Source organism: Muscardinus avellanarius, assembly GCF_963383645.1.
Source record: "Muscardinus avellanarius genome assembly, chromosome: 15".
NCBI classification, from domain to species: domain Eukaryota; kingdom Metazoa; phylum Chordata; class Mammalia; order Rodentia; family Gliridae; genus Muscardinus; species Muscardinus avellanarius.
In genome coordinates this window covers 20,546,572-20,616,091 of record NC_137801.1, presented here as the reverse complement: position 1 = coordinate 20,616,091, position 69,520 = coordinate 20,546,572, and the positions used below count along the sequence as shown (strand labels likewise).

Here is a 69,520-nt window from a genome sequence, read left to right as displayed (position 1 = left end):
ACAGAACTGTGTTACAGTGCTTTACATGTAATATGACTTTATTCTGGTGTTTCCAGGCAGGCCTGATACTAAATGCCCAACGAACTCTGCTAAAAAACTCCTGCCTGGCAACTACACCTTGACCTCTCAACATAAACCAATCCAGACAGAAGCAAGTGCTCAGGGAGCAGGAGGGAAGAGCTCCGCAGTGGGGCAAGTGTAAGGGGCATTTAGGTCACAATGTCCTGAAGCTCGTGAGGCCTTGCTAGCACGTGTTACCCTTGGTCCCAGCTGACTCTCAGGATGGAAAGAGCTTTAAATAGAAGCAGTAGATGGTGACCCTAGTCCACGTGTTTCTATTTAAAGTCTAAATAGTTCTTAGGCACTAAGGGGAAAGGCAGAAGATGCTACTTACGCTGGAGAGCAGGGAAATATATGAGGTATTTCAGCAAAGGCAGGGTCACTGAAAAACCAGGAGCCTTTTAGGATTTCAATTTAGCATTACTAATACAGACAACAGGTTCTAAAACTTTTTTTTTTTGGTGATACTGGGGTGAAACCCAAGGGTTTTTCTACTTTCAGGCTATACTCCCAGACCTATTTTATACTTTATTTGGAAACAGTGTCTCACTAAGTTGCTGAGAGCCTCACTCAGTAGCTGAGGCTGGCTTTGAACCTGTGCGATCCTCCTGTCTCAGCCTCCCAATCGCGGGGATTACAAGCATGTGCCACCATGCCCAGCTGGTACTAAAACTCTTTAGGTAGAAATTATGTTAGTTTTTAGGTTATAATTCAACTTTAAATGACATCTTTGTAAATATGCTCTCAATTCAATCCGTCCGTGTAGCCACTACAAAACTTACCTGCATGTAGTACAATATGACCGGTACTAGATAGGACAAAGAGAAGGAAATGTCTCATGTATATCTGAGATTTGCACATGGATAAAAACTTGCAAAAAAAAAATTCCAGAAAAATATCATGGCTTTCATTATATGAAAAAGAACAGAAATATACAGAAAATCAAAACAGATTGTGTGTGTGCGTGCGTGCGTGTGTGTGTGTGAATGGAACTCAGAGGCATTTTACCTCTGAGCTATACTCTCAGCCTGGTTTATTCTTTTATTTTGAAACAGGGTCTCGCTAAGTTGCAGAAGGCCTCACTAAGTTGCAGAGGCTGGCTGCAAACCTGTAGTCCTCCAGTCTCAGCCTCTCATGTACTGAGATTACAAGTATGTGCCACCTTACCTGGCTCTCGAGACTGATTGAACATTTACTTTTCAAGTGCTCTTATAAAATAATTTTATTTTCAGAATAAAAAAATTGAGTGTGTTATGAACAGCTCGATGGCTTTATGCACTTATGAAACTGTCTGATTTGATACATTTCAGAAATGTGAAGGTGTGAAGTAAAACAAAAATTCCAAGAGAAAAACAAAAACCTTTTCCTGTTCTCAATTCTCTCCAAAAACACGAAGCTGGTTTCCATGGGCTTAAGTAGTGACAGGCCTTCAGCAGTTTTAACATTTACTGACAGAAAAGATGGTAAAGCAGAACAAATACTTTGGGTCTTGCTTATTTGTCCTTGTCTCTCGGCTGACAACGATGGGAGTTATTAATTACCCTCACAGACACATGAATCACAAACGCAAGCACAGACCAGAATAAGGGAAATGTTTAGCACACTTAAATGTGCTCTGAAGTCAACTTTACTCAAATAATCACTCTCAATTGAAACAAAGCCAGAAGGCGTGTTTGGACTGTTCACTGTGAGATGCCTGCGGGACATATCAGGCATTCCAAGGCCTGACATTATTTCAGTTGCCCAATCAGTACTATGTGGAACTACGCCAACTAGGCTAAAGGTAAACCTCCATGAAATAGTTATTACAAAATACTGCCTACGTGTCATCTAGTCAATGGAAATGAACACATAAGCAAAGCTACTTCCAACCACAAAAACCAAGTTATAAAACAGTTCTTTGTAAAATGTAGAAGCTTGAAGTTAATGAGAAGCCATGTCTAACATTACTAAAAGTAACATCACTCACAAGTTGCCACAATCTCCATTTTTCTTACACAAGAGATAATTTAACATTGCTTAAACCAGTTCAAATAATTTTGATTTTCTTTTCTTTTTTTGGGGTGTGTTTGTGTGTGTGTGTGTGTGTGGTACTGGGGATGGAACCCAGGGGCCTTTCTACCTCTGGGCTATACTCCCAGACCTATTTTATACTTTATTTGGAAACAGGGTCTCACTTAAGTTGCTGAAAGCCTCACTCAGTTGCTGAGGCTGGCTTCAAACCTGTGCAATCATCCTGTCTCAGCCTCCCAAGTGCAGGGATTACAAGCATGCGCCACCATGCTCGGCTAATATTTTTTATTTGATTTGTAATAAATTATGAATATGCCGGGCGTGGTGGCACACGCTTGTAATCCCCGCGCTTGGGAGGCAGAGACAGGAGGATCACACAGGTTCGAAGCCAGCCTCGCTGGCTTAAGAGACCCTGTTTCCAAATAAAATATAAAATAGGTCTGGGAGTATATCCTGGAGATAGAAGGGTTCCAATCCAGTACTACCAACAAGAAAAAAAAAACTGAGTATATACTAATAGCGTACATCATTTGAGCTATAGAATAAGTGTGTGTGTGTTATGTGTGTTACTAGAGATAAAACACAGGAGAATTCTACCTTTGAGTTATACCCCTTGTTCTGTATTATTTATTTATTTATTTATTATTATTGATTTTTTACAGTACTGGGGATTGAATACAGGGACAGTCTACCTCCAAGATACACCCCCAGCCCTTTATTTTGAAACAGGGTCTCAGTAATTTACAGAGGGCATCACTAAGTAGCTAAGGCTGTCTGCGAACTGTGATCTTCCTATCTCAGCCTCCCAAATACTGGGATTACAAGCAGGTGCCACCACGCCCGGCTCTATTTTTTTTTAGTGGCACTGGGGATTGAACCCAGGGACATTCTATCTCTAATCTACCCTCCCAAGCTGGGCGTGGTGGTGCATGCTTGTAATCCCTGCACTTGGAAGGCTGAGACAGGAGGATCACATAGGTTCAGAGCCAGCCTCAGCAACTTTGTGTGACCCTGTTTCCAAATAAAATATAAAAATAGGTCTGCGAGTATAACCTGGAGGTAGAAAGCCTTTGGGTTCCACCCCGCCCAGTACCACCAAAATAAATAAATAAATAAGCTACCCTCCCAGCCCAATTTTTTTTTTTTTTTTTTTGAAATAGGGTATTGCTAGGTTGCTGAGTCTTGCTTCTTATTGAGGCTGTTCTCAACCCTGTGATGCTCCTGTCTCAGCCTCCCAAGTACTGGGACTGCAGGTGTACACCGCTATGCCCAGCTCTCTATCAATCCCTTTAAACAAGATGCGGTTTTACTCACCTCTCTAGCCACATTACTTGTTTTCACTTCCTGGATAACTGTGCCAAAGATAATATAATCAACAGCTTCTTTGGGGACACTGGTCCGATGCAATAAACCCCTGAAAACAGAAATCCAAAGCAAAGCAACATTTCATGCATTAAGGTAGTGGAAGAATCATTAAAACATGCATTCATAAAACATGCATTTTTTTAAAAAAAAGGCAAGCTAAGCCAGGCGTGGTGGCACACGCTTGTAATCCCAGCACTTGGGAGGCTGAGACAGGAGGATCGCACAGGTTCAAAGCCAGCCTCTGCTACTTAGTGAGGCTCTCAGCAACTTAGTGAGACCCTATTTCCAAATAAAGTATAAAATAGGTCTGGGAGTATAGCCCAGAGGTAGAAAGCCTCTGGGTTCCACCCCCAGTACCACCAAAAAATAAAAAGGTAAGCTAGGGGTGTAGCTGAATGGTACAGAGCTTACCTTGCATGAGTTTGATACATAGCATCACAAAATAAATAAGATAAATAAAATGATCAAGAAATAAAGAAAGCTGATTTGGGGAAAGATAACTTTGATTTTTTGTATATGCTGAGCTTGAGAAAAGAGGTGAAATTAAGAGATCTGGGAGTGTTCTAAATAATAAATACTAGAGATTAAGTATACAAGTTTTTGTTTTTGGTACTGGGGATTGAACCCAGGATATATATACCTCAGAGCTACACCCTTAATCCCTTTTTTGTGCAGTCACTAGTAAGAGAAGTTTCCAAACTATGATTACTATAGAGAAATAGGACTGGAAGTAATTATTATGAAATTAGAGACAGTAAATGGCTAATGAGAAAAGAAAAGCTACTGCTACTTGTACTTATTCTTGCAATCTGGCAGAAAAAGAAACAGGACAAAGAGCTGAAATGGGCAGAAAGGTCAACTGAAGGGCTTTTCCCAACTAGGGAAGAACTGTGGGTGCTTGAGGAGAGTGAGGCAGTGTGCCACTGCAAAATCAATGAGCTGCCTTAAATATTTTCTTTTTTTTGTAGTGCTGGGGATTAAACTCAGGGGCATTCTACCTCTGAGCTATACCTCCAGCCCAATTTTTTATTCTTTATTTTGAAACAGGGTCTAAGTTGCAGAGAGCCTCGCTAAGTAGCTGAGACTGGCTGCAAACTAGGATCCTCCTGTCTCAGCCTCCCAAGTACCGGGATTACAAGCATGTGCCACCATGCCTGGCTTAAATATTATTTTCTACTTCTTAAACACCCATACGTTCTATGATCCACACCAAATTATTAATCTCTATCTCATTTAATCACAGCCAATTTTATATTTCTACTTGGCTTGTACCTCAATCTTCAGGTTTCTTACCAGGCTTCTTTCCAGAAAAACATCAACATAAACTGTTCAGCCACCCATATATATATATATATATATATATATATATATATATATATATATATATATATATATATATATGGTTCCAATGATAATCATTCAATATATGTATTATGGGCCGGTTGGTCAATTTAGTCCTGGGCTGGCTAGAGTGATCCTTAAAGAAGAATACTGTCATGCCAAACCACTGTTTAGGAAGCCAGTAAAATAAACATTGCTGACATAAGCTGCTCAAATTTGTGTAGCACATATGATTAAAATGAAGAATAAAATGGAGAATAAATTAATCTTATAAAAACTGACCAGTATTTGTTCTTATCACATAAAATTAATATGTCCTAGACATGAAAATTCTATAGGCCATGCAAATTCAAGCGTAAAATCTAGACAATGTGCCTCTAATGAAATAAGTACTAAAATGAACTGCCTCTACTTACGAAAGTGCTGCTCTGGCCAGATCATGTGGCATCAGGTCTTTATATCTGGGGGAAAAAGATAGATAATTTAAACCAAAAGCTGAGAGCTTCAATAGTAAAAGGTTCATTCAGTTTGAAATACCTAAAGGTCATCTAACATATGGTGCTAAAAATGCACTTATTACCCAAGACAGCCCATCAATTCAAATGGAGGAACAGTGTGACTTTGTTATTGGTTGTACTTAAAAATCTGGCAACCCTAGGCCAGCGAGACCAGAACCGGGGCCTCCCATGAGGCAAGGCCGCTGCTTGAGCCAGCGAGGTCTGGATCAGTCCACTGAGTAGCCAGGCCACTACTGGGGCCGTCAAGAGTGGGATCGGTACTTGCAACACGGCATGCACAGAGAAATATCGCAGAAAATATAAATCAGACGCTTCTCTTAATCAGCAATAACTAGGGGGAAAGGGGCAACAGGAAGAGGTCGAGCTATAGAAAGGGCCCTATAGTGAAGCAACTAATGTGACCAATCAGAGGGTATGTAATAGTGGAGGACGGGGCCTCTTTAAAACGCAGGAGGTACATGAACAAATGTATCAAAGTTAATCATCAAAGAAGCATGGGTTGAAGGAGGGGGAGGGAATGGGATGAGGGCTGGAGGAGGGCTAATTGTATGATGTGTGCTTGTATATCCTCTCAAGTCTTATACTCCAATGTGATTGATATATGACTACAATGCACCAATTTAAAAAATAAATTATTAAAAAAAAGAAATAAAAAAATACTAAGAACAAACAAACAAACAAAAAATCTGGCAACCCTTAACTCCTCCAGAGTTTGCCAAGGCTATAACAGAAAGTACTCCCTATACTTGCTTATTACATGACACATGTTAAATATTCTCTAAACCTGAGTGTGGCGGCGCACTCTTGTAATCTCAGTGCTTGGAAGGGTGAGGCAGGAGGATCGCAGCTTCTCAGCCAGCCTCAGCTACTTAGCGAAGCCCTCTGCAACTTAGTGAGACCCTGTTTCAAAACAAAGAATAAAAAATCGGGCTGGGGGTGTAGCTCGGAGGTAGAATGTCCCTGGGCTCAATCCCCAGCACCCCCCCCCAAAAAAAACCTAAAACACATCATCTTTTGAGGGCTATTGTGTGTGTGAACCAGGGGCATTCTATTATTGAGCTATTCCCCTGGCCTCAGTAATTTCGCATGACCCTGTTTCAAAAATAAAAAGGATTGGAAATATAGCTTGGTGGTAGAACACCCCTGGGTTCAATCCCTAGTACTGTGTATGTATGTGTGTGTGTGTTACTGGGAATGGAACCCAGGGCATTCTACCTACGAGCTACACCCCCCCCCAGCCCTATTTTTTATTGTTTATTTTGAAACAGGGTCTCACTGAGTTGCAAAGGGCCTAAGTAGCTGAGGCTGTCTGTGAACTGAAATCCTTCTGTCTCAGCCTCCCAAATGCTGAGATTATAAGTGTGTGCCACCACACCCAGCTGACCTTAACATTTTGAGGTTATGGATTTTGTGGGAAAATGTAAGAGGTAAAATGTTCCTGTCACTGCTTCTGAGGGTGAGTGACATTAAAATGACTGGTAATCTGGATAACTTGATCATTTGATTCAGACATTGCCTGCCAGTTTTTTCCCCACTATAAAAGTTATTGATTTTCCCCATTTGGACCTACACTGGGCTTTCAAAATAGATCTGTTCATCTAACATACTTGTTTTTGAAAAAAGATAGAAAACACAATTTGCCATATTATTCCACCACTGGCTTAACTTATTCTACATTCCTTTCCTGGAGATACTACCCCTGTTAAGTCCATTAATTATATGATGCCATCCATATTATATTAGCATAATACTAATAATATGGATAATAGATAGTATAATAATATCCTCACCATATTAAGTCCACTAATGATATAATGATACTAGGTCATATTTACAAAGACTGTTTTAGTACCTTAAAACAAGGAATAAATAACATGATCATTCCATACTTACGAAGTGCCCGACAGCAAAAACGGAATGCGAACGCCCTCTACCACCACAATATTCCTCATATTGGGTTTGGCTAAGGTCTTCTTTGATTTTGTCTGGACAGCTTTAAGATAAAGTTCAAAGAACTATTAATTAACATATATAAAGTCAGATGACTTCACATTTTTAAAGATAGGCTTTCTAAGAAGAATTAGATCACTCAATATCAAACTGCAGTTGTCATTTACTAAAGCACTTTAATATTTTTTTTTTTCTGGACTGGGGATGAAACCCAGAGGCATTCTACCTCTGAGCTACACCTTCAGCTCTATATTTTATTCTTTATTTTGAAACAAGGTTTCTGAGTTACAGAGGACCTCACTAAGAAAAGTAGCTGAGGCAATCCATGAACAGGATCCTCCTGTCTCAGCCTCCCAAATGTTGGGATTACAAGTATGTGCCACCACGCCCGGCTATACTTCAATATTTTTAAAAATAGCTAGACAGAAGGATTGCACAGATTCAAAGCCAGCCTCAGCTACTTAGTGAGGCTCTCAGCAACTTAATGAGACCCTGTTTCCAAATAAAGTATAAAATGGGTCTGGGAGTATAGCCTTGAGGTAAAAAAGCCCCTGGGTTCCACCCCCAGTACCACAAAAATAAAATAAAAATAAAAATAGCTAAACTGGGCATGGTGGCACATACTTGCAATCCCAGTTCTTAGGAGGCTGAGACAGGAAGATCGCAGTTTGCAGACAGCCTCAGCTACTTAGTGAGGCCCTCTGCAACTTAGTGAGTTCTTGTTTGGCTAAGGTCTTCTTTGATTCTACTTCCGAGCTATATTCCCAGCCCTATTTTTACTTTATTATTATTATTTTTTTTTTTCGGTACTGGGAATGAAACTACTTATCCTGCAACTGCATAAACTATTGTTAAAAAAAAAAAAAAAGACATAAGGCACCAGAATCCGAATGGAGAGTTAAAATATCTTGACTGCAGTCCCTCCTCTGCTAAGACTTTCTTATTTGTAAGTATGAGAGCTAGACTAAACTACTTGAAAACCGACAATAACTCCAGGCATGGTGGCGCACGCTTGTAATCCCCACGCTTGGGAGGCGGAGACAGGAGGATCGCACTGGTTCAAAGCCAGCCGGGCTGGCTTAAGAGACCCTGTTTCCAAATAAACATATGTAAAAAAATTGGTCTGGGAGTGTAGCCCAAAAGTAGAAGGGTTTCCAGGAACCCCAGTACCACCAAAACAAAAAAACAAACAAACAACAAAAAAACACACAAAACCAACAATAACTGGCTGATACACATCTTATATTCTGTACATAAAATTAAAATCAAAGAAAAGATGTGCCATGCATTGTACAATAGCTACATTTCCATGTGTTCTATATAGAGATATAGGTGTACATGTATGAAGAGAAATATAATCATCAAATCAGTCAAAATTTCCATCAGACACAGTTCATCAGATGACTGAAAACCTCAATAAATCCTGTATTTAATTCCTTCATTATCAAGCAGGGCTATTCTGATTGGCTTCAAGAAGAATCATTAGTTACAAAATTACTGCAACCTAAAACCTGTTCAGCAGAGGCTCACCTGCCCCCTGCCCTCAAATCAGCTGCTCACATGCCCTTGCTTTATCAGGTGCCTTCTTGCACCACTATTATCATCAGTGTTAACACAAACCACTTCAGAACACTGTGTTAGACACTGGGGACACTGAGAACTGAGTCTCCAGAGGGCTTTCAATATCACTGGGAGGACAAAAAAACCATCAAAAACAGTCACAGGGCAACCTAACGAGTAGCCTAAGTACCAGACAAATGTCTTCCTTGCTGGTGTTCAGATGACCTCCTCCACTTGGCAGGGATCAGGTCCATCTGTGTGACTGCACAGCAAAGGCCTGGTGAACAACTTGAATTAGGGACAAGGTGAACTGAGACAGAAAGAAATTATTCTTTATGGGGCTAATAGAAATCTATGCTCTAGTTAGAATTTAGAGGTCACAGGAAAGGTACTTGTAATATAATGGAATGAAATTTCTCTAACTGGGATTAGGCAGCAAACTTCTGAGAATGTACTGTATGAAAATATAAAAACATCATCTTGAAGTTGTCTTGAGTTTAGAGTTTTCAAAGGGCCAAGATATTTTCCTAACTATATGAGGTTGACAAGACTAAAATTATGTTTCTTTTTTTAGAGGAGGAAGCTAAAGCACAGGGAAGAGAGGTGACAGTTTAAGGTCAGACTGTACAGAAAGAGGTAGAACTGGAACAGAGTAAAAGTCTTCTGAATCCTGGAAGGTACTTTTTTTTTTTTTTTTTTTTGTGGTACTAAGAAATGAACCCAGGAACATTCTATCTCTGAGCTCCACGCCTAGCCCGCCCTCCCGCCCTCCCTCCCTCCCTTCCTTCCTTCCTTCCTTCCTCCTTCCTTCCTTCCCTTTGAGCTCTACCCTTAACCCTCCCTTCCTTCCTCCCTCCCTTCCTTCCCTCTGAGCTCCACCCCCAGCCCTTCCTTCCTTCCTTCCTTCCTTCCTTCCTTCCTTCCTTCCTTCCTTCCTTCCCTCCCTTCCTCCCCAGGGGCATTCTACCTCCAAATTACACCCCCAGACCCATTTTTATTCTTTATTTTGAAACAGGGTCTCAGTGAGTTGCAAAGGGCCTCACTAAGTAGCTGAGGCTGTCCACATACCACGATCCTCCGGTCTCAGCCTCCAAATGCTCAGATTACAAGGGCCTCACTACGTGGGGGAGGGCCTTACAAGTTGCGGTCTCAGCCTCCCAAGTACTGGGATCACCAGCATGCACTCCCATACCTGGCTCAGAGGTACTTTTTCTACTTGGTTATTATACATGTAGAAATACCATAATAAAAGCAAAATCAGAGGCAAAGATCAATACAAAAACTAGACAAGGAAAAAAAGTTAAGAATCTGTAAAGGTATTTTTAACACTGACCAGTGAAAATACAAATCTAAAGCATATTCTGCAAATGTGTCCACTCACCATGAACATGCCTCGTTCACTGGGTTTACTGCGGGTTTACAAGACTGTATCAAGTCAAATTCCTTACTCTTTTACTTTATATTGGCTAAACAATCTTCTTTTAAAACTAGTTCCCCGGGACTTCCGGGAAGATGGCGACCGAGAAAAGCGGGGCTTAAGAGTCCCGCTAACAACCAATCTCCATTACCACAAAAAGAGCGCCTTTCTTAGCCAGAAAACACCATCACCAGAAAAACAAAAAAACCACCAGGCTCCAGAGAGAAAGTGGACTGAGAACAGAGCTCAGGGCCACAGAGGAGACACACGCGCCCGAGGACGCGGCAGCAGCGCCATACTGCCGGCGGCAGCGGCGAACTCAGCGGACGGCTACAGCAAGCCGAGGTGAGCTGATGTGGAACAGCCAGGCGGGATCTTTCGGCGCAGACAGCATTTAAAGCTCCCAGTGGCTGAGCTCAGCACACGCTGCAGGGATTCAGAGTAGAAATCAAAACCAGAGAAGAAAAAATACGCCAGCCTCATGGCCGAGGGTGTGGCAGAGGCGCCATATTGCCACCGGCGGCGGCAGCAGCAGTGAATTCACCGAGTCCAGTACAGCTACATCTACGTACTCAAGAACAGTGAGTCAAATTGCGGGCCACAGAGGAGAAATCCCAGTATTGTGCCTCCTGGGACTTGACCCAGTGAGGGAGTGGTGGTGGCAGAGATATCACACCATAGGAGAGCGTGCAACCTGGCACCCCCCGTAGTTTAAAGCAGCCTCTATCGACTCCCTGGGTCGGAGACTCTGTGATACAACCCAGTAAAGGAGTAGTAGGGTCTGAGATAATACAGACTCGAGATCCAGAGCACCTTAAGTGAAGCCATAGTGACCCAAGGGAAGAACCCAGAGAAGGCACAAACCTCCGAAATCATGGGAAAGAGGAATAACACTGAAGTAATGAATGTGCACAACCCCACAACATCAGAACCTGATAAAACAGAAAATCAGAGATTTCTAGAAGATCAAATCAGGAAAATAACTGTAGAAATAATAGAGGTGCTTCGAAAAGAACTCAGAGAGAGCCAAAAAGAGATAAAGGATGCAATTAATGAAGTAAAGGCCTCAATTCAAAGCACAAACAACCGATTAGACCACATGGAGAACAGAATCTCGCTCTTAGAAGATGAGCAATCCAAAAATGAATGCATAGTTTCTAATCTAGAAAAAGATATCCAACAGCAGGAATCTGACATTGAAGAAATATGGGCCCATCTTAAGAGAGCTAACCTAAGAATAATTGGAATAGAGGAGGGAAAAGAAAGTGATACCAAAGGGATCAACAATCTCTTCAAGGAAGTAATAGCAGAAAATTTTCCAAATATAGAGCAAGAGGTTGATACACAGATCCAGGAAACTTATAGAACTCCCTTTAGACAGGATCCGAGAAGAGGATCCCCACGCCATATAATTGTCAAAATGACCAATGTGGAAGCCAAGCAGAGAATCTTAAAGGCAACAAAAACAAAGGGCCAACTCACATTCAGAGGCAAACCAATTAGAATCACTCCAGACTTCCCAAACCAAGTCATGAGAGCCAGAAGGGCTTGGAGTAACATATTCCAAACTCTGAAAGAAAACAACTTCCAGCCAAAAATTTCCTATCCAGCAAAACTTTCTATCAAATTAGATGGAGAAATAAGAAGCTTCCATGACAAACAGAAACTGAAGGAATATATGTCTTCAAAACCAGCGCTAGAGAAAATACTCAAAGAGATTAACTACAAAGAAGAAATAGGTAACACTCACCAGAACCAGAGAAACAAGAGTTTCCATCCAACAGACAACTAAGATTGGTTATCTGTGGAGATTCATTATTTATGTTAGTCTTTTACCTATCTCTAAATTGTATTGTTTGCCTTTATTGTTGTTAATTTTTAGGATTTCTAGTTGGAATATTAATATATCTTCAGATATAGCATTTGGAAATATTTTATCCAATTCTATTAGTAACTTTTAACTCTGTTTACATTGTCTTTGGATATACAATATTTTCTTTTATTTTTTAGGGAGTTTGTATATTCTTCTGTTGCCTGTGCCATTGAAATCATATCCAAGAAATCACTGCCAATTTCAATGTTGTGAGGTTTTATGACCCAGATTTTCTCCTAAAAGTTTATAGTCTTAAGATTTATATTTAGGTCTTTTATCTATTTTGAGTTAATACTTGTATATGGGATTAGGTAAGGGTCCAATTTTATTCTTTTCCATGTAATTATTATTTTTCAACAATATTTAGTTAAAAGAGTATTATTTCTACCACCAAATCTTCGTGGAAACCTTGTCAAAAATAACTTGACAATATAGGGAAGAATTTAGTTCTAGGCTTGTATTTAACTCCAATGGTCTATATATCTGCCTTTAGAACAGTACTACACTGTTTCAATTATTGTAGCTTTATATGGTTTGAAATCAGAAAATATACATCTTCTAGCTTTGTTTTTGCTTCGAGATTGTTTTGGGTATCTAGAGTCCATATTCCATATCAGGATAGATTTTTTTCTGAAAAATAAATATATGATAGTTTCACCTAAAAAGAAAAAAATATTCTCTGGTAAGAAAGAAAGCAAAAAGAAATATTGAAATGTTATCTTTAAGTCATCAAAAGATTGGTATCAGACAAATGAAACTGTTATGTGAGATTATCATTTTTAATTTTGGATAAATTGCTATAATACTAGATGTCAACCACTAAGCCAAGCATGGGAGGGAGGGATGGGGAGAGAATGGGGTGGGGATCGGGTGGGGGCTGACTGGGCGATGTGTGCATGTATGTCTACAAAAGTTTGTATCCCACTATGATGTATGAATACAGTGCACCAATAAAATAAAATTAAAAAAAAAAAAAAAAAAAAAAAACTAGTTCCCCATTCGCCTATGTAAGAGGAATGGGTCCTCTTACATATGGGTTAAGAAGATATTCAATAGAGAAGCTTATCACTAATACAATATTTAAAAGCTAAATTCTGAATCCACAATCGTCTCAAAAGTGTTTGTAAGCTGATTGGCTCAAGACTGAGAGCAGAAGGCAAATGACTGACCACTTGGGTTTACGGAATCCTCATGAATCCATCCAGCTCTAACGCCAGGAAGCCGCTTCCTGTGAACATCTTCAAACCCAATCTTAAATAATGTAATATGGCCCTAAAAATTTTTATTTTGAAGACAGCAGTGGTGTTCATGTTGCTCATAAAAGAGAATATGTTAGCAAATTATTTTGGGATTTTATTTATTCAAAATATAGAATCTAACATTAAAATAAGAAATGCTTGTTTTTTAAATTACTATACCTGGGGCAGCTTGTAGGTAGGAAGAACAGCTCAGAGGTCTTACAGCTAGAAAACAAAATAAACCGTTTACAAAGCAATATTATTCAATGTCTGTGTAAAGTGCTTATAGATACAAATCTAATCTTTAAAAAAAAATTTAAACTTACAAAATCTGAGAGCCCATTTTGATGTCCTGGGAAGGTTTTTAAAAGTAGAAGTCAAGATGGAAGTCATTCTGAAATATAGAAAGAGAGGAACAAAGTATATCCTGGGTTACCTGAGCAATCTGTGGTCTATAAACTCAGATAAGCTTCTCCATGGCTATTATAAAGTACCAACATTTTAATCTATTATCAACTCTTCTCTTCTTTCTCCTTTTTTTGTACCTGGGGTTGAATCCAGGGGCATTTAGCTCTAAGCTAGACCCTGGCCTTATTTTACTTTTTATTTTGAAACAGAGCCGGGCTAAATTGCTGAGATTAGTCTCAAATCTGAGATTTTCCTGTCTTCATCTCCCAAGTACTGGGATTAGAAGCGTGCGCCACCATTCCCAGCCAACTAATGATACCACAATACGGTACTGACAGTTCTCACGTTGTGCAGTCACTATTCTAAGCACTAACTATCTAATCCTCACAATGACCTATGAACTGAGGCATGGCCACCATACCCTTTGTAAGAGATGAGGGAACTGAGGCATAGAGGACTGAGGCTCACCCAGCGACCTGTAGCTAGTAAGTGGAGGGGCTGGGATGTGAACCTAGAGCTTGTGCCCTTCTACTGGAAGCCAAAGAAACAGGCTGCTGAACAGGACCCTGAAGCCACCACTGTTGCCCTCCTGATTCTGAAGGTTCTCTCGTGATCATGTAGAAGACCTCGCGTGATGTCTGCATTTGAAGGCATACACAGTCAAGTACTCAGGGATGGGGAAGAATCTACTAGAAAGAGAGCTGTCAATAATGCACTTGCAACTTTTTAAAAAGCTTGATATTGCTTCAAAATTAAAAAAAAAAAATCACATAGCTGGGCTCGATGACGCATGCTTGTAATCCCAGTACTTGGGAGGCTGAGGCAGGAGGCTCACAGGTTCTCCACCAACCTCAGCTACTTAGTGAGGTCCTCTGCAACTTAGTGAGACCTGGTTTCAAAATAAAGAATGAAAAATAGGGCTGGGAGTATACTTCGGAGGTAGAATGTCCCTGGGTTCAATCCCCAGGTCCACGCACACAAAAAAATCAAATGCATATACAAATAATAGGGGCATAGGGGCCTACACCTATGGTCCCAGTACTTGAGAGACAGAGACAGGAGATTCACAGGTTCAAGGACAGCCTTATCAACTTAGTGAAACTCTCAGCAACCTAGTGAGACCTTGTTTCAAAATAAAATATTAAGCTGGGTGTGGTGATACACACTTGTAATCCTAGCATTTGGGAGGCTGAGACAGGAGGATCGTTGTTTCACGGACAGCCTCAGCTATTTAGTGAGGCCCTCTGCAACTTAGTGAGACCCTGTTTCAAAATAAAGAATAAAAAATAGGGCTTGGGGTGTAGCTTGGAGGTAGAATGCCCTTGGGTTCAATCAATCAATCAATCAATCAATCTCTCTCTCCTTTCTCCCTCCCTACACACACACACACACACACACACACACACACACACACACGTGTGTAAAATTAGTAGAAAAGACTCTCTTCCTCTTGGTACTCATACCCTTGTGTGGTTGTGCTCTACACAATACTGCAGTTAGTCGGTTCAAACAAGAGTATTTCAAAAGTAGCATATGTCATTTCTGAGGTTTGACTAGGAAAAAAATATTGCTGCTTCAGTCTTGGTCTTTCTCTCAGGTCATTCTGGGGAAGCCAACTAGCAAGGCACCAGCAGCCTCAGGAAGAGACTCATGGACTGAGGAACTAATGCCTCTTGCCAGCAACCATGTGAGTGAGCTTGGAAGCCGATCCCAGAGCAGACAAGCTTTCAGATGACTACAGCCCTGGCCAACATGCTGACTCCATCCTCAAGAGAACTCTTAAATCAGAACAGCTCAGCAAAGTCACCCAGATTCCGGACTCTCCAAAATTATATAAGAACAAATATTTAAGCCGGGCCTGGTGACGCAGACTTGTAATCCCAGTACTTGGGAGGCTGAGACAGGAGGATAGCGGTTGGGGGGCAGCCTCAGCTACTTAGTGAGGCCCTCTGCAGCCAGTGAGACCCTGTTTCAAAATAAAGAATGGGCCGGGGGTGTATCTTGGAGGTAGAATGGTTCAATGTACTGAAAACAAAACAAAAAGGAATATAAAAGAAATTGAACTGGGGGTAGCTCAGAGGTAGAATGCCCCCAAGTTCAATCCCTAGTATGGCAAAAAGAACAAATATTGGTTGTATTAAGCTGCTAAATTTGGGGATACTTGATTCTAACAACAGATAATAAATAAAAGCTCCCAGATAGCCATACATAAGTAATCCCAGTACTTGGGAGACTGAGATAGGAAGACTGCAGATTCAAGACCAGCATATGGTAACTTTGAAAATCCCTGTTTCAAGAGCCAGGCGTGGTGGATCATGCCTGTAATCCCAGTACTTGGGAGGGTGAGACAGGAGGATTGCAGGTTGGAGACCAAACCCAGCAATTTAGTGAGACTCAGTAACCCTGCAAGACCCTGTTTCAAGACAAAAACCAAAAAGGGAAGCAGGTATAGCTCAGAAGAAGAATGCTCCTGGGTTCAATCCTCAGTACCACATACCTGTGTGCGTGTGTGTGTGTGTGTGGGGGGGGAGAATCCCCCGTTTCAAAATAAAAAGTAAATTAGAGCAAGGGGTGTAGCTCAAATGCCTGAGTTCAATCCCCAGTAAAACAATTGCCCTCAGGTTTTCCTCTTGGGTCTTTGTAGACTGACAGGAGGATATACTATGGCTTCCCAAAAGGGGGTCGGGGGCGGGGGGAAGGAATCATGTTCCAAACATACGGATTGAAGAAAGAGAAGTACAGCTCTAGGTGCACTGACCTAGGTACTCAAGGCACTTTGGCCAGGAAAATGCAGAGGCCCATGAGATGGGTGTCTTTTCTTGGAGCTACTTACATTGCCACAAAAACGTAGGATAAAAGTTCCCATAAGTAAGGTTTGCTTTGAAATAAAATCACAATAACAGTCCCAAAAATGTTGAAAACAAGCCAGGCGTGGTGGCCCATGCTTGTAATCCCAGCATACGGGAGGCTGAGACTGGAAGATCGCAGTTCACGAACAGCTTCAGCTACTTAATGAGGTCCTTTGCAACTCATTGAGACCCTATTCCAAAAGTAAAAAGACTAAAATATTGGGCTAGGGGTGTAGCTCTGAGGTACAATGCCCCTGGGTTCCATCCCCAGTACCACAAAAAAACAAAACAAAACAAAACAAAACAAAACAAAACAAAAAGGGGGACCTTGCTTTCACAGATAGTAAAACTTCCAAGCACCAGTAATTAAAACAGACCAGTACTAACATAGGAATAAATGAAATTTATCAACAGGACAGGAGGTAGCAAGTTTAGAAGCAGACCTATGTATATAAGAATTTAGGATATAACTTTTTTTTGGTACCAGGAATTTTCTTATGTGTGTGTGGTACTGGACCCATGGGCATTCTACTGCCAAGGTACACCTCCATCCCTGTTTTATTTTTCTTCTGAAACAAAGTCTCCCTTGGTTGATTAGAGTCTCAATACTTGCTGAACCTGCAATCCTCCTATCTCAGCCTCCCAAATACTGGGATTAAGGCATGTACCATCATGTCCAGCTGGTACTGGGGATTGAACCCAGGGGTATTCTACCTCTGAGTTACATTCCCAGCCCTATTTTATTTTTTATTTTGAAACAGGATCTCCTTGTTGTGGAGAGCTTCACTAAATTGCTGGGCTGGCTGTGAACCTGTGATCCTCCTGGTCTCAGCCTCCCAAGTACTAGCATTACAAGTGTGTGCCACCATGCCCAGCTTCAATATAGCATTTCAAATATGTTGGAGAAAGATTATTCAGTAAGTTTGCTGGGAAAAGGACTACTAGGAAAATATTATCCAAAGTTCACAGCTCACACCCTAAGTACAAATAAATGCTAGACAGATTGAAAAAATATCAGTCTCTCTCTCTCTCTGAGGACTGAATTCAAGGGTATTCTACCTCTGAGCTATACCACCTGCCCCTATTTGTGTGTGTGTGTGTGGGGGGGGTACTGGGGATCAAACCCAGGAGTATTCTACCTCTGATCCATACCTTCAGCCCTATTTTTTAAAACAAGATCTCTCTCTCTCTCTCTCTCTCTCTCTCTCTCTCTCTCTCTCTTGCGGTACTGGGATGAATTCTACCTCCAAGATACACCCACCCCCAGCCCTATTTTTTTATTCTTTATTTTGAAACAGGGTCTCATTAAGTTGTGGAGGGCCTCCCTAAGTAGTGAGGCTGGCCACGAACCTGCGATCTTCCTGTCTCAGCCTTCCAAGTACTGGGATTACAAGTGTATGCCACCATGCCCAGCTAGATCTCACAAATTTGCAGAGTGCCTAAGTTGCTGAGGCTGCCCACCAACCTGAGATCCTCTTGTCTCAGCCTCCCAAGTACTGGGATTACAGACAAGTGTCACCATGCCAGGCTGCGCCTGCCCTTATTTATTTATTTATTTATTTACTTATTTATTTATTTATGGTGGTACTGGGTTTCCTGGAAACCCTGCTACCTCCAGGCTACACTCCCAGACCTATTTTATATTATTTTTTAATTTGGAAACAGGGTCTCCTAAGCCAGTGAAGCTGGCTTCAAACCTGCACGATCCTCCTGTCTCTGCCTCCCAAACGTGGGGATAACAGGGTCTCACTAGATTGGTGAGAGTCTTGCTGTGTTGCTGAGGCTGGCCGGGAACCTGCAAGCCTCCTGTCTCAGCTTCTTAAGTACTCAGATTTCAAATTTTGCCACCATACTTAGCAATATGTTTATTAACTACAAAAAATACTAGAAAAAAATCAGAGATTATTTTAAATGGAGAGTTGGATTCCATAATGAAAAATAACTAACAGCTGAAATATATAAATATTTAACATATATGCAGAAGATCACTGTAGGGCAGGAATGGTGGCGCACACTTGTAATCCCAGTATTTGGGAGGCTGAGACAGGAGGATCCAGGTTCATGGCTAACCTCATCTACTTAGGCCCTCTGCAACTTAGTGAGACCCTGTTTCAAAAATAAAAAGAAGGGAGGCTGAGACCGGAGGATCGTGGTTCGCAGACAGCCTCAGCTACTTAGTGAGGTCCTCTGCAACTCAGTGAGACCCGGTTTCAAAATAAAGAATAAAAAATAGGGCAGGGGTGTAGCTTGGAGGTCAAATGCCCCTGGGTTCCATCCCCAGACCCGCAAAAAAAAAAAAAAGAATAAAAATAAAAAATGAGCCAGCATGGTGGTGCACACTTGTAATCCCTGCGCTTGGGAGACGGAGACAGGAGGATCACGCAGGTGCGAAGCCAGCTGCACTGGCTTAAGAGACCCGGTTTCCAAATAAAATATAAAAAATAGGTCTGGGAGTATAGCCCGGAGGTAGAAGGGCTCCCAGGAACCCCAGTACCACAATAAATAAATAAATAAATAAATAAATAAATAAATAGGCTGGTGGTAGAATGCCCCTGGGTTCTATCCCCAGTTCCACAAAAAAAAAAAAAAAAAATCACTCTGGGGATCTGGGGGTGTCAGCTGGCACACCATGAGCAGCCTAATGGTGAGGTTCTATTATTCTAAACTATTATTAGGTGAAGCAAACAAGATAAAAAAGTGTGTATGAAATGCTACTATTCATGATGAAGGAGAAAAATAGTACGTACATTTCCTTGTATCAGTATAAACTATCTCTAAAAGTACAAAGAAAATGTTAATAATAATTGCTAGATGGAAGGAAGAGAACTGAGTAATTAGAGAGCAGGAGGACAAAGACTTATCACTGGGCCTTTTCCTTTAGTTTTCATTACCAACTATGCCTGGTATTGCTTTGGGCACTCGTATTGACACAGGAATAGTTTACTCAATCTAACGTCCAAGTCTTCTACCTGGAATTGAACTCGGGGCGTTCTACCTCCAAAATACAACTCCAGCCTTTTTATACTTCAGTAAGGTCTCACTAAGTTGCACTCAAATCTATAAGCCTCCTGTCTCAGCCGCCCATGTACTGGGACTGCAGGCATGTGCCAACCAGCCCTATATGTATATATGCCCAGCTATATAACTAGATTTTTAAATAATTTCTCAATTTTGAAACATGTTTTAAATTAAAAAAAGAACAAATTCAAAGATTTTGCCAATGAAAGCTATGATATCTAGCTTCTAAGTTAAAAGGCAAACAACTGGTTTAGAGAAAATACTTGTAACACATAAAACATAAAAGAGTTAATACCCATAATCCATAAAGAATTTGTTTCAAATTATAGGAAAAACAAAAATCTCCACTGCACTCTGTAGTTTTGCTCCAGTCTGCATTTCACCCCACTATGCAGTTGCTCTGTGTGGTTTACATGAGAATGAATCCAGGCCCACTCCAGGGCTTAACCAATTAGTATAATATTCTCCCTGCCAAGATCATTGGCAGGTAACCCAGGCCAAAAACAACTATGCCTGGCATTGCTTTAGGACTCGTATTGACATAGGAAGTTTACTCAATCTAACATTCAAGTCTTCTGCCTGGAATTCTAGAACACAAATCTTCTTTCCTTCTGATGCTTGCTTGATTTGGCTGCAACACTTTGAAAACATTAACAAAACTAGCCTAAGGATAGAGCCAATCAAAGGAGAACAGAGCTGAGAATTGCAAGAGGTGGGGGGCAGGGACTGGATCCTGGTCAGATTCTTTCTGAAACTCATCCTCTGTTGTGCTTTCAGTTCTGCAAGCCAATAAACCCCCTTGAAAATAAGCCAATTGTGTGTGTGTGTGTGTGTGTGTGTGTGTGTGTGTGTGTGTGTGTTACTGGGAATGGAACCCAGGGGCTTTTGACCTCTGAGCTATACCCCCAGACCAATTTATATTTTATTCAATCTTATTTATTTTGTGGTACTGGGGGTGGGACCCAGGGCTTTTCTACCTCCAGGCTATACTACCAGACCTATTTTTTAAATATTTTATTTGGAAACAGGGTCTCACTAAGTTGCTGAGAGCCTCACTAAGTAGCTGAGGCTGGCTTCACACCTTTGAGCCTCCTGTCTCAGCCTCCCAAGCAAGGTGATTTCAAGGATTACAAGCATGTGCCACTACGCCTGGCTACATTTTATTTTGAAACAAGGTCTCACTAAGCTGCTGAGAGCCTCACTAAGTAGCTAAGGCTGGCTTCCAACCTGCATGATCCTCCTGTCTCAGCCTCCCAAGTACTAGGGCCACCATTCCCCGCAAAAGTAAGCCAATTTAATTTGAATTTTCTCAACAGCTCCTTTCTGATACAAAGACCAAAAACAAAAAGGAGCAAATAAACAATTTCACTGAAGAAACTAAAATGCCATAGGTTGAGACTATAGCTCAAAGGAAGAGCACTTGCCTAGCAGGGGTGTAGCCCTGGGTTTAATCCCAAGCACCAAAAAAATAAAAAAGGGCAAATAAAATAAAAATGTTTAATCTCAATAGCAATAAAATTCTTTAAAAATTTAAACAAGGTGATATTTTAGAGTTATCACGTTGTCAAAAATTATATATTTGGTTAGTATACAATTCTGGTAATAGATCTAATTATGTACTTATACATATCAGTTGGTATAGGTATAAATTATCAAAATTCAAAATGTATTTCTGAGTCCAATAATTCCTGTGTGTGGGGGTGTGTTACTGAGGATTGAATTCAGGGGCAGTCTACCTCTGAGCTACCCCCACAACCCTGTTTTATTTTTTATTTTGTGGTGCTGGTGATTGAACCTAGGGGCATTCTACCTCCAAGCTACCCCCCAGCCCTATTTTTATTTTTTTATTTTGAAACAGGGTCTCACTAAGTTGGGAAGGGCCTCATATTGCTGAGTCTGGCCACCAATCTTTGATCCCCCTGTCTCAGCTCCCAAATACTACAAGAGTGCACCAACATACCCAGCTTCCAATAATTCCTCTTATTGACCTCTAATATACAGAAAAGGGAAAAAAAGCATCACTGAAAAAAAAAGCTATGAGTTTGTATAGGAATATATAAAGAGGTGCTACTTTTCTGAGTGGTACTAGGGATTGAATGCAAGGGCACTCGACCTCCGAGCTACACCCCCAGCCCTATTTTTTTTTTTTTCTCTTTATTTTGAAACAGGGTCTACATTGCGAAGGGCCTCATTAAGTAGCTGGGGCTGGCCGCAAACCTGTATTCCTCCTGTCTCAGCCTCCCAAGTACTGGGATTACAAGCATGTGCCAATATGCCTGGCTACTTTTCTTTCTTTTTCTGCTGCTAGGACTTCAACCCAAAGCCTCACCCAAATGCTTTACCACTGAGCCACACCTCCAGCTCCAGTTTTCATATTTGTAAAGAGTTGTAAACAAGACAAAGAATATGTGAAAGAAACCCAAATGGGCTCACAAAGTCAAAACTTTACTGTTTGGACCCTTTACAGAATGTCTGGCACTCCTGATTTAAATAACAATGCTACATGGTATGAAACACAAGAGCATATGGGCAGGAAACAGCTTCTGCACTGTGTATTTCATGAGGCCCAGGATTCTTTTTGCAACTTATTCAGAAGTGGTCATCCAGTTTCTGCTTACAGTGCTCTTGTTGATGGAGGAACGACTCTCTACTTAAGCTTTCAAACAGAAGGCTCTCTTTTTTCTCCATCCTCATTTTAGTCTCAGCTTCCTGGCCATTTCTTGTTTTCCCTCTTGTAGAATAATCTGGTGAGTAGTGTGTTAGATTTATGTCTGAATGCTGGCTCTGCCTAACACCAGACCATTTACATAATTTCTATGAGCCCCACAAACTTCATTCAGAAGCTCAAAGGATAATTTGGGCATTGTGAGGATTAAGCAAAATGGTATGAAGGTGCCACAGGTCCTCAATGCTACTTTTTTTTTTTTTTTTCCGGTACCCAGGATGGAAACCAGGGGCATTCTACCTCTGAGCGACACTCCCAGCCCTATTTTTAATTCTTTATTTTGGAACAGGGTCTCACTGAGTTGCAAAGGACCTCACTAGGTAGCTGAGGCTGTCTGTGAACTGCAATCCTCCCATCTCAGCCGCCCAAATGCTGGGATTACAAACGTGCGCCATCACGCCCAGTTAATGCTACTTTCTTTTGAAACCAATCACTTTGTGCTAGGATTCAAACCCATCTTTCTAGTACAAAACCCGATATAGTACAATGCAGAGATCTTCCTGTGTATGGTACTGGGGATTGAATTCAGGGGCATTCTACCTCCAAGTTATACCTCCAACCCTTTTTATTTTTTTATTATTATTATTTTGTGTGTGTGGTAATGGGGGTGGAACCCAGAGGCTTTCTACCTCTGGGCTATACTCCCAGACCTATTTTATACTTTATTTGGAAGCAGAGTCTCACTAAGTTGCTGAGAGCCTCACTAAGTAGCTGAGGCTGGCTTTGAACCTGTGCGATCCTCCTGTCTCAGCCTCCCAAGCACGGGGATTACAAGCCTGCGGCACCACGCCCGGCTTATTTTGGTATTTTGAAAGGCTAGGTTTCAAAATACGTTTCTCTACGTTGCTGAGAGTCTCGCTAAATTGCTGGGGCTGGCTGCTTACCTGCGTACTCCTGTCCGTGTACCTGAGTACTCCTGTCTCAGCCTCCTAAGTACTGGCATTAGAGGCACTCGCCACCCCGCCTGGCTAATGCAGAGCTCTTGTTTAGCTGCAGACTTAGGCTCTCGTCCTATTTCTCCCACCTGTGGCCGTGGGTAAGCACACACTGATTCTCGGGCTTCCGTTTCTTCACCGATAAAGTGTGGTGGTGGGGTCTTAAAGGGTTAAGTGAAGGATCAGATGCTCGCCAGGTCCCTTCTGGATCAGAAAATGCCCTCGAGCACTCTATCACCAAGCAGGATGGAAGTCTATCTCAGCTCCCCGCACGCCGGAGCCACACCCCGAATTGCTAGCAGATATCAGCGTAAACCCGCGGCGGTACCGCTCTGAATCTACAGCCGCTTAACTTGGCTACAGGTAAAGCAAGCGGACAACAAACCAACACTCCAACACAGCGCAGCGTTTTAGGCACACACTCACGCAAACGGCTCGAGAGAACTCGCAGTGATACGGAAAGGCGGGCGACACCCCTGCTCTGAGCTGCAGCTCCAACGCGGGTGCGGTCGCCGCTGTCACCGCGGCGGCCCGGCGGGCCGGGTCGGAGGCGGAGGTCCCTTCCGCTCCAGGGACTCCCCGGGGCAGGGGCCGCGGCAGCCGGCCATGGCGGAAGCGGGTAGGCAAGGAAGTGGGAGCTGCCTGCGAAAAGGCCGGGCGGGAGAGCGCCGCGCGCCGCACCGTCTCACCTGAACTCGTTCGCGCGCGGACTCCCACTCCAGACCAGGTTCCGTCCCGAGTGACTGGACTCTGCGGGACAGAGGGGCGGGTCCTGCCGCGGAAGGACCCTCGCCCCGCCCCGGGCGCCGGCTCGCGGGCTGCCCGCGGACCGCCTGACCGAAAACGCCGGCGCTCCGCCCCCTCCGCGCCCGCGCGCCCTTGCTCGCCACGAGGACGGAGGAGGCCCCCGCGCTGCCCCGCGTCGCCGGGAGCGAAGGGCAAGGGCAAGGGCTTGGCGACCTCTCGGCGGCTGCGTTTTAGTCAGGCAGTACGTTAGGCACCTAGCTGGCCAAGCTGCGGGGGGGAAAAAGTCCTCCGCTCAGCCGCCCGGGCTGGGAGCGCTCTCCACTTTCGTCCTCTCCTGCTCAAGATGGTGGCCTCCCGCGCAATTGGCAGCCTCAGCCGCTACACTGCCTTGAGGACCCTCCGCTCCCGAGGTGAGACCTGGCACAGGGCGCCCGGAGCCTCGGGCAGAACAGCGGGAACGGGGGTGGCCCGGAGCAGCGTCTGTCCTTTGCTGTCGCCTGCCCACTCCCGCCCCGGGACCCCTCGGGCGGGGAATACTGGCCCGGAACCGCGCTTCCTGTGTCCTTGAGAAGGGACTGTCACTCTTACAGCTCCGAGTCCGGCGGCGACTTCGGTCTCCACCACCCCTAGCGCTCTGGAGTCCCCTCCCAGCCGGGCACTCTCCGCGCGTCTAGCGCGCTGCACTCCCGGGCTCACGCCCCTCTAATTTCCTTTAATGACGGCCTTGGGCCCGACACCGCTAGGTCCGGAGGACCAGGACCCAGTCCGTCGCATCTTTAAGGCCCACAGCACCTTGCTCGCCGCAGGAGCTATCTTATACGCTTCTCAGATGGAATTAACCAGCCTTGGAAATGACTGCCACTCCCAGCACTTTCCCCTCAATGCCATTTTAGCACTTCATTACCGAGCTCAACGGTTGGAGTTCAGCTAGTATCTTTGTGAACGTATAGTATGGTGAAATGGGAAGTTATGCAGCTTGAAGAGATGTTTTAAAAATACGCAAGTGTCTGTATCCTAAGGAAAAAATGTCACATCATTTTAGGAACTTTATCCCATTTCGTTTCTGCCGATTCCCAGCCAGCATGTCCTTTTCAGACTGGCAGTGAACGAGTTAAAGAGGGTGATTGGAGGAAACCTAGCATTTTTCTTTCATCACAAATCTGTAAGGTCAAGCGTGACCTTTTATTGCATGTTGTTCTTAATGCCAGTTACTTAATTAGAAACTTTTATTTCAAACTGTAAAACTGTACTATGAATTCTCGCTCCTTCCTCTGCCGGAACCAGTATAGTAGTGTTTTTTTCCTTCTTTCTTTCATTTGAGTCTTCCTGTAGTGCAAGGGAATGATGGAATGCTTGAATCTTTTTCTGCTTGCTTGCTTGCTATTTTTGTGGTACTGGGGCATTGTACCTCTGAGCTACATACCCAGCCCTATTTTTTAGTCTTTTTATTTTTTTTGAAACAGTGTCTCACTGAGTTGCCAAAGGCCTAGCTAAGTAGCTGAGGCCATCTGAGAACCAAGATCCTCAGGTCTCAGCCTCCCTAATGCTGGGATTTGGGATTACACGTGTGGGCCACCACTCCGGGCTCCTTCTGCTTTCTTTTTTAAACCACTGTTTTTAGTCTCCATGGGACACTTTTGTGTACCAATCATAGTATCACCGCATTATGAAAAGTTGAAATGCTGTAAAGACTGAGGAAAGGAATTAAGAAAAGGGAATTATTTATTGTCTTACTAGTTATATACCTCTCTGTTAGCATTTGGTCATATTTCCTTGCAGTTTATATTTTTCTTTATTTTCCACATTTGTTGCTTACCACTTTTGATAATCTCACACACACACACACACACACACACACACACACACACACTTAATTTGCCCCTGCATTGACTGTAGTGTATCTCTTATGAATTGGCACTGGTAGTCACGTCATGTGGTGTCTGATAACTAGCTATGTGACTTTGGGCAAATACCTTAACCTAAGTGGGCTTTATTTTCTCATCTGTAAAATGAATGATTGAGACTATCATTTTTCTTTGTATGAGAAGTAACATGCAGAGTAATTAAAAACATTATAAACATGGAGTCTGACTTCTGGGTGTGAATCTATTGCCTTCTGGTGACCTTAGGCAATTAGCTCTATATCTATGTTCTCGTTTCATAAGACGGAGAATACAACCACTTTTTGAGGCCTAAAGAAATAATGCTAAGTATAAAGCAGTTTATCATAGAATAAGTGCTCAGTAAATTTTAGCTATTATTAACTATTTTCAGCCCTGAAAAACTATGATCCTGTACATCTGAGAATTTTTAAAGTAATTTATCTATTTTACATGTGTAATGAAAAAAACAGCCTTGAATAGAAATAAATACACACATGTAGTGGGGCATGGCGGCACATGCTTATAATTCTAGTACGTTGGGAGGCTTAGACAGGCGGATCACAGGTTCACAGCCAGACTCACCAGCAACTTAGGCCCTCCACAACTTAGTAAGACCCTGTTTCCAAATAAAAAAATAAGGTTAGCGTTACAGCTCAGAGGTAGAAAGCCCCTGGGTTCAATCCCTAGTACCATATACACACACACACAAAAAAAAGAGAAATATATGCACGTGTAAATATATTTTTTGCATTGTTTTTCACCAATAAGAAAATATAGCTCACTATAGTTAACTGTCTCTTTTAATAGCAATTTGTAAATTTGAAAAAATAATCTAGTAAGTAAAGTTAAAATTACCTTTACACCTGGATTACCATGTATACCCAGCAGAATGATTCTTTGCCCTGAAAGTTTGCCAAGGCATTGCCAAACAATGAATGAGACTGACTTACCGGAAAGTGACTAAATTCTCTCGAACCTGACTTGTAATTCCTGAAGTTTTAGAGCATTCTTGCCCTACACATGCTGTCATTCTTAATACAGCCATCAAAGAAAAATCACATCTTGACCATAATATCTGTTGAATTCTCAGTCCTCCTATATCTAAACTCCTAAATATGTCAGTGGTAAAAATGAGTTCACAGGAAATGAATTCGAGGCCAAAAGCCTTGGTAGACAATGCAGCCTTTTTTAAATTTGACTCTCATTTCCCATCCCTTCTCCCAGAGTCCAATTTTGAGAAAAGCTATTGATTGTAACCAAAGTGACATTTTCAAATCTGAAATTTGTGTCAGCACAGTCCAACTCCACTGATTATACCCTTCTGTGATCTTTAGGCATTTTGAGTCGCATACAAAGATGATTAAAAGTAGGCCAAAGGTGTCTTTTTTGTTGGCTCAGTAGATGTAGGCTAAAGTTCATCCAGCTACTAGTGGGTGAGCTTTGCTGGTAGGTATTGGGTAAGGCCAGATTCCAAAAGCAAAGTTACCTTGTACTTCGACTTGATTTAGTTGACCGTGGTTTGGAACTCTTTTCTAAATATGTTTGTGCATTTACTGATTTTCTCTTTGCCTTTTGCCTCCATCGATTTAAAAGAGGTTTTGTGACTGTGTGTGTAGAGGGGGATGGTGTTTATAGCTAAGGTAAGTTAGTGGGCAAGGATTAAAATGCCTTTAGACCAATGAGCACCTACCTGTTGGCCCAGATATTTTATCTTTATCATTGCAATCTCAAAGCCAGGCATGGTGGTGCACACTTGTAATCCCAGCTCTTGGGAGGCTGAGAAAGGAGGATTGCACAGGTTCAAAGCCAGCCTCAGCTACTGAGTGAGGCTCTCAGCAACTTAGTGAGACCCTGTTTCCAAATAAAGTGAAAAATAGGTCTGGGAGTGTAGCCCAGAGGTAGAAAATCCCCTGGGTTCCACCCTCGGTACCACGGGGGGGGGGGGGATTGCAATCTCAGTGCATGCTCACTCTGACTTTTCTCCTCCTCCTCCTCCTCCTCCTCCTCCTCCTCCTCCTCCTCCTCCTCCTCCTCCTCCTCCTCCTCCCTCCTCTTCTTCTTTCTCTTTCTCTTCTTCCTTCTTATTTATGTATTTGTGTTTCTTAGTTTTTGTCTGTCTTTCCACATCATCCTTTCCAACAGTATTCCAAGTCAGGCTGTTTTCACTCTCATATACTTACTTATTTATTTATTTATTTATTTATTTATTGTACTGGGGATTGAACCCAGGAGCATTCTGCCTCCAAGATACACTCCCATCCCTATTTTTAATTCTTTATTTTGAAACAGGGTCTCACTGAGTAGCTGAGACTGGCTGGAAACCTGGGAGCCTCCTGTCTCAGCCTCCTGAGTACTGGGATTAGATGATAAGCGTGTGTCACCACACTGGGCCCTTTGTTCTGTTTAGAAAAACGCATCCTCTGCTTCCCTTCCCACTAGGATTCTCTTTTACAGGCAAACCCCTTTGATACCAGGTCTATTTTTACCTCTTTATCTCCACTAAGAACCATTTCTTAGATATTATAGCTGAAGTCCTAGAATATCCACCAAGACAGTTACTTCTTACATTTTTTGTTCACCCCAAGTATCTAGATGTATCCAAGTTCCTAGTACAGTGCACAGCACATGTGGAGCCAAAATAAATTTTTTTGTTGGATGGTGACTAGGAAGTGATATTGGAAAAAATCATAACTTAGTTGGCAAAACACCTGCTACAGATGCAGCAGGAGAGGACAGAAATGTAAAAAATAAAGATCAAAAGGCAAGCCGTGGAGGAAAAGATCATTGTAGTTGGAATCTGAAGGTGAGGTTTTGTGGGAAATGTTGGAGCCATGATGCACATACAAGAAGGAAGAGTGATAAATACAGATGGCACGGATTTAACTGGTGGGGAAGCGAGTCGGAAGTACATCATTAGAGAAACGGGCCCTGGGGATTGAAGTGATCATGGGTGGCTCACTTGTACAGCTCAGATGTACAGTGTATACTTGTACAGCTCACATGTACAGCTCACATGTACAGTGTATGCTTGGATAGCTCACATGTACAGCTCAGATGTACAGTGTATGCTTGTACAGCTCACATGTACAGCTCAGATATACAGTGTATGCTTGTACAGCTCACATGTACAGCTCAGATGTACAGTGTATGCTTGTACAGCTCACATGTACAGCTCAGATGTACAGTGTATGCTTGTACAGCTCACATGTACAGCTCAGATGTACAGCGTATGCTTGGATAGCTCACATGTACAGCTCAGATGTACAGCGTATACTTGTACAGCTCACATGTACAGCTCAGATATACAGTGTATGCTTGTACAGCTCACATGTACAGCTCAGATGTACAGTGTATGCTTGTACAGCTCACATGTACAGCTCAGATGTACAGTGTATGCTTGTACAGCTCACATGTACAGCTCAGATGTACAGTGTATGCTTGTACAGCTCACATGTACAGCTCAGATATACAGTGTATGCTTGTACAGCTCACATGTACAGCTCAGATGTACAGTGTATGCTTGTACAGCTCAGATGTACAGTGTATGCTTGTACAGCTCACATGTACAGCTCAGATGTACAGTGTATGCTTGGATAGCTCACATGTACAGTGTATGCTTGTGTAGCTCACTTGTACAGCTCAGATGTACAGCGTATGCTTGGATAGCTCACATGTACAGCTCAGATGTACAGCGTATGCTTGGATAGCTCACATGTACAGCTCAGATGTACAGCGTATGCTTGGATAGCTCACATGTACAGCTCAGATGTACAGTGTATGCTTGTACAGCTCACATGTACAGCTCAGATGTACAGTGTATGCTTGTACAGCTCACATGTACAGCTCAGATGTACAGTGTATGCTTGGATAGCTCACATGTACAGCTCAGATGTACAGTGTATGCTTGTACAGCTCACTTGTACAGCTCAGATGTACAGTGTATGCTTGTACAGCTCACATGTACAGCTCAGATGTACAGTGTATACTTGGATAGCTCACATGTACAGCTCAGATGTACAGTGTATGCTTGTACAGCTCACATGTACAGCTCAGATGTACAGTGTATGCTTGGATAGCTCACATGTACAGCTCAGATGTACAGTGTATGCTTGTACAGCTCACATGTACAGCTCAGATGTACAGTGTATGCTTGTACAGCTCACATGTACAGCTCAGATGTACAGCGTATGCTTGGATAGCTCACATGTACAGCTCAGATGTACAGCGTATACTTGTACAGCTCACATGTACAGCTCAGATATACAGTGTATGCTTGTACAGCTCACATGTACAGCTCAGATGTACAGTGTATGCTTGTACAGCTCACATGTACAGCTCAGATGTACAGTGTATGCTTGTACAGCTCACATGTACAGCTCAGATGTACAGTGTATGCTTGTACAGCTCACATGTACAGCTCAGATATACAGTGTATGCTTGTACAGCTCACATGTACAGCTCAGATGTACAGTGTATGCTTGTACAGCTCACATGTACAGCTCAGATGTACAGTGTATGCTTGTACAGCTCACATGTACAGCTCAGATGTACAGTGTATGCTTGGATAGCTCACATGTACAGTGTATGCTTGTGTAGCTCACTTGTACAGCTCAGATGTACAGCGTATGCTTGGATAGCTCACATGTACAGCTCAGATGTACAGCGTATGCTTGGATAGCTCACATGTACAGCTCAGATGTACAGCGTATGCTTGGATAGCTCACATGTACAGCTCAGATGTACAGTGTATGCTTGTACAGCTCACATGTACAGCTCAGATGTACAGTGTATGCTTGTACAGCTCACATGTACAGCTCAGATGTACAGTGTATGCTTGGATAGCTCACATGTACAGCTCAGATGTACAGTGTATGCTTGTACAGCTCACTTGTACAGCTCAGATGTACAGTGTATGCTTGTACAGCTCACATGTACAGCTCAGATGTACAGTGTATGCTTGGATAGCTCACATGTACAGCTCAGATGTACAGTGTATGCTTGTACAGCTCACATGTACAGCTCAGATGTACAGTGTATGCTTGTACAGCTCACATGTACAGCTCAGATGTACAGTGTATGCTTGTACAGCTCACATGTACAGCTCAGATGTACAGTGTATGCTTGTACAGCTCACATGTACAGCTCAGAGGTACAGTGTATGCTTGGATAGCTCACATGTACAGCTCAGATGTATAGTGTATGCTTGGATAGCTCACATGTACAGCTCAGATGTACAGCGTATACTTGTGTAGCTCACTTGTACAGCTCAGATGTACAGTGTATGCTTGGATAGCTCACATGTACAGCTCAGATGTACAGCGTATGCTTGGATAGCTCACATGTACAGCTCAGATGTACAGCGTATGCTTGGATAGCTCACATGTACAGCTCAGATGTACAGTGTATGCTTGTACAGCTCACATGTACAGCTCAGATGTACAGTGTATGCTTGTACAGCTCACATGTACAGCTCAGATGTACAGTGTATGCTTGGATAGCTCACATGTACAGCTCAGATGTACAGTGTATGCTTGTACAGCTCACATGTACAGCTCAGATGTACAGTGTATGCTTGGATAGCTCACATGTACAGCTCAGATGTACAGTATATGCTTGTGTAGCTCACTTGTACAGCTCAGATGTACAGCTCAGATGTACAGTGTATGCTTGGACAGCTCACATGTACAGCTCAGATGTACAGTGTATGCTTGTGTAGCTCACTTGTACAGCTCAGATGTACAGTGTATGCTTGTACAGCTCACATGTACAGCTCAGATGTACAGTGCCCCTGGGTTCAGTATCTAGTACAAAAAATGAATAAATAATTTCTCTTGAGCAAGTGAAGGAAAGGAATTTGGAGAGTGGGAGAATAGGCACAGAGAAAGAGAAGTAGTCACAAGCTACAGGAAAGGAACAGTTCCTGAGAGGTTGCTGGGGACCTGAAGCTTCTTTTCCTTTCTCTTAACAGTACTCCTAAAGAAGGCGCTCTCTACTAAATTGTGTTTGTATGTTCCAGAATCATATATCCACTGATGTAGTCCAAATGCTGTATACTTCAACGAAAATTGAAAATAAAAGGGTTTTGGCTCTAAGAACTAGGGATTAAATAGCGTAGTTGGGGAAAGCTAGTGTTATTAGAAGGAGCCGCTAGATATTAGAATATTATGTTTGATATTACATTAAGACTTATACCCTTTCATTTATTTTATTTTGATTTTTGATACTGGGGTTGAACCCAGGGGCATTCTACCTCCAAGCTACACCCCCAGCCTTATTTTTTATTCTTTATTTTGCTTTTTTGTTTGTTTGTTTTTTCCAGTACTAGAGATTGAACCTAGGGGCATTCTACCTCTGAGCTATACTCCCAGCCCTATTTTTTATTCTTTATTTTGAAACAGGGTCTCACTATGTTGCAGAGGGCCTTACTAAGTAGCTGAGGCTGTCTGTGGACTGGGATCCTCCTATTTTAGCCTCCCAAGTACTGGGATTACAAGAGTGCACCACCATACCTGGCTTCTATTCTTTATTTTGAAACAAGGTCTCACTAAGTTGCAGAGGGCCTCACTGAGTAGCTGAGGCTGGCCACCAGCCTGCGATCCTCCTGTCTTAACCTCACAAGTACAAACGTGTGCCATCATGCCTGGCTGTTTTTACTTTTAGAACCAAGGAAAGAGAAATCATTTTCCCAAGTTAATGGAACATGATTTGAAAGATATGGGCAGAGAAAAGAAGACAGACATTCAAGAGATGCATAGGAGAAATGGTTTAAGGTGAACCATGAACGAAAGACCAGGAAATAAGCAGGCTTTTTATTCTCATGAAACTTGTAATTAAGAGATGTTGACCCTGGCCTTCCTCCAGAACAACGTGGTTACTGCCTCCACCAAGGTGTTTGGATAAGAGCAGGGTAGACGTGAGCCTTTAATAGTTAAAAAAAAAAAAAAAGCCGGGCGTGGTTGCGCACGCTTGTAATCCCCGCGTTTGGGAGGCAGAGAGAGGAGGATCGCGCAGGTTCGAAGCCAGCCGCATGCGCTGGCTTAGGAGACCCTGTTTCCAAATAAAAATGTACAAAATAGGTCTGGGAGAGTAGCCCGGAGGTAGAAGGGCTTCCAGAAACCCCAGTACCACCAAAAAAAAAAAAAAAAAAAAAAAAGCAGCCGGGTGTGGTGGTGCACACTTATAATCTCAGTGCTTGAGAGGCTGAGACAGGAGGAGCGCACAGGTTCGAAGCCAGCCTCAGCTACTTAGTGAGCTTCTCAGCAACTTAGTGAGACCCTGTTTCCAAAAAAATATATGTGTGTGTGTGTGTGTGTGTGTGTGTGTGTGTGTGTGTGTATAATAGGGGTAGAATGCCTCTGGGTTCCACCCCCAGTACCACCAAAAAAAAAAAAAAAAAAGTAGCATTACAAACACATTTAGGTTTATTTATTTATTTATTTATTGTGGGTCTGGGGTGGAACTCAGGAGCATTTGACCTCTGAGCTACATCTCCTGCCCTATTTTTTATTATTTATTTTGAAACAGAGTCTCACTAAGTTGCGGAGGGCAGCTAGGCGTGGTGGCCCTATTTCCAAATAAAGTATAAAATAGGTCTGGGAGTATAGCCCAGAGGTAGAAAAGCCCCTGGGTTCCATCCCTAGTACCACACACACAAAAAAACCTGTATACATGCATACATGTCCAGTGTCACTTATGAAACAGTCTGGGTATCAGAGGCCAATAAAACATGCTCAGTGTAATGTCTTGACTTTGTCCTGCAGAGTTTCAGGTTACAAATGGTAGTTTACAATCAAGATGTCTGTAATCATGTCCAGAGCTTTATATCGTCATGTTGGAGAAGCTAAACCAGTGAAGGGATGAGGAAAAAGAGGAGAGTGGCTGGTTTTTGTTTTCTAAAAATAGAAATATTCTTGGTGGCATGTAGCATGGATGTTTTCAGTTAGAAATACTTAAAATAGCAAATTATGACTTAGAATGTTTAATTTATAGTAGCCACTGTTGCTCTCAATTTTACTTTTGATAATATTAGAAAGTTCATCTCTTCCAGAAAAATGTAAGATGCGGCTGGAAACCCGCAGGGATTTATTTGGAATAAATACGGATCTGACAGTAAGGATTGCTTAGTAGTTTAATTACTGCTTAATGTATTTGTTTCTTATTACTGCTGTAATAAAGTACCACAAATTTAGTGTCTGCAGCAGTGCCGATGTTCATCTTCAGAGGTCAGAAGTGCAAAATGAGTGTTAGTAGGCTACAAGCGAAGGTGCCCACAGGCCTCGGTCCGTTCTGGACGCTGGTGCCTTCCCTCTTTTAGCTTCAGAGGCTGCCGGCTGCCTGGATTCTTTCTCAGCATCTTGGGGCCAAGTCATCCTCGGAGCCATCGCTCTGGTTCTCTTTCTTCTCTGTGATTACCCTAAACCCACTTGGATAATCTGATATTCTCCCTATATAGGTCAGCTGACTAGCAACCTTAATCTGTTTGCAACTTCAATCCCCTTTTGCCATGTAACCTAACATATTTATAAGATCTGGGGATGTATCTGCTTTGGAGGATTCATTCATCTACTTTATTTTATTTTAATTTTTTTTGGTACTGGGAATGAAACCACAGGGCATTCTACTTCCAAGCGACACCCCATTCCTATTTTTTATTCTTTGTTTTGAAGCAGGGTTTCACTGAGTTGCAAAGGGCCTCACTAAGTAGCTGAGGCTGGCCGCGAACCGCGATCCTCCTGACTCAGCCTCCCGAATGCTGGGATTACAAGCGTGCGCCACCACGCCCGGCTTAGAACACATTTTCTGATTTGGAGGTGGTGGTTGTTATTGTTGTAAATTCCAGCTTTGCTGTATCTAACAGGTGCTACAGAAAATCTGTTTTGCAAAAGAATTAATTTTGAAATACCCTTTCTTTACAGGTTATATTTGCCGCAGCTTCACAGGGTCTTCTGCTTCGCTGGGTAAGTCTAATTTCTTGATGACTTACTTACATTGTTTTTTTAGATTTAGTTTGCAATAAACATGTTTACAAATAAATTTTCCTTTTCTTTTTAGCCAGAAACCATATTAACTATGGAATCAAAGGGAACGTGGCAGTTATTCGAATTAATTCACCCAATTCAAAGGTAACTCATTTAACTTTCTGCAGTTCATTTCTACTGATTACATTCATGAATCCAGTCCTGAAGAGGGAAGAAAACTAGCAATCTGGCAATAATCCTATCACATGAGTTTGCAGGGGTTTTTTTGTTTTGGTGGTACTGGGGTTCCTGGAAACCCTTCTACCTCCAGATTATACTCCCAGACCTATTTTTATATTATATATATTTTTATTTGGAAACAGGGTCTCTTTTTTTTTTTTTTTTTTTGAAGATTTAAAGAAGTTTATTAGAAAGATACAGAGGATAGGTACAGCTCCATACCAGACTGGCATGCAGGGGTGACTTGAATGAATACACCCGGAAACAGGGTCTCTTAAGACTTCGAACCAGCGTGATCCTCCTGTCTCCGCTTCCCAAGCGAGGGGACCACATGCGCCACCACGCCCGGCGAGTTTACAGTTTAATAATTAAATTAAAGCTTGACAAACTGCCTAATGAAAGTAGTCTTCTGAAGCTGAGTCTTCTTGAGCCAGGTGTGACGGCACACACCTATAATCTCAGCACTTGGGAGGCTAAGCCAGGAAGGTCAGCCTCAGCAACTTGGCGAGACCTTGTTTCAAAATAAAAACAAAATAGCCGGGCGTGGTGGCGCACGCTTGTAATCCCCGCGCTTGGGAGGCAGAGACAGGAGGATCGCGCAGGTTCGAAGCCAGCCGCGCGCGCTGGCTTAGGAGACCCTGTTTCCAAAATGAAAATGTAAAAATAGGTCTGGGAGTGTAGCCCAGAGGTAGAAGGGCTTCCAGGAACCCCAGTACCACAAAAAAAAAATAAATAAAATAAAAAATAAAAAAATAAAAACAAAATAGGGTTGAGGCGTAGCCCAGAGGTAGAATGCCCCTGGGTTCAATCCCCAGTACCACCCAAAAAATAAATAAATAAAAAAGGAAGGAAGAAAATAATTCCTTCTTATGTTATTGTCAAGGGTTAATAAGACTAGCCTCTGTTGCAGTGTAGACTGAGGAGGTCCGACTTAGTAAATAAGAAAGTACAAGCTTTGTTTATAAAAATTGAAGCTTCCTTGCCCACATTAAACAGGAGGGGGGAGAGTCAGTACTGGGGATTGAACTCTGAGCTATACCCTCAGCCCTTCGTATTTTTTATTTTGAAATAGGGTCTTGGTAAGTTACTCAGGCTCTTCTCAAACTTGTGATTCTCCCAGCTCTGCTTCCCCTAAAACCGGGATGATAGATGTGTCCATATCTAGCTTTTATTTTATTTTTAAATTTTTTTTTTGTAGTAGTACTAGGGATTGAACCCAGGGGCATTCTGCCTCCGAGCTACACCCCCAGCCCTATTGTTTTCTTCTTTATTTTGAAACAGTGTCTCAGTACGTTGTGGAGGGCCTCACTAAGTAGATGGGGCTGGCCACAAACCTGTGACCCTCCTGCCTCAGCCTCCCAGGTACTGGGATTACAAGCGTGTGCCACCACGCCTGGCTTATTTTTTTATTTTGAAACAGGATCTCACTAAGTGGCTGAGGGTATCTCCTGTCTCATCCTCCCAAGTACTGGAATCATAAGTGTACACCACTGCGCCTAGCTTAAACAGGAGATCGTTAAATCGACTTTCACTTATTCTTAGTAGGTTGGGCCCTTGGCTCTGAAGCTTCCCGAGGGATCTGAGTGACTCCATGCAATTCACATTAAAGATCAAGTTCTACGCAAAAGTGGAGCTTGTTTTGTTTTCGGCAGCCTCAGCAAAGCAGGCGGCATTGTTCCACCCTTTGCCAAGAAGAGCTTTACCGCAGGAGCCCGTGCTCTTCTCCTATCTCAAGTCAGTGTAAAGGCAAAAGCCTGTAACCAGCCAGGTGTTGTGGTGCACATCTGTAATCCCAGTGCTTGGGAGGCTGAGACAGGAAGGGCACAGGTTTGAGGCCAGCCTCAGCAATGTAGACCCTGTTTCAAAATAAAAAATAAAGGGCTGGGGGTATAGCTCAGAGGTAGAATGCCCCTTAGTTCAATCCCCAGTATGGGAAAAAAACAAAATCCTGTAACCAGAGACCTAGATGAAATGGGAGGCCCTCGACGGAAGCATTTGACAGCTGTCACAAGTTAATAACAACAGCCTTTGCCTCTCACGGGAGTTAAAACTTAACACTCACCAGTGAGTCGAGCTTAAGATAGTTTTCCAGAATTTTCCCAAATTGAGTATTTTTCTGAACATAATCATTCATACTCCAAACGCAAAACCACATTTAATCCAGCTTCAATAATTAACACTTATTAAGAGAGTATTATATGTCTAATTTTAATTTCTTCTTTCCTTAACATACAGATTTGTCCTTGCAGATAAATGCTTGTCGACTTATTTTACAGGATTCAAACTCTTAGGAATATGAACTTGCTCCCCCTCTAGTAGGCGGTTATTAAAGGCAGGAGTGCCGGTAGCCGGCCCAACACGCCTGAACGCGAACCTTGGGGTTGTTAGTTTCTGCTTCACTTTCTTCCTTTTAACAGTCTGCTTAATAAACACTTCCCATAATCAAAATAACATAGTATGCACCTGGTCCTTCAAATGTAAACCTGGATTTATCTCTTTCCCCTTGACAGGTAAATACACTGAATAAAGAGGTACAGTCAGAATTCATAGAAGTAATGAATGAGATCTGGGGTAATGACCAGATCAGAAGTGCTGTCCTCATCTCATCCAAGCCCGGCTGCTTTGTTGCAGGTGCTGATATCAAGTAAGTTATGGGAGCCTTGAACTTACCTTTTCCCTTGGCCAGTAATACATCTCTAAGGCCTAATAATTCCTCTCATTAAAAGAAGGTAGAAGTAAATTTTCTAAAGCAATTTTTAAGTATATCTTCATAAATATAATAAAGTGACAAATAGCCGGGTGTGGAGGCGCACGCTTGTAATCCCTGCGCTTGGGAGGCTGAGACAGGAGGATCGCACAGGTTCGAAGCTAGCCTGAGTTGGCTTAAGAGACCCTGTTTCCAAATAAAATATAAAATAGGTCTGGGAGTGTAGCCCGGAGGTAGAAAGCCCCTGGGTTCCATCCCCAGTACCACCAAAATAAATAAGTAAGTAAATAAAGCTGATAAATAGAGGGACTTGTTGCTTAAATTATTTTGTTATTCATTTATTTATTTATTTTTTGGTGGTACTGGGGGTGGAACCCAGAGGCTTTCTACCTCTGGGCTATACTCCCAGACCTTTTGTATATTTTATTTGGAAACAGGGTCTCACTAAGTTGCTGAGAGCCTCACTAAGTAGCTGAGGCTCTCTGCTACTTAGTGAGACCCTGTTTCAAAGTAAAGAATTAAAAAATAGGAGCTGGGTGTGGGCACACGCTTGTGCCATCACGCTTGTAATCCCAGCATTCAGGAGGCGGAGACTGGAGGATCCTGGTTCGCAGACAGCCTCAGCTACTTAGCGACGCCCTTCTCAATTCAGTGAGACCTGTTTCAAAAATAAAAAGACTAAAAACTAGGGCTGGGGGTTTAGCTCGGAAGTACAGTGCCCCTGGGTTCCATCCCTAGTACTGGAAAAAAAAAAATTGGGCTGACTGGGGGTGTAGCTCAGAGGTAGCATGCCCCTGGGTTCAATCTCCAGCACTACGCACACACACACACAAAATAGGGGATTGGAGCGTAACTTGGATGGGAGATAGAATGTCTCAGGGTTCAATCCCCATTATCAAAAATAGATAAATAAGTAAATAAATAAATAAATAAATATAAAAAGGATGGGAGCTGGGTGTGGTGGCCCATGCTTGTAATCCCAGTACATGGGAGGCTGAGACAGGAGGATTGCACATTCAAGGCCAGCCTCAGCTACTTAGCAAGGCTCTCTACAATTTAGTGAGAACTTGTTTCAAAATAAAGAATAAAAAATAGGGCTGGGGAGATAGCTCAGAGGTAGAAAGCCCCTGGGTTCCACCCCCAGTACTACAAAACAAAACAAAAATCAGAGGTAGAATACCCCTGGTTCACTCTCCAGTATAACACCCACATGCACGCGCGTGTGAACACACACACATGTATTATTCTTTGTATTTTAGATAGTGGTAGTAAGGATTATAGATTAGTAATTTAAATTTAAGTTGTCTGTGGAATTTTGGGATTTTTTTTTTTTTTTTTTTTGCTTGTTTATTTTTGAGGACTGGGGATTGAACTCAGGGATGCTCTATCTCTGAATTAAACCCCCAGCCCTATTTTTTTTTTTTTTTTTTTTTTTTGTAATTTGAAACAGGATCTCGCAAAGTTGCTGCGGGTCTTGCTAAATTCCCGAGGCTGGCCTTGAACCCGCGACCCTACAGTCTTAGCCTTTCAAGTACTGGGATTCCAGGCCTATGCCAACATGCCCAGCCATATTTGTGTATTTTTAAGCCTTGCTCCACAATATGTACCCATTTTTATATATAATAATTAGAATTTATAAATGTTCGGAAAAATTAAATTACATGGCAGCTTTTTCTGGTAGGTCATTTATTTGAGCCTAGTGAGACGCTGACAGATGTGGCAGGAGCTGCACATACCCATAGCGACGGATGAGCATTTTCTGTAAGGCCAGCCGAGAAACTCTTATTGTAAAAAATGACAGAAAATACCAGTCCCGAGTCAAAAGTACAAAATCCAGATCTTCATAGTGTTCAGAAGCTGGGTGCAGCGGCGTGTGACTGATCCCAATACTTGGGAGGCTGAGACAGGAGGATCCCAGTTTAGAGGCCAGCCTTGGCAATATAGTGAGTCTCAGTTTCAAAATAAAAAAATAATCTTGTTACAGTAATTTAAGAAAAATAAATTTGTTTTGTCTTAATAAAATTAATTAATTTTAAAAAATAAAAAGGGGTGTGGGGCAAAGCTCAGTGGTAGAAAACCTGTGGGTTCAATCCCTAGTACTACCACTGCCAAAAAAAGAAAAGTTTAGAAACAAAGTAGCAAATTTAACTCAAGGTGAAGTGGGTGGAATAAATACAGCTTTATTTATTGTAGCAGACCTTTTTTTTTTTTTTTTGGTGGCACAGAGATGGAACCCAGGGGCATTCTACCTCTGAGCTATACCCCCAGCCCTATTTTTATTCTTTTATTTATTTATTTTTATTCTTTTATTTTGAAACAGGGTCTCACTGAGTTGCAGAGGGCCTCACAAAGTAGCTGAGGCTGGCCTCCAACTGCAGTCCTCCTGTCCCAGCCTCCCAGTCCTTGGATTCCCAGCATGGCCACCGCGCCGGCTCAGCAGACCTCCTTAAAAGCCTCAGGCCCTGCACATCCTGGGAGCTCGTCGTCATTGTGGTGCTATCTTTTTTTTTGGTGGTGGTACTAGAGGTCCCAGAGGCTTTCTACCTCCGGGCTATACTCCCAGACCCATTTTATATTTTATTTGGAAACAGGGTCTCACTTAAGTTACTGAGAGCCTCACTAAGTAGCTGAGGCTGGCTTCGAACCCATGCAATCCTCCTGTCTCAGCCTCCCAAGCACGGGGATTACAAGCATGGCGCTATCATTTTGATTGCTGTTTAATCTGATAGCAAAAATCCTTACCAGGGTGTGTTCTTATAAACAAAACTGCGATCTAATCATTGCTATAGGAGTGAAAATAATTTGTGTACTGCTTTTTGTTTTCTTTTTTTATTTTTTTTGGTGGTACTGGGGTTCCTGGGAGCCCTTCTACCTCCGGGCTACACTCCCAGACCTATTTTATTTTTGGAAACAGGGTCTCTTACGCCAGCGCGGCTGGCTTCAAACCTGCGCGATCCTCCTGTCTCCGCCTCCCAAGCGCGGGGATCACAAGCGTGCGCCACCATGCCCGGCTGTTTTCTATTCGAAGACTCATTGTTAATACTGATATATGCTGGGCTAAGTATATAGTAGGTGAAGTCTTGGATGAGGCAAGCTAGAGTTTCCTGTTTCCTTTTCTCTGTTCACTTTCTGATTACTACAGCATGTTAGCTGCTTGTAAATCCGCTCAAGAAGCAACGACTATATCACAGGACGGACAGAGATTGTTTGAGAAGCTCGAGAAGTCCCCCAAGCCCGTCGTGGCTGCCATCAGCGGGTCCTGCCTGGGAGGAGGGCTTGAGGTAGGATGTCTCCCAGAGCCGTCCACACACCGTCCAGCTCGTGGTGGGCTCCTCCCGCTGTAATCCTTTAGGCTGCTGTTTGGCCTGGAAAATATTTTCAGAGGATTATCAGCTTTCTTTTTGGTTATCAAACTTCTGGATAGATCTTAATCCTTAATTGTTTGGCACAGGGCAAGTCAGCCATGGTGTGACGCACATTACGATGTGGAGTGCATCTCCGAGGTCCTGCTCGGTTCTAAACACCTGGTCTCAATTTGCAGGGCAAAGATTCACAAGTCTGATCCGTGTTCTCGTTCTTAAATCGTACTCTACATTTAAGTTTCTAGCGAATAAGTAAAGACGGTAAATAAGATGGAAGATCGTAGAGAGGCTTTTACTAGACTGGAACGTGTTGAAAAAGAAGGAAGGGAAAAGAAAACAACACTGAGCATGTATCGTGCGCGAGGCCCTCGTTTGCACGCTTCGTGTATTAATGAAGGACACATTCCCTTTGGTTTGTTTGAAGCTTGCCATCGCGTGCCAATACAGGATAGCAACAAAAGACAGGAAAACAGTCTTGGGTGTTCCTGAAGTCTTGCTGGGGATTTTGCCAGGAGCAGGAGGCACCCAAAGGCTGCCCAAAATGGTGAGTTTAAGACCCCGCCCCTCCCACCCCACCGCCTCTCTGTGAACTTAGAGTGTTGATACGTAAGAGTCTCTTTATATCTGTTTCCTGTCGTACAAAACACAATATAGGCGCACACTGGAGAATTTAGAAACCAAATAACATAGGAGTTGGTAGGAGCAATGACGGGTTTTTATTCCTGGCATTTCCTTGCTTTTTTATTTTGTGGTCCTGGGGATGGAGCCCAGGGGCACTCTACCTCCGAGCTATACCGCCAGCTCTATTTTTTATTCTTTATTTTGAAACAGGGTCTCACTGAGTTGTGGAGGACCTCACTAAGTTGGCCATGAACCTGTGGTCCTCCTCTCTCAGCCTTCCAAGGACTGAGATTACAAGTGTGAACCACCACACCCGGCTTTATTTTATTCTTTATTTTTTATTTTTATTTTTTTTGTGGGTCTGGGGAAATGGAACCCGGGGCATTCGACCTCCGAGCTACACCCCCTGTCCTATTTTTTATCCTTTATTATTTTTGAAACCGGGTTTCAGTGAGTTGCAGAGAGCCTCACTGTCCGCGAACACCATCCTCCGGTCTCAGCTTCAAGCATGGGCCACCACACCCGGCTTACTCTTTATTTTGAAACAGGGTCTCACTAAGTTGCAGGGGGCCTCACTGAGTAGCGGAGGCTGGCTGTGAACCTGTGATCCTCCTGTCTCAGCCCTGAGTTCTAATTCTGTTAATCCTAAAATTCTTTCTAAAGACTGTCAGAATGTTCAGGTTTCTCAGTCTCGGCTATAATTCCAATATAAGAACTTTAAATATGATATAAATTATAGAAAAGACACTATCTGAGGAAACACGAGATTAATTCTTCACCTTATCAATTCCGTAAGACAGAAATCTTACATATTGAATTAAAAGAAAAGATAGAGACATTTTTTGCTTCAGCTAGAAGTGTCTAATCCTCAAACCTAAATGTGTATTAGTATGCAAAGTTTCACTTACTGATAAGTGCCATTCAAATCTGGTTTGACATTTTGCACCGTCATACCTGCTCATCTGATGACTGTGTACCTTGTCACCCTCCTTTCCCCACACTCCGACCCCTGCTCGCGTGTTAGGTGGGCGTGCCTGCTGCTTTTGACATGATGCTGACCGGTAGAAACATTCGTGCAGACAGAGCAAAGAAAATGGGACTGGTCGACCAATTGGTGGAGCCCCTAGGTAAGTGCTAGCATGTCCCCAAGCAACCCCTGGAAACGTACTTGCTTTCGGGAAGAGTTTATGTTTTCAGTATCATTCAGAGAGAAACTGAAACTACTAAGAAATGAGTCATGATTTTGAGGAGTGTGATCTTCTAAAATAACTAATACTAAATATTTTCAACATATTATCCTGCTTCCAGTTTTACTTGATTCATAATTTGGACATCAGAATTACAGAATTCAGCCAGGCGTGGTGGCACACACTTGTAATCCCAGCATTCAGGAGGCTGAGACAGAAGGATTGCGGTTCGCAGACAGCCTCAGCTACTTAGTGAGGCCCTCTGCAACTCAGTGAGACCCTGTTTCAAAATGAAGAAGAATAAAAAATAGGGCTGCGGGTGTAGCTCAGAGGTAGAAGATTCACCCCCTGGGTTCCATTCCCATTACCACACACACAAAAAAAGTACAGAAATATATGTGTGTGTGTGTGTGTGTGTGTGTATAGAGAGAGATATAGATATAGATATATAGATATAGTTGGGGGGTATTAGGGGTTGAACCCAAAGGCATTCTACCCCTGAGCTACATCCCAAGTCCAATTTTACTTTTTATTTTGAAAAGGAGTCTCACAGCTAGGCATGAAGGTACAGGCCTATAATCCTAGTACTTGGGATGCTGAATCAGGGGAATCACAGGTTCGAGGACAGTCTCAGCAACCTTGCTAGACCTTGTTTCAAAACAAAAATAAGAATGCCCCTGGTTCAATCCCCAGTACCCCAAAAATAAGAGAAAGAAAGAAAAGAGGTCTTGCTAAGTTGCTGAGGCTGGCATTGAACATGCTCCTGTGTCAGCTGCCAAGTACCAGGACTACAGGTGTGGCCACCACACCTGGTGACGTGTCTTAATAATATAATAAACCTGTATGAAACAGCCAGCCTGAGAGTGTTAATAATAAATGACACACACTTGCGCGCTGCTGCTTCCTCCGTACAGTTCTGTTAGGGATCAATCTACTCTTCTGAATTGTGTGTTCATCATCCTCAGCTGTTTTCTCCTAATGTGTAGCTTTTCTTTCCTTATTTATGAAAGAAATTCTTAATTTTAATGAAATCTTTTGTGGATCATGGTATTGGCATTATATCTTAAGAAATCTTTTTCTAACTCAGTATCTCAAAGATTTTTCTTTATGCTTTCCTCTGGAAGTTTCCTAATTTTAGCTCTTACATTTTGACCTGTGATCCATTTCAGGTTAACTTTTATATATGACATTGAGGTACGGATTCCTTTTTTCTTAATTTTTGCATATGAAGAGTCAAATGTCTTAGCGCCATTTATTGAGAAAACTGTTCTTCCTCAGTGAACTACCTATTATCCTTGGTCAAAATCAGCCGTCCCCATATGCTTGGGCCTATAATCTGGATTTCCTGTTCCTAGCTACCTGTCTTTGGCCGCGGGCCCTGCATCCTCCCTGGGCACCGTCTCTGCAGTCCCGCCAGGACTGTGGCGGCGCTTGGTGCTTTCGGTTTCCTGTTGCCTCGGTAGAGACAGTTTTAGTGGCTTTCACTTGGCCTATCCCGTTATGAGAGAGAGCCCTTACTCCCCAAGTCAAAGAACTACCGGAGGGTCCCCACGAGTTCCACAGTGCAGCTTTCAGTCGGCATCCGTGAAGAACCAGTGTCGAGTAACCCCGCAAAGCCTGGTCGCCTCCCTCTCGGCACAAATGACCCTGGGTGCCTTGGGGGAAGCCTGGGGAAGGATGCACAGCGGAGTCTCCCCAGCCTCCCTTCACTCGGGAGCCTCTGGGTCTGGGAACGGGCCCATCTCTAGGAAGTCACTGGGGGTCTTGATTCTTTGGTGATTCAGATTACTCTCTGTCTGCTAGACCTGGGTTCTTCTCCCTACACAGGGGAAGTTAAGACTGGCAGACTCCCCATCCGTTTCTTCCCTAAGGGCACCGTGGTCGCCTGGCCAGGGCCGTAGGTCGCCACAAGTCAGACTGTCTGGCTGTTGCTTTGGCTCCGCCAGTGGCACAGTAACCACCTTGGGTTGGCAGTCAAGTGCCACTACGTGGTCCCTGCCGCCCTGGGATCCCATTGTCGCCGTCGCATTTAGGGATTCCGCTGATGGTAGCAGCTTCCACTGTAATTTCTGACCGCAGGACTGTTGAGGGACGCTGGGCGTCCGCTCGCACCTTCTCACAGCAGTAGTGCCGGCGTCCTCGTCCTTACACGGCGGCTGAGCAGGTCCCGTGTGACGAGTCCACCTTCAGCCTGTGAACACCTTCCTCCACGGCGCGCCAGCCGCGCTCGCACGTCAGCCCATTTAATGCCGCCTGTTGCGTCTCGTCGCTTCTCTGCTCCTTGGTTCTTCCTGCTGCCCGTTGGATTGGTCCTTTTCATGCTCATTACTGGCCCTTTTCTTGCTTTTCCTCTTTAATGGTTGCTCTAGGGATTTTAGTGTTCAGCTTTGATATATCACAGTCTATCTTCAAATGGCATATTATTTCACATGGACTTTTACATACATGTGAATTTCACATGTACATTTTAAGAATGTATTTCTTTTTTCTTCTTGTTCTTTTTGTGATACTGGGGACTGAATCAGGGGCAGCAGTATTGCAGTTTGCAGCCGTATTCTCACTGCATCTGCTAATGCTGTCTCTTGTTCTGTCTCTGGATCCCTTCCCTGGGCTGGCCGCCTCTGGCGGGGTGGTTTCCCCTGTCTTTTCGTGCCTCTTTGGTAGTTCTTGCTCTGGCCCCAGGTGGTTTCCTCGCATCTACAAAACAGTACTTTGAGGAGTCCCCTGTAAGATCCGCCGGTGCCTGCCTCACGGGACTGCCTCAGCCTCCTGGCGGGAGGAGGCCGCCTCGCCACCTTGAGTCTGTACTTTTGCCATTCAGAAGTTTGAGCTTGCTTCTTTTTCTCCTTCCCCACACAGGACCAAAGTCTCAAGTGTCTTAAGGGTGGGATCGGCGTGTATTTTAGTTGGTTCCTCCCTCTCTTGGGATTTGGTTGCCTGAGTACCAGAATACTGCTTGAGGTTGCTCTAGACCCCAGCTGCAGACTTTAGATGAGAGCTGAGTGGAGGTCTCTCTTCACAGCACTGTGCATTTTTGTTAAGTGTGCGCATGCGTGCATTTCTGTGGTGGCTCTCAGGCCCTCGGGCCTGCTAAGCATACTCTCCACCACTGAGCCACCCCCAGCCCAAGCCTCACTCTTCTCTCCGGCTCCAAGAGGTTCAAAAGCTGACCAGGACCTTGAGTAGGATATCAGTTACACACTTGTTGCAGGTCCCCTTCTGCCTTGAAGTACTTTGTACGGAACATCATGACTGAAAGTTCTCGCTTAGAGAACACTGGAAACATTCCATGGGAACCGGCTTTGCACGCGGGCTCTTCTGGCTTCTGACCTGTGGTGTGTGCCCACAGAAACTCCTGGTTTCACTTTCCTCCAGTAGCATCCTCGTGTGACCAGGTCTGGGCTTCAGCCCATGCGCCAGAGCATCACATATCCTCCAAGAAGATGACCGGTTCCCCTAAGAGCAGCTCGTCCCTCTCTGGGACGTTAGTTAAAGCCCCCTCACGCAGCCAGTGTCTTTACAAATGGTAGAAGACATATGACATTGTACAGAAGTGGAGTCAGACTGAAAGGGTTTAGGACTATGTTTTGTTTTTGTTTTTATTTTTGTGTGTCCTGGGGATTGGAGCCAGGGGCATTCTACCTCTGAGCTACACCCCCTGGTCCTATTTTTATTTTTTAATTTCAAAATAGGGTCTCACTAAGTTGTTGCGACTGGCCTTGAACTTGCAATCCTCCTGTCCTAGCCTCCCAAGTATTGGGGTTACAGGTGTGAGCCACGCTGGCTTGAAACCTCGTTCTCTGAGCACGACGTTGCACCTTTGCGCGGTGTTGTCTCCCTCCTGTGTTCGCGTCCGTGGCTCTGGCCCTGCCGGCGCCTCGTCTGCAGGAGGGGCTGTGCTGGAGCCTTTGTCTTTGGCATGCCTAGGTTTTCGCCTGTCTGGGACTGATCTAAAGCCATTTGCATTCCAGTCTCCTGTGATCATTTTTTACAGGGCCAGGAATAAAAACTCCAGAGGAACGGACGATTGAGTACCTAGAAGAAGTTGCAGTCACTTTTGCCAGTGGAATAGCTGATAAGAAGATCTCTCTAAAGAAAAACAAGGGACTGATGGAAAGTGGGTATCGCTGTAAGGAACAGGGCGAAGCTTCTTCCTGGGCAGTTAGTTTAATTTGCTCTAGATTAAGAATGAGGACGAGGTGAACGCATTATTTACTGTAAGCATAAAGCCAGCCTTAAGGAGTGTCATAACTCTGCCATAGTGTCAATTTAAGGTAGCCAATTAAAACAATTTAAAGAAAAAAACTTACTGACTGGTATGGTGGTACATGCCTATAATCCCAGTACTTTGGAGGCTGAGACTTGAGGATCACATGTTCAAGGACAACCTCACCAAGTAGTGAAACTCATCAGCCTAGTGAGACTGTCTCAAAACAAAAAATAAAAAGGGCTGGGGGTGTAGCTGGGAGGTAGAATGCCCCTGGACTCAATCTCCAATACTTAAAAAAAAAAAAACTTTTTATTTTGGAAAAGTTTAAACATTAATGCAAAGTATAATACTTATCAACTAATTAAAGCATTTTTAGAACAGTGGTTGACACTTAGATCATGCATATCAGAGTAAAGAGCAGCACTTTCAGTAGCTAGAATTATTATATTTATATGGAGTTGAAGGGAGGGTGGGCTCTTTCCAGTAACATCTAAAAGCATTTTTACCTTACAGAACTGACAGGGTACGCCATGAGTATTCCATTTGTTAGGCAACAGATTTACAAAACAGTGGAAGAAAAAGTACGAAAACAGACCAGAGGCCTTTATCCTGCACCTCTGAAAATAATTGAGGTGAGTCTTGCCCTGTCCTCCCACCTTCTCGGGTTTTCTCCCCTGTGGAGGAGGACTCTTCCTTGCCATTATGGACCACAGGTGCCTGCACTAAAATTAATTTTGCTACTTTCCAAAATAAGAATACAGCAAGCTCTGACAACTCATGGAAGTAAAATCTTTGGGGAAAACAATGTTATACATATTCACTGGTTGATGAGTTTAAAGTGATTAGTAAGGAAGCAGGAAAGGACCCTAAGTCTTATCAGCAGAGAAAAGCCAGTAAAATATTGGACATTGAGCTGGTCGTGGTGGCGCACACTTGTCATCTCAGTACTTGGGAAGTTGAGACAAGAGGATTACAGGTTTGTGACCAGCCTCAGTTACTTAGTGAGGCACTCTGCAACTTAGTGAGATCCTGTTTCAAAATAAGTAATAAAAAAAAAAAAATAGGGCTGGGAATGTAGCTCAGAGGTAGAATGCCCCTGGGTTCCATTCCTACCAAAAAAAAAAAAGAAATTATATATATATATATATATGACATTGACTAAGGAGTAGTTGAAACCAAATGGATGGCTGTATTCTATCCTTAGACAAAACCACTGTCAGTACCAAGGACTTCTTCTTTGCTATAAATATAAAGAAGATGTGTCTGGGAATGGTGATGCGCCTGTGGTCCAGTACTGTGCCAGAACTTGGGGGCTGAGACAGGGACTCAGTCCTGCTCTTCTTCATAAATCCGGGCTCATTGAGGCCTTTGAAAGCTAACAGCACTGGCAGTTTTCTCGTAAGCATTATCATGCACCTCACCAGTCTGGTCCAACACTGAACAAGTGCTTTCTGTGTTGTAGGTTGTAAAGACTGGACTTGAGCAAGGGAGCGATGCTGGTTATCTTGCTGAATCACAGGTAAAATTTTCTTCCGGTTTTTTATTATAACAGAAAAACCAAAGATCCAAAAGCATTCGAGTTGAAAAAAAAATGCCCCAAAGCCTAATCAGGATTTTTCTTCTTCCTGTGGTTCCCATTCTTGTGATTAATCTCAGTGAACAAGCAGCTGCTGAGAGGACGCTGGTGGCCTGCAGCTGTGTGGACCTGCTCTCAGTAATGAGGCCCCGACTGGGAAGAGCAGGAGCAGAGTAGCATCTTTTCAAACTTTATCACTTGGGTGGTTTCTTTTTCACAGCTGATTTTGTTGTAGCAAATGAATACTTTTATAGATTCCGAGAGAGCCCGGCGTGGTGGCACAAACTTAGAATCCCAGCACTTGGGAGGATGAGACGATAGGATTGCAAGTTCGCAGCCAGCCTCAGCCACTTAGTGAGGCCCTCTGCAACTCGGTGAAACCCCATTTCAAAATAAAGAATACACCGGGCGTGGTGGCACACGCTTGTAATCCCCGCGCTTGGGAGGCAGAGACAGGAGGATCGCGCAGGTTCAAAGCCAGTCGCGCTGGCTTAAGAGACCCTGTTTCCAAATAAAATATAAAATAGGTCTGGGAGTGTAGCCCGGAGGTAGAAGGGTTCCATCCCCAGTACCACCAATAAATAAATAAGTAAATAAATAAAAATTATAAAGAATACCAAAAAAAAAATAGGGCTAGGGATATAGCTCAGAGATAGAATGCCCTAGGATTTAATTCCCAATACCACACAAGCAAAGAATCCAAGAGCCTGGTTATATCAAAAACCCTTTTCCAAACAGTAGTCTCTTGCTCCAGATGAAAACAGTAAAGAAGCCGGGCATGGGGGCGCACACTTGTAATCCCAGCATTTGGGAGGCTGAGACCAGAGGATTGTGGTTCGCGGACAGCCTCAGCTACTTAGTGAGGCCCTCTGCAACTCAGCGAGACCCTGTTTCAAAATAAAGAATAAAAAATAGGGCTGGGGGGTGTAGCTCGGAGGTCAAATGCCTCTGGGTTCTATCCCAGACCCACCAAAAAGAAAGAAAGAAAGAAAGAAGACAGTAAAGAAAGACATGTTAGTGGGAGATAGACTTTTCCAGCACAGGCCTCACTGAGACCCAAGGGCCCCAAGGAACCCACACTGTGCATCGCCTCTGCTCTGTGGAGGACAGACCGAAGGGACCCGTGTCACCGAGGCTGCGAGCTTCCACCTTTTCTTGTTCTTTTTTACTTTGCAGAAATTTGGAGAGCTTGCACTGACCAGAGAATCAAAGGCCTTGGTGGGACTTTATCATGGCCAGGTCCTATGCAAAAAGAATAAATTTGGAGTTCCACAGAAGGATGTTAAGTAAGTCAAACACTGCTTAGGAAGCCCTTGTGAATTTATTTTACTTTGTGCAAAGTTTGAAGATGTCTTTGAAGAGCAACAGAATAGATGTGTCTGTGGGGGGTGGGTGACTGGGCATCAAACCCAGGGGCATGCTACCTCTGAGTTACACTCCCAACCCCATTTTATTTTTATTTTAAAACAGGGTCTCACTACTTGCTGAGGCTGTCCTCAAACTTGTGAACCTCCTGTCTTGGGCTCCCAAGTACTGGGATTACAAGCCTGTGCCACCATGCCCAGCTAGAACTTACTTTCTGTCTTAATTTGGTTGTGCCCTCAATCTCTTCTGTCCTGGGCTCATAGAGCCTTCATTCCTGGAAACATTTGACTTTCAAAGTTCTGCCTGTTTCTTCCGATGTCCTTCTAGTGACTCCTCTGCAGAGCTCTCTTACCATATCGATGGCCCTAGAAGACTGGTTTAGGTCCCCCTTGCTGAACCAAATACATGCAGTGTGTACTGTTCAGTGGTCTGTTTCACTCTGACCTTGTATGCCATAACTGGGAACTCACTTCTTCCTCATTAAAAAATGTGCCAGGTGTGGTGGCGCATGCCTGTAGTCCCAGTAGTTGGGAGGCTGAGACAGGAGGATCGCAGGATGAGGCCAGCCTAACAACATAGAAAGACCCTGTTTAAAAACAAAATAATTTTTAGCTGGGCCTGGTGGCACATGCTTGTAATCCCAGTACTTGGGAGGCTGAGATAGGAGGATTGCAGATTCTCAGTCAGCCTCAGCATCTTGGTGAGACTGTGTTTCAAAATAAAAGATAAAATAGGACTGGGGTATAGCTCAGAGAATGTCCCTGGGTTCAAAAAATTTCAATACCAAAAATAAAATTAAATGATTTTTTAAAAAAGGGCTGGGAGCTGTTTAGTGGTGCACACTTGTAATCCCAGCATTTGGGAGACAGGAGGATTGTGTAGGTTCAAAGCCAGCCTCAGCTACTTAGTGAGGCCTTTTGCAACTCAGTGAGACCCTGTTTCAAAATAAAGAATAAAAATTAGGGCTGGGGCTGTCACTCAGAGGTAGAATACCCCAGGGTTCCATCTCCAGTACTGCAAAATGAAATTAAATAAATAAATAAGTAAGTAAATAAATAGGGCTTGGAGCTGGGTGTGGTGGTACACGCTTATAATTCCAGTACTTGGGAGGCTGAGATGGAGGATCGTAGGTTTGTGGCCAGCCTCAGCTACTTAGCAAGCCCCTCTGCAACTTAGTGAGATCCTGTTTCAAAATAAAGAATAAAAATAGGGCTGGGGGTATAGCTCAGAGGTAGAATGCCCCTGGGTTCCATCCCCAGTACCACCAAAAAAAAAAAAAAAAAAAGAGCTGGAAATTCAGCATATTAGCACAGGCCTATAACTCCAGTACTTGGGAAGCTGAGACAGGAAGATCCCAGGTTCAAGGCTGGCCTCAGCAACTTAACCAGCCCCTGCTTCAAAATAAAACTTTAAGCCGGGCGTGGTGGTGCACACTTATAATCCCAGTACTTGGGAAGCGGAGACAGAAGGATGGCAGGTTCAAGTAGAGCCTCAGCAAGTAATGCTCATCAGTCTAGTAAGACCCTGTTTCAGAATAAAAACAAAATTGGACTGCAAGTGTAGCTCAGAGGTAGAAGCCCCTGGGTTCCATCCTCAGTCTCCCACACACACACATAAAAAAGTAAGTAAAATAAAAAGGGCTGGGAAGGCTGAGACAGGAGGAGGATTACAGGTTCACGGCCAGCCTCGGCTACTTAGTGAGGCCTTCTGCAACTTAGTGAGACCTCGTTTCAAAATAAAGAATGAAAAATAGGGCCGGGGGTGTATCTTAAGAGGTAAAAAGGCCCTGAGTTCAATTCCCAGTACCAAAAAAATAAATAAATGAGCATAAATCTAACCAGGCACTGTGGTGCACACCTGTAATCTCAGTACTTGGGAAACTGAGCCAGGAGGATTGTAGGCTGTAGGTAAGCCTCAGGAACTCAGACCTGTAGCAACTTAGTGAGACCCTCCCTGTTTCAGGTTCAGGACCAACCTCAGCAACTTAAATAGGGTTGGGAAAATAGCTCAGAGGTAGAATGCCCTTGGGTTCAATCCCCAATACTACCAAAAAAAAAAAAAGCCTCATTATACTTACTCGGGTCCTGTGCCCTTTTAGATACACACTAAGCGTGGAGATTGTATGTGCCTGCTTCGTGTCTTTCTCCTGAGAAGCCTGTTCCGTGTTCCACTGGCCTCACCACTTTTCAGCATCTTAGGTTTAATGTGGCCCTAAACTCAACTTCTAGCTCTAGCTTCTCAACCCTGAGAACCTGTTTGGTTGTCACCGCTGGGGAGGAAGGGATTATACTGCCATCTAGTGGTCAGAGGCGAGGGGTGCTGCTAAACAGGCTACAAGGCGCAGGACGCACCACAAGAATTAGCCAATCCAGAATGTCCGGCGCCCTGGGGGTGCGGGGGGCGCTCTGGGGACTGAACGCGGGCCTCTCACATGCCAGGCAGGTGCTCTGCTACGGAGCTGCACCCCAGCCCTAGAGCTGAGGTGGGGGACCCCTGTTCTAGCTTAATTACCGTGAGGGGTATAAAAGAAGCAGCTAAAGTTACCACTGCCTTCTTCCTTCAACTCATCTTGATGCTAAAAGCCGGGCGTCGTGGCGCAGGCTTGTAATCCCCGCGCTTGGGAGGCTGAGACAGGAGGATTGCACTGGTTCGAAGCCAGCCTCAGCTACTTAGTGAGGCTCTCAGCAACTTAGTGAGACCCTGTTTCCCGGAGGTAGAAAGCCTCCGGGCTCCACCCCCAGTACCACCAACTCACCTTGAAAGAGATTACAACCCAAAATAGAAGATAAAATGGGTGAGAAGACTGAGTGCTACAGATGTGGACTCCAGCCTTGAAGGCTGCTTTCCAAATAGAGTCTGAAATTCCGACCCAGCACACTGAGCAATCAGCATCACTCAGACCCAGTGTTTGTTGCATCTAACATTAGCAGCGCCTTTCATTTAACGAGTTGGACAAATTACTCACGTATTGCAATAAAATAATGATGACCTTTTACTTTTTGTTACTGAGATTGAACGAAGGGGTACTCTAGCACTGAGCCACATTCCTATCCCTTTTTATTTTTAAATAAAAATAAATCTAAGTAATACTTAAAATAAATGAATTATTTAAATATTAATCATTTGAAATATTGAATTAAAGTAAATAGTAACATTATTTATTAATAATTTAGCCAGGCATGGTGACACATGCTTGTAATCCCAGTACTTAAGAGGCTGAGACAGGAGGATCACAGTTTGCGGACAGCCTCAGCTACTTAAGTGAGGCCCTCTGCAACTCAGTGAGACCTGGTTTCAAAATAAAGAATAAAAATTATGGCAGGGGGTGTAGCTTGGAGGTTGAATGCCCCCCGGATTCCATCCTCAGACCCGCAAAAAAAAGAAAAGAAATAAAAATAAAATGGGGCTGGGGGTAGAGCTCAGAGGTAGAATGCCCCTGGGTTTAATTCCCAGTACCACAAAAAATAAATAATTTTAATTATTATTTAAGTAATAAATAATTGAAATGTTAAAAAATCATCTAAGTAAATTATTTTTAAGTAAAAGTAAAACTAAGTAGCCCAGGCTGAATGCTAACTTGTGATCCTCCTGCCTCAGCTTTCCAAGTATCTGGGATTACAGGCATGTTCCACCACCCCGGGCCATGGTGACCACTTAAAAATGCATCTGTCTTTGAAAAAGAAATGCATGTATCTGCCAGGCATGGTGACAAACACTTATAATCTCAATACTTGGAAGATGAGACAGTAAGATCACAAGTTCAAAGCTAGCTTCAGCAACTTGGTGCAAGACCCTTTTTCCAAATAAGAAATAAAATAGGTTTGGGGTGTAGCTTGAGTGTAGGATGTCTCTGAGTTCAATCCCCAGCACCAAGTTAAAAAAAAAGCACCTATTTAGCTGAGCATAGTGGTACATGCCTGACCATCAGCCATTTAGCACGACCCTTTTTCAAAGTAAAAGATAAAAAGGGCTAGGGGTATAGCTCAGTGATATAGCATCCCTGAATTTGATCTCCAGTACTACCAAAAAAAAAAAAAAACTATCTTCTTGGGAAGACCGATTTATTTTAGACCAAATAGATTTTTTTACATGTTGCTTTAAAAATCACTTATTAAAGTTATACTTATGCAGGTAGAAATTATATTTAAGCCAGGTGTGATGGCACATACTTATAATCCCAATATTTAGGCAGCTGAGACAGTAAGTAGTTGTAGGTTTGGAGCCCTTCCCAGCTTAGTGAGATCCTGTTTCAAAATAAAGAATAAAAAAACAGGGCTGGAAGTGTAGCCCAGAGGTAGAATGCTCCTGGGTTTAATCCCCAGTACCACAAAAACAAAAGAAAACAAAAAAAATTTTTTTTCAGAGGTAGAATGTCTCTGGGTTCAACACCCAGTACCACAAAAAGAAAGGAAGGAAAGTGGGAGGGGTGGGTTATATTTAAAGCATCGTATGGTTGTGCCTGCTTTTGTTGGTTTATTGGATGATAACTTGGGCAACCTCCTACTTTGACTGAAATGAGTAAATTATTTTCCCAAATTATTTCATCCTTCCCTTGTAGGCATCTGGCTATTCTCGGGGCAGGGCTGATGGGAGCTGGCATCGCTCAAGTCTCCGTGGATAAGGGGCTGAAGACTCTACTTAAAGATGCTACGGTAGCTGGGTTGGGCCGAGGACAGCAACAGGTGTTCAAAGGGTAAGCCTCACCCTTAGAATGGGGCTTTTTTGGTGGGAGGGGGGTTGTTTTGGTTGGGTGTTTGTTTGTCTGTTTTACCATCACAGATTCCTTTTTTCTGAACATAATGAGTATTAGAAACTCCATAGAAAAGCCCTGTTTCCTTTGATTTCTAGAAACACTAAATTCCTTCTTTCACCTTATTTTGTCATATCTGTCATAGACCTTTAACATCAAGGAATCTAGTCTTTGAGTACCAATAGAGACATTTTTTCTAGTAGATGTTTTTGTTTTTGTTTTTTGTCTTAGATCTTCCTCAGTGCCATTTATTTTACACTTTGATGTCAGACTAGAAATGCTCAGGGCTGCAGATTGCTGCAGTTGTAATGGCTGATGAGCCTTCGGTGCTGCTGAGAGGCCTGAGGTTAGGTGTGGGAGGTTCAGTAACGCCAGGACGAGTGCGGGGCCAGAATCAAGGCTCTTGGGTCTTGTCTTTCCTGGCTGTGGCAACGTGAAGCTGTTTCTGGCAAGTCTGTAACATCTGAGGATTCTCGGACTGTGTCTCTATTACCTCTGAATTAATAAAGGGCGACTGGCACTCTCCCCTCTCGCCCCAAACACGCTCTACCAGTTTGCAGAGGGGAGACGGAGTAGCAGCGTGGTCCACTTGGGGTTGGTTTCAGCACGTGTTCTGTTCAGACGTGATGGATGAGCTGGCTGCACTTACACATCTTGCTCATGACTTTTAGCTGAGTGAGCGTTTTTGTTCTAAGTGGATTGTGTAGGTTCAGCACATTATTATTCTTTGTCCGCAGAGGAGCACATCTGGTGCTACCGTAGTGCTAACCAGGACCTGACAGATTAGTCGTGCCGGCACAAGATTCTGACCCAAAACCAATGTCATAAGCTAGATAAGTAGCAGCATTGGTCTGATTCCAGCAAATAAATGTCCCCAAACGGTGTCTCATACAATCACCAAAATGAGAAGTTATTGCTCTAGAACCTCCTCTCCTGGCCTCTTCTAGATACAGCCATCTCAGGCGTCCTTCTCATCTCAGAAACCACAGGTTCTGGCAGGTGCCACTCACCACGCAGCTAATGTGGGGCACGTTTCCTGTCCCCGCTCAGAAATGGTTCCATTCGGCATTAGAATTGGAACAACCAGCCAGGTGTGGTGGTGCACACTTGTAATCCCAGTACTTGGAAGGCTGAGACAGGAAGATTGCAGGTTCACGGCCAGCCTGCGCTACTTAGTGAGACCCTATTTCAAAATAAAAAATTAAGCCAGGTGTAGTGGCGCATGCTTGTAATCCCAGCATTTGGGAGGCTGAGACCAGATTGCGGTTCGCGGACAGCCTCAGCTACTTAGTGAGGCCCTGTTTCAAAATAAAGAATAAAAAATCGGGCAGGGGTGTACCTCAGAGGTTGAAAGCCTCTAGGTTCCATCCCCAGACCCTCAAAAAAAATAATAATAATAATTTAAAAATAGGGCTGGAGGTGTACCTTGAAGGTAGAATACCCCTGGGTTCATTCCCAGTGCCAAAAAAATAAAAATTAGAACAACTGATAATGATTTGCATTCTGACAAGTCTTTTGCTTGCTGTCTGCTGTAGAGATTGTCAGAAACCAAAGAGGCTTAGCTAGGCATGGTGGCTAATAATAAAATAGGGCTGGGAGTGTAGCTCAGAGGTAAAATGCTCCTGAGTTCAATTTCCCAAGACTGCACACACACAAAAAAAAAAGTCTGGGGACGTAGCTCAAAGTTAAAACACTCCTGAGTTCAATCCACAGTACCTCCCAAAAGGAAAAGAAGCCAAGAGGCTCAAGCCAATACTTTTACGACCTTAATTGCATACTTCTTTAAATTTACCCGTGGCTTTAGTTATTCTTTTATTAAAGAAATTAGTGAATAGCGCTTAGCTTTATTCTTCATTCAGAGGAATACTCTAGATTATTTATTCTGAACGTATGATCAGGTTAAACCTAAGAAAGCCTGTTTCCCTTAGCAATAAAATATACTCAGTTGTATGGTGGTACACACATATAATCCCAGTATTTGGGATGCTAAGACAGAACAGGTTCGAGGCCTTCAGCAACTTAGTGAGACCCTTTTCAAAATAAAATAGGGCTGGGTGTAGTTCAGAACACCACCTAGGGTCAATCTCCAGTACCCCAACACACACAAATATATAAACGCACGCACATGTATATACTCAGTTAACTGAGTAGCAGAGATACATTTCAGCTCCCTCTGGGAGAGAAGCCTTGAGTTAATATTTTATGTGATGAGTGCAGCGTGCTAAGTGTGATGTGGCTTGAGCATAGAAGAAATCAAACTTGATCTCATCTCTGGAAGGTTACTGTCAGAGACCAACATAAAGTGCTATGTAAGCAAGTGTAACAACCGGGCGGTGCAGGTGGAGAATCAGCAGAACCCTTCTCACGTCCGAGTTATGACTCCTCTTGGCAAACTGAACTGCTGGATGAAGGGTACAGTTTATGTCACTTGGCTATTTAGAGGTATTTTGTAGTAGAAAACATGTGCACTGGGTCAGCCTGCCTTTGACTGCTTGTACCCTCCCTGAAGTAGCCATTTGACCACAAGCCCCCAAGACCCTCTTTGAGCAACTCAGCCCCCTCAAAATGGAGGTGATACAAAAGCTATCTCACAGGGTTGGTGAACGGCACACAGGGACTGTTGGCCTGTGGACACTCATTAAATACTAGTCTCCTTTTTCTCTCCTCTAAGACTGCTTTTTTTTTTTTCCTAGATTGAATGACAAAGTAAAGAAGAAGAGTCTAACATCCTTTGAAAGGGACTACATCTTCAGCAACTTGACGGGGCAGCTTGATTACCAGGATTTCGAAAAGGCCGACATGGTGATTGAAGCCGTTTTTGAGGACATCAATGTTAAGCACAAAGTGCTGAAGGAAGTGGAGGCGGTAAGCAGGGCCGACTCATGTGAAGCCTGTGGAGCGAGTGGCCGACGCTGAGGTGGGGTAGTTTGGTTTTTCTGAATTTTTTTGAAATACAGATACAGAATTTGGGGGGGGGGGTTGAAAGAAAAGTAGGAGACTCATGGTTCTAATAGAACTACTCATTTCCAAATCTAAGTTTTTATGTGAAATCATGGATACTGTATGTTAAAAAAGTCAGATCTCAGTCTTGAGGGAAGACAATGAAGTAGCGTGTTAAGCTAAGCACAGGGCTCATAGCCCAGTCCCAGGAGGGAAACGAGTCACTCAGACATACGACCAGCCCCGTGCGGCACAGTTACTGTCTTGAGTTGTTGTTTTTTGGTTGGCTGCAAGTCTTCACCAAATGTCTTCAAGTCCAGGCAGCAAAGGGATAAGGGGGAAGTGTTTCTCTAGGCCAGATTCAGGTGCTTGTTTGTAGAAATGCCGCTTTGGTCCAGTTCTTGAGATAGGACGACGTGAACAAAAGGCGTACTTGGAGTGTGTGGCATGAAGGAAGGGCCCAGAGGAGAAATGGCGGCGATCCAGGCAGGAGCAGGACCACGGCTAGAGCGGCTTCAGCCGGGGAAGCGGACTGTGGCTTAGGAAACAGCACAGTGCCGCGGTGACTCGGCAGCAGGCCGGGCGTTGCCGGTTCTGATGTTATGAAGCAGCAGCGCTCCTGAGATGCCCCCTCTGGGTGGGCACGGTCCCTGCCCACCAGAGACCGAGCCAAGGAGATATGCCAAGCTGCTCTGTTGGAGACAGGGTTTTACTTGTAAGATGCACATTCCAAAAGCTTGTCTTTAGGGAAAGTGTAATACTAGATTGAGCAGAGGGAAAAAAATCAGAGGAGCTGGGTAGATTGTGTCCTCTCTGTGCTAGATGGTGTCTCGGCTTAGAGACTTACATGAGACTTCTGGGGCTGGGAGGGCGCCGCCCAGCCAGAGGCAGGCAGAGTCTCTCCCCACGGCGAGGCAGAGTGAAGGGTTCTCACCACCAGGACACGGTGCTCGCTTTTGCAGAATCTACATGCAGGCATATCCAAACGGAGAAAAGCGTGTTAGGGCACACGTGTTAGGGTCAAGGAGAAGAGAGAAAGTGTCAGAGCAGGAACAGGTCAAGGAGACAAGCTTGTAAGGGAGGGAAGAGGCAGGCAGGGCCAGGGGCATAGAGGAGGAGAGCCCAGCGCCTGCGCGGGGAGGCCCGGGGAGGAAGGAGAGTTGATTCATGAGATACCAGCCTCTGGTGAAAAGATTGGTACTACAGGGAAAATCCAGAAGGTTATGCATGTTGTGGTTGTTGATATAAATAGTCCAGGAAGTTTATTCAGAACATATGGAAGAATGAAGTCCAGAATAGATCTGCTTTTTGGAAAATCCAGGAATTTTAGGTGAAAGACCTTGAGGAGAGCATCAAGGCCGTCCTCCTATCTGTCCTGTGCTTGCTTGCTTTTTTTTTCAGTACTGGGGATGGAACCCAGGGGAATTCTACCTCTGAGCTACACTTCCAGCCCTATTTTAGTCTTTATTTTGAAATAGGGTCTCACTAAGTTGCTGAGAGCCTCACTAAGTAGATGAGGTTGGCCACGAACCTGCGATTCTCCTGTATGTCTCCTGTCTCATCCTTCCAAATGCTGGGATTACAAGTGTGCACCACCAGGCCCAGCAGCCTGTGCTTTCTTTATAAAAAAAAAAAAAAACAAAAAAAAAAACTTAAAACTGAATCTACTAATAGTATTTCAAGAATTTAAAAATTATTGCTATTAGCCAGGAATAGTGGTACACGCCTATCATCCTAGTACTTTGGAGGCTGAGCAGGAGGATTGCAGGTTTGAGGCCCTCAGCAACTTAGTGAGACCCTGTTTCAAAAGGAAAATAAGCTGGGTGTGCTGGCGCACACTTGTAATCCCAGTACTTGGGAGGCTGAGACAGTAGGATCACAGATTTGAGGCTAGCCCAGCAATTTAGGGAGGCCTTCAGCAACATAGTGAGACCATTCCCCAATTAAAAATAAAATAGGTCTGAGAGTATATCCCAGAGGCAGAAGGCCCTGGGTTCTATCCCAGCACCACAGAAAATAATAAAATAAAATAAAATAGGACTGGTGGCATAGGTTAGAGGTGAGGTACAATGCCCCTGGGTTCAATCCTCTATACCATACACACACACACACACACACACACACAAATAAATATATATATATATTACTAGTGTGATGATACACGCCTGTAATCCCAGTACTTGCAAGGCTGAGACAAGATGATCAAAGGTTCAAGGACAGTGCTCAACTTCACAAGACCCTGTTTCAAAATTTCAAAAGAGCTGGGCATTGTGGCACACACTTATAATCCTAGTACTTGAGAGGCTGAGATAGGAGGATCGCAGGTTCGCGGCCAGCCTCAGCTACTTAGTGAGGCCTCAGCAACTTAGACCCTGTTTCAAAAAAGACTAAAAGCCGGGCGTGGTGGCGCACGCTTGTAATTCCAGCATTTGGGAGGCTGAGACAGGAAGATTGCAGTTCTCGGCCAGCCTCAGCTAGTTAGTGAGGTCCTTTGCAACTCAGTGAGACCCTGTTTTAAAATAAAGAATAAAAAATAGGGCTGGGGATGTAGCTCAGAGGTAGAATGCCTCTGGGTTGACTCCCCAGTACTGCAAAAATAAATAAATAATAGGGCTAAATGTGTCCTCAGAGGTAGAATGCCCCTGGGTTCAATCTCTACTACCACACACAAGATAGATAGATAGATAGATAGATAGATAGATAGATAGATAGATAGGCAGGCAGGGGGTATAGCTCAATGATAGAGTGCCTCTGGTTTAGTCCCCAAAAAAATTATTTTTAATTATCTTTTCTTAGCTAGTTGTGGTGGCGCACACTTGTAATCCCAGCATTTGGGAGATTGAGATAGGAGGATCATGGCTTGAGGGCAGTCTCAGCTACTTCGTGGGCCCTTTGCAACTCATTGAGACCCAGTTTCAAAATAAAGAATTTTTTAAAAAAATAGACTGGGGTTGTAGCTTGGAGATAGAATGCCCCTAGGTTCTCTCTCTAGTACCACATATACACACAAAATCATAGAACTAAACAAGCCCACTCCTCTGTCATTCTTTTTTTTTTTTTTTCTTTTCCCCTTGTGGTGCTGGGGATTGAACCTGGAGGCATTTTAACTCTGAGCTCCAGCTCCAGCCCTATTTTATTTTTTATTTGGAAACAGGATTTTGCTAAGTTGTTGAGAGCCTCACTAAGTTGCTGAGGCTGGCTTTGAACCTGTGATTCTCCTGTCTCAGCCTCCCAAGAACTGGAATTACAGGCGTGTACCATGAACCCAGGAGTATTCTACTTCTAACACCGCCCAGCCCTGTTTTATTTCCTATTTTGAAGCAGGGTCTCGCTGAGCTGCAGAGGGCTTCACTTAGATGGCAAGGCTGCTCACAAACCTGCAGTCCTTTCTCGGCCTCCCAGGTATAGAGGTTACAAGCATACAACACCACGCCCATCTTTTCTTTTTAAACAAAATCTTAATGCATAGCTGGGCATCTTGGTGCATGCCTATAATCCCAGTACTTTGGAGACTGAGACAGAAAGATCACAGGTTCAAGGCTAGCCTCAGCAGCTTACTTAGTGAGACCGTTTCAAAATAAAAATTAAAAAATTAGCCAGGCGTGTTGGTGCATGCTTGTAATCCCAGCATTTGGGAGGCTGAGACAGGAGGATCGTGGTTTGCGGGCAGCCTCAGCTACTTAGTGAGGCCCTTTGCAACTCAGCGAGACCCTGTTTCAAAGCAAAGAATAAAAAATAGGGCTGAAGGTGTAGCTTATGTCCCTGGTTCAATCCCCAGTACTGAAAAAAAAAGAAAGATCTCAGTGCATCTGTCATTATTGGTCTTATTTTTAAAGCTCTGGTGTGCTGACTGGTTCTTCAACCTTGATTCCCATCTCTGATGTTTGGATTATGGCTATTCAGATGTATGCACAGCTAACAGGTGTGCCGTCCCTGTTTTTTACCCACACATCTGAACAAATGTGTGAGGGAGGTGTAGCCAAGGACAGAGTGCCACTGTGACTCCGTGCTGTCTCGAAATGGGTGAGACTTGATTCGAGGCCATCTTTTCAGTGTTTATACCCAGCCCCTTCAAAAGCATCTGATTTATCCAACCCAGGTCAGGATCAGGTGACTTGCTTTATATTCCTTTTTTTTTTTTTTCAATACTAGAGATTGAACCCTGGGGTGTTCTACCTTTGAACTATATCCGCCAGCCCTATTTTATTTTTTTACTTTGAAACAGGGTCTCACTAAATTGCAGAGGGCCTTACTAAGTTGCTGGAGCTGGCCTCAAACCTGTGATCCTCCTGTTTTAGCCTCCCAAGTATTAGGATTACAAATTTCAAGCATGGGCCACGATGCTCGGCTTCAGGTAACCTAGGATAGGGGGGCTGAACAGGAAAATGAACGAAGTCAGTACATTCCCCAGGACAAAAGCTCTGAGGTGATCCCTAATGGGCCCTGTGAGCGCTGTGCGCTGGGGCCTTGGGGAGGGGCGGGCTGGGCCGCACATCGCTGAGCGGCTGCGCGTCCCCCTGGGCATCTCCCAGGCCTGCGTGACACATTCTGAAATGCTTTTCCCTGCAGGTGATTCCAGAACACTGTATCTTTGCCAGTAACACATCTGCTCTCCCAATCAATCAAATCGCCACCGTCAGCAAACGACCAGAGAAGGTAAAGTGAACGGAGACGAACCGTGACATGCATTGCTGTGTCCGGTGCTCTGACAGCCTGGAACAGGAGGGGATGGGTGACTCCAAAGGCTAGGCCGCGACCCGTGTGAGGTGTGGGATGAGCACAGCCGAGCGCACTTTTATAGGTGATCCCATCCCTAACAGGTATCGTTGAAATTTAAACATAAAACCAACCTGAAGAATGGGCCCTAAAACAAGATGGAATGCTCCAAAAATATCCATTCAGCTACAGCGCAGGCTGGTGGCTCTTTGGGACAGGCTTGGATCCAGCCGCACATTCCAGAAGGGGGGAGCGGGTTGTGTCCACCTTCTACCCAGAACATGCAGGGGCTACACGTTTAGGGACGATTTGGAATGGTGCCTAGAAAGTTACTGTTATCAAGCCGGGCATGGTGGCACACACTTGTAATAAAGAATAAAAAATTGGGCAGGGGGTGTAGCTCAGAGGTCAAATGCCTCTGGGTTCCATCCCCAGACCCGCAAAAAAAAAAAAAAAAGTTACCGTTATCCAACCAGAGAAGGCAAATGAAAGTACAGCCATTCAAGAAGAAATAAAACAGCTCAGTTCTCTGGAAGAGGTCAGCTGCCCTGCTAGCCAGAACAGCCCACAGCAGGCAGGTAATGCAAAGGCCTCATTAGTCCACGAAACACTAACGCCTGCTGCTTCCTGCTCTGCCGCGTACTAGGTCCAGGCGGGGCTGAGGGAGTCGCTGAGGGCTGGCGGGAGAAGTAGCCGCTGATAGGGACCCAATGGCGCGACCCCGAGGGAAGGCACCGAAACTATGGCAAGGCTAGCACTGACCGTGCAGTTGGACCGTCTGGCCGGTCCCGCCGCTCCGAGCACCTCTGTAGCACTTCAAATGAGCGCAGAACCCGCCGCCGCCCTCGCTGAGCTCTCCTCCCCGGGCGCTCGGGCCCAGCCTCCAGGTGGCGCGGGCAGCTCTTCTCACCTGCTCGCCTTATGTCTCCATGGCAAAGGAAAGCCACAGGGCACGGGTAGGCGCTGACCATCTCAGCCCGCGATCCAGGATGAGTGGTCACCTGTCGTAACTTTCTGAATACAAGCCAAATGTATTTCGCTTGAGGTAGTAATTACAGTTTCCAGAACTCATTGAACAGAACGCTTAGGATCTGCCTTTTATTATATGTAATTTATACATCAATAAAGGCTAATTCCTTTAGCTCAGGTCACTGAATCTGAATCAGGTCCTAAGTATTTTAGACCTAAATAAAAGAATAGCTCGGGGTTAAAACAGCTTTTGGATTGCTTAGTTTACATAACAGTTGTGCTGTGCTTCAGAGAGTGGCAAGTGGTCAGACGTCCAGGACGGGCAGACCTGTTACGGATGCTCCATGGAGCCAAAGCACTTGATCTCAGCAGTATTCCCCTATCACAGCTCCGTTCTCTCCGCTGTTTTTCTAACAAAAAAAAAAAAAGGGAAGGTAGCACGTCCCTCCTCGGCACCCGTAACTGTCGGCTTTTCTCGCCTTGCCAGGTGATTGGCATGCACTACTTCTCCCCTGTGGACAAGATGCAGCTGCTGGAGATCATCACAACCGAGAAAACATCCAAGGACACAACCGCGTCCGCTGTCGCGGTGGGTCTCAAGCAGGGCAAGGTCATCATTGTGGTCAAGGTAAGGAGCTGTACGACAGCAAGTGAGGCGGAAAGTTCTGGAAGCCGCTCACACCTCCAGGCCCACTTAAACTGTTCTGGGGCAAACAGCCCAGCTTCTGAGACACTGTCCCCTGGTGGCTTCTGGAATGCCTTCTCCTAGCCATTCCAGACCTTGAAGGTGACCATGAGCTGTCTGCTGTGCCAGACTGTCCCCGGATGGCTTCCACCGCAGTTTAATATTAAGGGTTCTCTCTGATATATTAAATCACTGTAATCCTTGAAATGTCATCTGGAAAAGGGAGGACGGTTTCGGACATGGGTAGTTTCAGCCAAAGTGGGGCAACGAGCTCACCTTCTCTCCCTCTGCAGGACGGGCCTGGCTTCTACACCACCAGGTGTCTGGCACCCATGATGTCTGAGGTCATGCGAATCCTACAGGTGGGTATCGCTCTGCGGAGTGTTTGAGCCTCTTCCACCCCTTCGCTCAGTCCTCCACACTGAAGACATCGAGATGAGGGACAGGCTACCCCAGATACGCCGGCTCTCCTCCCACAGGAAAGGGGAGTCATGGCGCTGAGGTGCACTAAAGGGGCAGAGCCTGCTGCGCGCCCAGCCGCCTCGCGCTCCAGCGAGCCAGAGTCCCTGAGCACCTGCACCACTGCCTCCCCAGAGCAGAGCCCGCCGGCTCGCTGCTGCCGCCTCTGTTTCTGCCCACAGATGCTGCCATGGCAGGGCAGGAGGGGGCCCTCTTCACTAGGCACATGCCCACCCCAGGACCCCGTGCTCCACACTTGCGCTGTCTCTTAGGCACAGTGCTCTTGGCCCTGTCGGCCATTTCATTTCCTTAGTATTAAGATTCAGGATTGCAAACAAGAAGAAAATGAACAGTTTGTTCCCCTCCAAACTTCCTTAACATGCTACAGATAAAGCCCAGACTTCCACCCCTGTGGTCCTGGGCCCGCCAGGAGGCCCACAGGGAAGGGTTAGACAGGGCTGTGCCTGGGCAGCGAGGGCAGACCGCTGTGGCGGATCCGAGGGGGCCTCGCCCTCAGCCCTGCTCACCTTCCTGTTCAGGAAGGCGTTGACCCGAAGAAGCTGGATTCCCTGACCACCAGCTTCGGCTTTCCTGTGGGTGCTGCCACCCTGGCGGACGAAGTAGGAGTAGACGTAGCACAGCACGTGGCGGAAGACCTGGGCAAAGCCTTCGGGGAGCGGTTTGGAGGTGGAAGCGTAGAACTGCTGAAACAGATGGTGTCCAAGGGCTTCCTGGGTGAGTGGCCATGAGGAAACGGGCCGGCACCATGAGTGACAGCTCACAGCAGCGACCCGAGACCAGAGAGTCGCAGAAGGCCCGTGGGGAAGAGTGCTTCCTAAACACGGAGTGTAGTTGTAGGAAACTTTTAAAATGATTCCATGAGCGTGTCCTCTGAGGCAAGGCCTGTAGATTGTGGCCTGAAGGCGGAGGGCGAGGCTTCTGGACGGTGCCACTCCAGGCCCAAGCTATCCCAGACGCTCGAGCATTTCCATCCTGCCCAGGGCCTCTCTACACCTGTGAAAGTAGCACAAAGCCATCACCAGGCCTCCGCTCCGGGACTGGTGTTGCACATCTGGACATTAAATTTCACCCAAGCAGCATTTCCATTCAAATACACAGATTTCCGAGTCCAGAAAGCACAGGATCTTCCTTCTCTGCTACTCTTGTGACAAAGGCCAACCCACGGGGTGAGCTGGGTGCAGGGAGGAGGCTGGAGCTTACCGCAGACCAGCAGAGGCGAGGATTCTCAGCCCTGCTCAGAGGACAAGTAGCAGCGCTGATCCTCCTTGTTTCTTTTAGGTCGAAAGTCTGGGAAGGGCTTTTACATCTATCAGGAGGGCTCGAAGAATAAGAGCTTGAATTCTGATGTGGACAGTATTTTGGCAAGTCTGAAGCTACCTGCTAACCCTGAGGTGTAAGTAAATTTAAGTTGCTGGTGGCATAAAGATGGAAATTTTTCTGGCAGCCTGAAGCTTCCCAGCCCTTCTTTCATTTTCTTTGTGATCACCTGAACAAAAAGAATGCTCCTGAAGCTGGCACAGGGCCCTGCACGACCCTCAGGCCTCAGTTGTGTGGGTAGAGCCGCCAGAGGCCCGCCCACTCCGGCCTGCCCTTTGAAGGCCCCAGAGAGCAGCAGAAAGGATGAATTCTCTCAGGCCCGTTGGCCCTCCAGCTTCCTCTCTTCTATTTTTCTACTTTTTCTTCCTTTTTTTTGTTTTTTTGTTTTTTTGGTACTAGGGATTGAACTCGGAGGCATTCTACCTCTAAGCTACACCCTCAGCCCTATTTTATTTTTTATTTTGAAGCAGTCTAAACTGCCTCATACCTGCCAACCTCCTGTCTCAGCCTCCCTATACTCAGATTACACACATGTGCCACCATGCCCAGCGCCAGCTCTTTATTATCATTTGTGATCCCTTGACCATCGATGATGTCAAGAAATAGATTATCCCCTCTGTGCCAGGCCCTCTTGTGGATGCTGTTTCATGTCAGATAGGGCAAGTAACACCCTTTTTTCCAAGGGAAAGGCTGGGCCTGCCTGCTAGGCCGCCTGCCTTCCCTGCGGAGTGGGAGGTTTGGTCCTGATTGGTCCCAGGGCTCCCCCGCACCCCCGTGCTTCACATTCTACACCCATCTCCTGCTTCCTGTCCCCCATTCTCTCCTCCAACTGTCTTCCTGTTGGCAGCTCCTCTGACGAAGATGTCCAATACCGCTTGGTGACGAGGTTCGTGAACGAGGCAGTCTTGTGCCTGCAGGAAGGCATCTTGGCCACGCCTGCAGAGGGAGACATCGGCGCGGTCTTCGGGCTCGGCTTCCCCCCTTGTCTCGGAGGTGGGTCTGCAGGTTGGACTCTGCACGCCTTGTCCCAGTGCTCGTTTCTGTCTCCTTCACCAAACTTGTTTCTCCATTCAGGGCCCTTCCGCTTTGTGGATCTGTATGGTGCCCAGAAGGTAGTGGACCGGCTCCGGAAGTATGAGGCTGTCTATGGAAAACAGTTCACACCATGCCAGCTGCTCCTTGACCATGCTAAAAGCCCTGGCAAGAAGTTCTACCAATGAGCACGCCCCACGCCCCGCCGTCAGCGCGCCAACCCAGCCGCCAGCAGCGCTGGTTCTCCTCGGCACCGTGTGCATGTATCAGGAAGCAGAAGAAAGACCACGCCTGGCCTTGGGCTTGCTCCTCAATTAAAGTGCCTTCAGCTCTGACCACCTCCCCCTCCTGGCGAAGTCTGACTGTGAATTAGAGTTTGTACTGCTCAGTGGACGGTGGGACCCGCTGTGCTCCTTTTATAAGCCCCAAACTCAGAGCCACCTGGTGCACCTTTGCTGCCTGTTCCTCCCAGGAGGCCAGAGGTGGCCAGTGGTGGCAAGGGCATTTCTGCCCTCAGCCAAACACAGGATAACAATAAAATCCAAACTATCAACCTCTCTGCCTGCTTGCGTCTTTTTCTTCGGTCTCTGCTTTCTGGTGTATGCCCCTCCTCAGGAAGTGAGCCGGAGTAAAGCCCTGGCCTCTGAAGTAGCAACATTGTGGGAGTTCCAAGCAGCCGCTCAAGAGGGACCGTGGTGCCAGGGAGTGGGCCTTCCTGTGCCACAGCCTTTTTTTTTTCCCCAACTGGTGCTGGGGATTAAACCCAGGAGCCTTCTACCTCTGGGCTACACCCCCAGCCCTATTTTATTTTTTATTTGGAAACAGGGTCTCACTAAATTGCTGAGGCTGGCTTCGAACCTGTGATCCTCCTGTTTCAGCCTGTTGAGTAATGTGATTACAGGCATGCACCACCACATCCAACAACCTTAGCCTGCTGCGTAAGTGCTTTGGCTGGGCTGCCTGTGGTGGAGAAGCAGCCCTGGTGCCTGAGCAGTGGAAATGTAAGGGGTGTAATGTACCCCATGTGAACGATGCTTTCTCCAAACTGGATTTCCTTACTGTACAACAGTGCCTGTTTCTTTTCTTGGCACCAGTCACGCACACATGCTTCTCAGTGTGTAGGGGGTGTTAAGCAGAGCAGATAACGTTTCCCTGATCGCAGGAATCCCGAAGGTCTTGGCTTCCCCTGAGCTTGGGCAGTGAGGATGCCTGTAGGGTGAGAGGCCTCAGCCCTCCCACCGCACCCCCCAGTGTGCAGAGGCAGTCAGTGCACAGTCTGGTAAACAGTGCTAGGCTCCTAACTGGGTCTGGCAGAAGGATCCACACTGAGTCACCAAGTGTGTGCAGAATTCTAATTCAAGTCCCATTACACAGTGTGCATTCTAAACTCAGTACCCACGACTCCTGCCTCTGTGCCACTTGCAAGCACTTCAAGTTATTTTCGTGGTCCCAGCTGTGTTGGGATTAGCAGGCAGGGACCTCTGCTCCGACTCTACTGGACACTGGCTGCTGGTAAAGCAACCCTAAACCAAGGCATCTGAGTTGGGGTTTTCAGGTGGCCTGGAAGGCAGAAAACTGACCCCTGCACCGAGGCAATGAGCAGGTTTGTATTTGTGGGGATCTGAGCGCCTCAGGCATTTCGCAGCGCAGGAAGATGAATTTGAGCCCTGGCTTTGGCGTTGAGATTTGACAATTTGGGTCTTTCCATTCGGCAGCATGGGAGAGGTCTGAATTATGTTGAAACATTAGTGGAAGTTGGAGGGGTCTTGGGAGGGCAGGGGCCGCTGCAGGCTTGCAGAAGGGAATGAGGGCTGCTGCCAGCTTCCTCCAAGGACATCAGTGGGCCCATCCACGCCATCCAAACCCTCTTCTTCCCAGAGACGTTCGCACTGTGCCATTTGTCTAAAAGAAAGCTGACACTGAGAATTCCACTTGCACTATTCAGTTGTCTAGCATTTTATTCCACTAGTCCTTGAGGATTCATTAAGTGATCTGTGAGAAAATGAAATGTCTCAGCATCTCAGTTTCTGTGTTCATCTCTGACTCCCCTCCCTCAGCAGAGGCAGCCTGATTGGAGCATGGATGCCGTACGGCTTAACTACTCATAAGAAAAAAGAGGAAATAAATACCTAGGTAGACTCAGTAAGGCAGAAGAGAAGGCGGTCTCCTCCACCACCCTGACTGTACCGGGCGTGAGGAGAAGTGGTGTTCTGGTTGGGGGCGTGGGGAGGAGCGTGAGGCGGAGTGCGTCTCGCACACAATGACCAGAGCTCTGGTTGCCAAGCGGGTCACCATGCTTGAGAGCAAGGGCACAGAGATCTGCTCTGGAGCCTGTGAAGGTGCACAGGACTGAGCTCTAACGGGAGCAAGGCTGGATCTCCCACGCTGCTCTGCTTGCTCTCCTAAGCGTCCCTTCCCAAGCCAGCGGCAAAACAGGGCAGGATGCCAAGTGGCCGCCAGAGCCCAGTGCTGTGGGCAGGACTGGGGGTGACTGACCACCACTTGC

At 44.6% G+C, this 69,520-nt stretch overlaps 2 protein-coding genes across 2 annotated transcripts in view; one reads left to right on the top strand and one right to left on the bottom strand.

Annotated features, from left to right (window-relative positions):
* HADHB (hydroxyacyl-CoA dehydrogenase trifunctional multienzyme complex subunit beta) overlaps positions 1-13,728 on the bottom strand; it is a gene marked incomplete at both ends in the record, with an annotated part of 28,852 nt that extends 15,124 nt beyond the window's left edge. Inside the window, 5 exons of the mRNA XM_080711921.1 lie at positions 3,388-3,487; positions 5,196-5,240; positions 7,191-7,290; positions 13,516-13,560; positions 13,662-13,728. Of these exons, the coding sequence (XP_080568047.1) occupies positions 3,388-3,487; positions 5,196-5,240; positions 7,191-7,290; positions 13,516-13,560; positions 13,662-13,728 (357 nt within the window). The remainder of the gene's footprint in view (positions 1-3,387; positions 3,488-5,195; positions 5,241-7,190; positions 7,291-13,515; positions 13,561-13,661) is intronic.
* Positions 13,729-24,360: 10,632 nt separating this feature from the next.
* Positions 24,361-67,202, top strand: HADHA (hydroxyacyl-CoA dehydrogenase trifunctional multienzyme complex subunit alpha; the record flags this gene model as incomplete). Its single annotated transcript, XM_080711176.1, has 20 exons — positions 24,361-24,427; positions 34,816-34,857; positions 34,952-35,022; positions 37,608-37,741; positions 40,947-41,085; positions 41,591-41,710; positions 42,812-42,914; positions 46,969-47,091; positions 47,698-47,816; positions 48,647-48,703; positions 49,937-50,046; positions 54,684-54,818; positions 57,569-57,740; positions 62,385-62,471; positions 63,988-64,128; positions 64,479-64,547; positions 65,184-65,379; positions 65,944-66,058; positions 66,830-66,975; positions 67,057-67,202. The coding sequence occupies 20 exons, from the start codon at positions 24,361-24,363 to the stop codon at positions 67,200-67,202; spliced, it is 2,292 nt and encodes a 763-aa protein (XP_080567302.1).
* Between the last annotated feature and the right edge of the window lie 2,318 nt (positions 67,203-69,520).